This window comes from Budorcas taxicolor, chromosome 10 (assembly GCF_023091745.1).
Source record: "Budorcas taxicolor isolate Tak-1 chromosome 10, Takin1.1, whole genome shotgun sequence".
NCBI lineage: Eukaryota > Metazoa > Chordata > Mammalia > Artiodactyla > Bovidae > Budorcas > Budorcas taxicolor.
Genome location: NC_068919.1, coordinates 5,809,642 through 5,881,730, shown reverse-complemented (window position 1 = coordinate 5,881,730; position 72,089 = coordinate 5,809,642). Strand labels below are relative to the sequence as shown.

Genomic DNA, 72,089 nt, shown 5'->3' with positions numbered 1-72,089 from the left:
ATTTCTATCTCAAGCTCCCATTCCACAGAGGTGGTTGAAAGTTTATCTTAGTTGATTGAAAGTTCACCTACCTTCCCAGTTTCTTGGGGTTTAGTTTAAGTTCCAAAGCATATTAGAAGGGCCCATCACCTTTTGTTAGTTTAAAGAGGTTGCTATTTTCATATACACATACCTTTATATACATGTCAATCTTTATATATATTTATATATATATATATATACACATACCCCTCATTTCTATCTGCCAGGAATCTTTTGATCTATCAGTTCTGTTTCCATAACTCTGTTTCCATATGTGAGAGCATAAGAATATCTATGAAGCTAAGATTCCCTCTTCCTAGACTGATTAAAGTCTGCCACAGAAGCGAAAGCCTGGCTCCCTCTCCTTGGAGCACATTAATATCTGGACTTTCAACATTTTCCTTCTTCTCTTCTCTTCCTTGGATCTGCTGGAGTGATTCCCAGCCTGGGAAAGCAGTGAACTTTACAGTCCTTAAACCCCCTTATTCACAGTTTAGTAGACAGTGCAGTGAAATCTGGCTCATTCTTTAGCGGAAAATGAAGTTGAACCCCTACCTCACACTGTATACAGAAGGCGATTCTACAGTGGCTAAAGACTTAAATGTGAACCCTGAAGCGCCATAACGAACGGATTAAACCGTGGGATGCACCTTTACAGCCTAGCATCTGGGGAGGGCTGCTAAAGCCCGAACTCAAGAGCTCAAAATATAGGGCGAAAAGCAAACGGCTTTAATTACGTCAGATTTCAAGATTTCTGTTCAACAAAACACACCGTAGACCAAGTTAACAGAAGAGGGAAGGTCGGGAGAAGATATCCACAGTGTTTACAACAGACACGGAATACTGCAAAGAGACAAAGACAGGAAACCTGACTTTAAAAAAACAAACAAAAACCAGGCAATGAATATGATCAAGCAAGTGCCAAGCAAATGAGAAGCTCCTCAAAGTCACTGATAATCAAAGAGCTACAAAGCACAACAGTCACATAGGGCTTTATTCCCATCAGACTGGCCAAGATCAGAGAGAAGAATGATGCAAATTTTTTTGTGAGATGTGAGGAACAGGAGCCTTTTTTGTACACTGCTGGTGAGTGTTTAGATAGTGCTGCCCTTCTGGAGGTTTCTCTGGCAGTACATACCTAAATTAAGTGTGCTTCAATGTGCAGAAATCTCCTCCCTCTGTACAGGCCCAGAGTCTTTATTAAACAGGACCGTAACTGGGCATATGAGAAGGCATTTATCACAGAACTCTTGATGGCATTGAGAAGCAGAAGGCACCCTGGTGGCCATCACGGAGAGTGTATGGTGAAATACGGTGGCTCTGCTCCATGGAACTGTGTCCGCAGTTAGAAGGAACAAAGAGATAGGCACACACGGCGAGACCTGGAAATGATCAGACTAAGTGAAGTAAATCAGAAAGAGAAGACAAACGTCACATAATATCATTTATGCATGGATTCTAAAATATGACACGAATTATCCATGAAACAAAAATAAACTCCCTGATGTAAAGGCATAAAGAACAGATTTGTGGTTGCCAAGAGGGTGGGGAGGGTTGGATTGGGAGTTTGGGGTTAGCAGATGCAACCTATTATATGCAGAATGGATAAATGTCAAGGTCCTGCTGTAAGCACAGTGAGCTATATTCAATATCCTGTGAGAAACCATAATGGAAAAAATATGAATGTGTATTTATACATATATTCTAACATATATAAAGAATGTATATATATGTAAGAAGGTGTGGGTGTGTATAAATATGTATATGCAAGTTTGGCCACTTGATGTGAAGAACTGACTCATTCAGTCCTCGTTCAGGAAAAGACCCTGATGCTGGGAAAGACTGAGGGCAAGAGGGGAAGGAGACGACAGAGGATGAGATGGTTGGATGGCATCACCGACTCAATGGACATGAATTTGAGCGAACTTCAGGGGATAGTGAAGGACAGGGAAGGCTGGCGTGCTACAGCCATGGGGTTGCAAAGAGTCGTGCATGGCTTAGCAACTGAGCAACAACAACATGTATAACTGAATCACTTTGCTATGCAGCAGAAATTAACACCACCCTGTAAATCAATTATACTTCAATAAAATAATTTTTTAAAAAAGGATATGCACAGAACCTTGTGAACAGATTCAGAAAATTTAGTGGGGAGGGGAAAAGAGACCAAATAAGATCTACAGCAGAATAGCATTACTGTAATTTAAAACCCACATACCCACAACGATGCTACGTGTTCTACAAGGACACGGAGCCGTGGCTTAGAGCTGTCACCTGTGGAGGGGAGGAAAACAGACATGGAGAATGGGGATTCCATGACTAAATACAAGGGGACTATTTCTTTCCAACATGTCAGCTCCTCTCAACTGCTCTCCATCCCGCTAAAAACTCAGATGTTGAAGGCCGGAGCCTAGGAACATTCTGTCTGCCCTGTAGCTACCGTTGGCTGAGGAATTTGGCCCAGAACAGCTTGGTCATTTGAAGGGGAGGGAGGAGGCCAAAGGGAATTGGGGGAGGTGATCAAGTTAATCAGCTAACCAGCTAATCTATCAAACTATTATCCCATGGCAACTGTTTCAGGCTTCTTGGAGAGCATTTTCAAACCCATAAAACTATCACGTAAAAACTACTATATATAGCATGGATAAACAACAATAAGATCCTGCTGCGCAGCACAGAGAACTGTATTTAATATCCTGTGATAAACCACGGTGGAAAAAATATGAAAAAGAGTGTATATATATGTATAACTGAATCACTTTGCTGTATGGCTGAAATCAACACAACACTGTAATATGTATAACTGAATCACTTTGCTATACAGCTGAAATCAACACAACACTGTAAATCAACTATACTTGAATAAAATAATTTTTTTTAAAACCCAGAAAAGTAAAGTCTCATCCATCTCATCAGTTTCCTGTGACCTGAGTGAGTCTGTTTTAACTGAACTTCAGTGAGGTCTGCTACGTACAGCTGTACAATTTGTGCACTGCACAAAGATGCCCCTGGCCAAGTGAGTGAGTGAAGGGGAGCTAGAATCCATCAGGGGTTCTGCTTACAACTGGGCCAACCTGGAGCTACTTTAATCACAGGTAGAAGTGCCTTTGATAATTTGTCTGCCAGTCAGACTCATCTTCTGTGGCTTCTACGAAGGCATTGTATGTGCCAGCTGGAGCCCTGAGTCTCAGTCTGATCATCATTCTTATCAGAAATTCACATATGAACTCAAAGGTGTTTTCTCAGCCTCTGCTTTTAGGAAAGCGCTTGAGGCTATTTCACTGACCTTTCCTTCTGCCTGGAACACTCTTCCCTGTTCCAGGCCTGGCCCTACCCTCCTTGATTTGGGTCTCTGTTCCCAAGTCACCTCCGCAGAGAAGCCTTCTTTGAATATCTCCTCTAAGATCAGCCCCCTTCCCATCCTTACCTTACTCTACCCTCTTAGCCGGTTTTCTTCATTCCACTTTTAACTCCCTGAAGTCCTGCATGTACTGGGTTATTTCCTGTCCCCCCTTCCCCACCATCAGAGTGTAAGTTCCCACAAAGGAGGGAGTCTCACTCACTGGTACCCTTGTAGGGTAGGCATGGAATAGATGTTCAGTTGATGTACATTGGATGGATGAATGGATTGGACCAAAGCAGCAAACAGGGTATCACAGTTTTCTCAGATGTGTTACAGAAAGAGCAAAGAGAATCCTTACCCAGAGCAAAAAGAAATGTGAAGTTTATTTCTTCCTTATTTCTGCCCTAAATGTTAAGATTAATTTGACTAATGAACCAGTTTCTTAAAACCCAAATGGGGTGAGTCAGCTTTCCCGGAGCAATCAACATTGTGTTTAGCCTCCAGGACTGATTTAAGACATAATTGGCTTCCAAGTGATATTCAGCATTGCTGTATTTTTAAACAAAGAGCCAATTCATGATGTGTTTTTCAGATGCTTTGTGTGTGAGACACATTGAGCTTTCATACCTCCCCTCCCCAAACAAGAATGCTTCTAGGATTATTGTCTGCATATTTGAGGAACAAAAGCCGAAGGCCTGTCTGCCCTCTGCCCACAGTCCAGCCCCCATTTCGGGCAAATGGCAGATCAGCTCTGCAATTAACCCACAAAGATCCCTGCAGTCAACCCCCCACACCTCAAGAACAGGAGGGGCCCCTATGAATCAACTGAAGGAGGATCCTGTGGGTTCTGCAGTGTTTGGAGCACCCCTTGACTGCCGTGACCTCCATCCCTGGCTGCACACTGAAGCATTAAAAATCCAGATTCCAGGTCCTGCCTTTTAGGATCCTGATGTAATTTGCCTGGATTGTGGCCCAGAAAACTGGATAAAATTGGCAAGTTTTTAAAGCTTTCTGGGCGACTCCAAGTTCTAGCCAGGGCGAGTCACTATTTTCAAAGGTCCTTGGTGCCACCGAGGCAGATAACATGGAGTCCCACCGCTGCCTGCACTCTGCCTCCAGAGATGCCCCGGGCTGCCCATTTGTCCATTCTGCTTTGCTGGCCCTGTGGTTTCCCCTTCCTTGGCCCTGACTCTGGCCCCACCCTCTCCCTAACCTCTCCAAGGAATGAATCCATGGCGATAGTTCTTCTAGCCTTGACCTCACCCCTCCTGAGAAGTATTCCTACATGCCCTCTAGCCACGGACCCCGTCCTGTCTGGATACTTCTTCTCCACCTACCCCTACACCTTCCAGGCCAAGCCCACCACTCCATGCCCATCGTCACCCACCTGGACCACAGCTCCCCCACCCACACCCATTGTTGCTGGCCAACATCTTGGCTTTCTCTGTCCACTGAAGCCAAATAAAAATTATGGAGACAGAGTGTGGAAGGCACAGGTGGCTTGAATTCTCAGCCGGCAGAGATGGAATCACAGCAGGCTCACATCTCAAGAACTGTGCCCACCTCCCCCGCCATGAGGAGTCTACGGGCTTACGCAAGGTGAGGGCTCGCAGTCAGGAGTCGGTGATGAGGAGCAAAGGTGTTAGGATCTTGTCAAAGACAGTCATAGGCTGGCGTCAGTAACCCAGTAATTCAGTCTGGCAGGTCGGTGGCACTGCGCCCTCCTTTCTGATGTGTAACTACAAGGGGAAGGTGTTGTAAGGGTAAAAGCTAGACACAGGATTGCTTAGCATAGTGTGCGTGCTAAGTTGCTTCAGTCACGTCCGACTCTTTGCATGCCTATGAACAGTAACCTTCCAGGCTCCTCTGTCCATGAGAGTCTTATCCAGGCAAGAACACTGGAGTGCACTGCCATGCCCTCCTCCAAGGGATCCTCCTGACCCAAGCTCAGACCTGCATCTCTGTGTCTCCTGCATTTCCACTAGCACCAGCTGGGAAGCCATTTAGTGAAGAGTCAGGAAAATAGGTACGAAGGATAGCTCCTGCAAAGTTAGGGGGCAGAAAAGCAAACTTAGTTACAGACATTAAAAGCTACAGGCAGTTAAAGTAAAAAACAAAAAATCACCAGGAATGCTCAGGCCTGCTCACTGTTCTCTTCATCTTCTTTGTCCTTGAGAAAGCGAAAGGCACTCAGTCATGTCTGACTCTGTGACCCCATTAAAAAAACTCATTTCTCTTTTTCGCCTTTGCACTGCAACAAATTTAAAAAAAAACAAAAACTCATTCCCCTTTTTTTCCCTTTTCACTGCAACACCACCTGGTGGGGGCTCTATGTTCCCCCTGCAAAGAATGTCCTTTCCTGCCTGCCTCTTCACCTCGCTTTCTCTTACTTGTCCCTTGCATCTGTTGCTTCTACCCGGAACACTTCCCTGACACATGTGTCCTTCCTCTGGGCTGCGTGTCTGCTGCTGAAGCCACCTGGCCCTGTGTGGGCCCTGAGTGTCTTTCTGGCAGGCGGACCGTGTCTAACACCTCAGTGGCCGAGGTCCCCTCAATGGGGCTTCATCGGATGATATCAACAAACACAGCGAGAAAACTAACAAACAAACGGGACCTCAGAAACCTCGGACATTTGACTTGGTTTCCAGGAGAATCTCTGTCTGGGCTACAAGCGGTAACTTATCACTCCTATTTTTAACTTTCCAAAATGAGAAAGACCAGGATGCAGATTTTGCATGACAAAGGTGGGTGGATGTGCAAGAAGCAAACGAGTGTGTTCTTGTCTTACTTTGTATTTAAAACAATAACTTACTAACATTCAAAAATTAAGAAATTCTGCCTCTTTTGTGGATTTCTGGTGTCTTTTGAAACAAATCAGAAGGTGTGGCCCCTCAGGTTCCCATGGCAACCTCTCTGGTGGCTTTGTCCAGACCTCTTGGCCCAGTTCCACACTCTCTGCTGTTCTCACCGAGATGAGGACCCCCAGGCTCTTGGAGCTCCAGCTTCTGGTCTCCATTAACCTTGCACACGGTGATTAGCATGCGTTCCACCAAGTCTTGTGGTGTTAAGAGCATTTAACCTGGAATCAGGCAGACCTGGAGTCACAGAAGCTGTGAGGTATCATTAGGTACATCATTTCACTGCTGAGAACCTCCTTCTCTGCCTTTCAGAGCTCACAGACAAGAAGAAGGGACAGACCACAATCAGAGAAATGTGAAGAAGTAAGTGCTCTAACAAAACTAATACCAAAGTATACACCCAATGGAAGTACAAAAAAGTGCCTGGCAAACTGAAGGACAGCTTCCTGGAGGAGGTATCTTTCAACTGGACTTTGAGGGATGTGTATCATTTTGTCCAGGAATCAAGACTCTCTGGGAAAGGCATTCCAGACCAAAATCTGAACAAACAGGAAGAAAACAACCTGTTACAGAGTACTTCATGAGAAATGCTGGACAGGATGAAGCACAAGCTGGAATCAAGATTGCTGGGAGAAATATCAATAACCTCAGATATGCAGATGACACCACCGTTATGGCAGAAAGTGAAGAGAAACTAAAGAGCCTCTTGATAAAAGTGAAAGAGGAGAGTGAAAAAGCCAGCTTAAAACTCAAAACTAAGATCGTGGCATCCAGTCCCATCACTTCATGGCAAATAGCTGGGTAAATAATGGAAACAGAGACAGGCTTTATTTTCTTGGGCTCCAAAATCACTACAGATGGTGACGGCAGCCTTCAAATTAAAAGATGCTCGCTCCTTGGAAGGAAAGCTATGACCAACCTAGACAGCATATTAAACAGCAGAGACACTATTTTACCGACAAAGGTCCATATATTCAAAGCCATGTTTTTTCCAGAAGTCACGGATGGATGTGAGAGTTGGACCATAAAGAATGGTATAAAGCTGAGTGCCGAAGAATTGATGCTTTTGGTGTTGGAGAAGACTCTTGAGAGTCCCTCGGACTGCAAGGAGATCCAACCAGTCCATCCTAAAGGATATTAGTCCTGAATATTCATTGGAAGGACTGATGCTGAAGCTGAAGCTCCAATACTTTGGCCACCTGATTCGAAGAATTGACTCATTGGAAAAGACCCTGATGCTGGGAAAGATTGACGGTGGGAGGAGAGGGGGACAACAGAAAATGAGATGGTTAGATGGCATAACCAACTCGATGGACATAAGTTTGAGCAACCTCCAGGAGTTTGTGATGAACAGGGGCCTGGTGTACTGCAGTCCATGGGCTCGCAAAGAGTCAGACATGACTGAGAGACTGAACTGAATTGAACTTTCTGGAAACGGTGAGTTGATCAATATTCTTGTATCAAGGTAAAAGGTCAGAGATAAAGTTAATTGGAAGTTAAGGTCAGTATCAACAAGTCCTGAATGCCATATTAAAGAGTTTGGACTTTTATTTGGAGGCAAGAATCAGTTTTCAGGTGGGGAGTGATATGATTTCAGATCTTGGAAATTGCTCTAGAGGCAGAAATTAGGTGAAAACACATGCCCCAAACACTGCAAACTAAATGCAAAACAGAACAATCCCCCTGCTTTTTTATCCACAAAAAGATTATACTTGAATACTGCAGCTGCTTTGGTCATAATAACCAAAAGCTGGAAACACTGTAAACGTTCATCGTTTGGAAATGGACACAACATATGTGGTCTATTCGTATGGAGCAGAATTCTACACAGCTAGAGAAAACAGAGTATAACTACATCCAACCGCACAGACACATCTCAAAAACAGGCTAAGCGAAAGAATCCAGACACACGCTCAAAACGCACACATTGTATGATGTCATTTAGATAAAGTTCCCGAACAGATAAAACTAATTAGAAGTTAGCTCTAGACATCGAAGATAGTTGACCAAAGTCAAGATAGTGTTTGTGCGTGCTCCTGTAGCCGCTCAGTCGTGTCCGACTCTCTGCGACCCCATGTACTGTAAACTGCGAGGCCCCTCTGTCCGTGGGATCATCCTGGCAGCCATACTGTACTGGGTTGTCATTTCCTCTTCCAGGGGATCTTCCCGATCCAGGAATTGAACCCACATCACCTGTATTGCAGGCAGATTCTTTATCACTTAGCCGTCTGGGAAGTCCCAAGACGTTACCCCTGGAGAAATCAAGGAGTATGTTGACTGAGAAACAGCCTGAGGGGGCGTTCTGGGTGATTCGAGGCATCATCTTTGTTTGAGTGTGAGGCAGAGACCGTGCCTCTACAGAGAAGTCTTGATGTTGCACTGGCTCGTGACCTCAGCTCAGCCGATCAGATTGACATGCCCAGCACCATGGGGAATCGTTTCCGGCAGTGGCTGCATGAGCAATTCCGGGAGCAGGAGCGACTCTTGTGCAAGCTGTAGTGTCCGACATCCAGGAGTGGTGGCTTCAGGGCCCTCACCACGGTGCTGCTGTGCTGTGATTTGAGTTGGGGGGTAGCTGCAGCAGGCATCATTCGAGGACCTGAGAATACAGTGGCGGGTGGACAGAATCCCTCCCCTTGTGATGGAACGTTCTAGTGGAAGAGACAGAGAAGAAACCGGTCAACAGATAAGCAAACACAGGGGTTTTGGATAGCAACAGTGCAGTAACAGAAATGAAAGAGTGATGAACTCCAGGGGGAGTGATGAACTTCCAGGGTCAAGGAAGTCTTCTTTGAGGACGTGATATTTGACCTGAAAGCATTCCAGGCAGCTGGAACAGCAGATACAAAGGGCCTGAGGTGGGAATAAGTTGGCCTGTTCAGAAGTCAGGAAATTTGGTGATATTAATATGAAACTGCAGCAATGGGACAGGACAGAGCATGCAAGTCCACAGGTCATGATGGAATGTTCAAAGTTAGTTGTAAGTGTAGCTGGTAGCCATTGAGGATTTTAAGGCAGAGGATGAACTGACCTTACTCACATTTCAAAAGATCAGGGGATGGCTCATTAGAAGCAACAGTGAGGAGAGATATAAAGTCAGGGGAAGGATAATGTGATGGTTAGTTTTATGCATCAGCCAGGCTTGGCTAGAAACCCAGTTATTCAATTAAGCACTAATTTGGGTGCTGTTGTGAAGGTATTTTGTAGATATGGTTAACATCTGCACTCAGTTGAGTTTGCATAAAGAAGACTGTCCTCCATAACGCGGGGGGGCCTCACCTAAGCAGTTGATGGCCTTAAGAGCAAGGAATGATTTTCCCAGAGAAGTTCAGCTACTGAAGACTGAAGCATCAATGGGAGTTTTCAGCCTGCTGGTCTGTCCTCTAAATTTCAGGCTTGCAAGCCCCCACAATCATTGAGAAAATTCCTTACCAAAACTCTCTAGACAGATAGATGGATAGAGGATGGATGGATGGGTAGCTATCTAACTGTAGAGATAGAAACATATCCTATTGGCTCTATTCTCTCAGCGAACCCTGACTAACACAAGTAGCTAACCTCTCAGAGTTTCGCTAAGGACTAAAGGAGATGTTTGTGAAAGTGACTACTATAGGCCCAGCTCACAGTGGAGAGTTCATGACTGTTTACCCCTATGTCCCTCCCTCTGTGAGGCTCAGGATGAAGAGTTTGATTAGGTCAGAAAAGAAAAGACAATTCTGGAAGAAAGCACACTAAAACTCTCTCAGGGAGAGTGCTGGGGAACAGCAGGGAGTACGTACACGAACTTTTGCATACCTCTACAAACTCATGGTTACGTATTTCCTCTCATCATCACAAATAACTTTGCTAAGAGGGTCTGGAGCTTAAGGTTTTCACTTAAATATTAAGTCTCACTGAATTCCCTGTTCTACAATGAGGAAACCCTCATCTTGTGATACATTCTGCAGGATCTTTGCTCAGCTCATGGAACTTACACTATGCTCAGAAATGCCCCCCTATCTTTGCTGACTTAAGCGTTGTTTTGTTTTGCCATGCCCTTAACAGTTCAAAGTCCATATTAAAATGTCAGGGTTTTGTAATCTTCGCCAATGCAAGCCCAGCAAGAATCCCCAAGCCCTTGTCAACATCCTTGTCATCAAAGCTGAAAAATACTAGTTTAACTTCTCTGGATGCTGTTCCTGAAAAATGTTTATGTAAAACAATGGTAGGAACACATGTGGACACCTACTTTTTATTCTTTAAACCTTAGCTTATTTCTTCTTCTGTCATCTGCCTTCTTTTCTTTGATTTTTCAAATTTGGTTTCATTCGGCTCAAAGTCACCACTTCTGTGCACCTACCAGTCAGCAGAGACAGAACTGTAACTCAAAAGAACTTATGACTTAAAAAATAAAATAAATGTGCATGTGGGCTGATATATGGACTCCTATAACTAGAAGCCCAGGAAGAAGGTTGAGCTTCACTACTGAGTGAGCCCAGGGCCTGCAATGATGTCATCTGAACTGTCTCTTTTGCATCTTTCAGCTTAGTTTCCATTCTCCCAACGGGCGAAAAACAGCAGCCCTGGCAGCCCCTAATCCAGATTCTTCCAGTTTAGCAACCCCAGGAGGGCCAGAGGAGGGAGGCGACTGCTCTTTTCCCCAGTGTCTACATATGAATTCAGGGCAAGATTCTGGTTGACCAAGCTTTTGTTACATACCCATAACAATGGTAGGCAAGAGAAGATAAATTCCATGATTGATGATCTGACCGGGATCAAATGAAGCAAGTGTTGGGAGCTCCCAAAAGAAATTGGGATGCTGAGAAGGTAAAATACACGCAAGAAAGAATTTTTGAAACATAATGTCCCCCAATTTTCGCTTGTCTATCTCTCATAGCTATTTACAGACACTATGCATCTTCTCCCATTAAGGGATAAAGAATCTGGGCTGGTTGTGTGACTCACTTTGACCAATAGGACAAAGTAGAAGTGAAAGCAACCTTGAATTGCTGGAAATATGAGACTTGGAACAGAGCCCAGTCCGTCCTTTTTTACTAGTGAGAAAGCCCTGCCAACATGCACAGAGCCACCAATTGAGTAAGTTTTGCAGAGCCCAGCTTTGATTGGCAGAAGTGCCAGCCAACCTACAGATGCAGGAACAAAAATAAATGTTTATGAGTGTATACTCTGGAGGTTTTTGTGTTTCTGTTGCAACATCAAGGTGGCGAAAGATAACAGATAAACTTTGTATCCACCAGACCTCTCTCTTATCCCCATTCTGCAGGCAGAGGTAAGCATCCCTCCCATGCGCTCATAGCACCTACTTTCACAGCCCATATTATACTGTGACAGTGTTTATACTGAGTTATAATCATTTATTGTAACTACTTGTTTACATATTTATCTCCTTGACACTAAGTTATTTTAGGGAGGAATTTTTGAAAAATCTTTTTGAGCCCAACACTCGGCACAATATGTGGTATAGAAAAGAAACTGGTTAAAGGTTCCTAGGAATTATGCGTGACCAAATTGCTAGCCAGGTTGAATATCTTTCCTTGGATATCAGAGTCATTTGTTTTTCCTTCTCCATGAGTGGCATGTTTCGTAGTTTTCTGTATGTATTTCTATTAGATAGCTTCTCTTTCTTCCTCTTAATTTGTAAATCTTTTAAAAATATTGTTTCCATATGTATTCTTTGTCAGATCCATGTATTGAAAACACTTCCTGACAGCCTGTAAACAAACTCTTTCCCTTTTATTATGGACTACATGAATTGTTTAATGAGGTTTAACTTTTTAATCTTCCCTTTATATTCCATTCATGCCTGTACGCCCAGTCACTCAGTCGTGTCTGACCCTTTGAGACCCTATGAACTGCAGCCCGCCAGGCTTCTCCGTCCATGGGATTATCCAGGCAAGCATGCTGGGGTGGTTTGCCATTTCCTCCCCCAGGGGATCTTCCAGATCCAGGGATCGAACCTGCATCTCCCGCATTGCAGGTGGATTCTTTACCACTACACCACCTGGGAAGCCAATAGTCAAGTCTATTTTGTGTTTATTTAAGCATGCCCCCTTTATTTCCGGGGCATAAAGGTACCCTCCTATATCGTCTTCTAAAATTCTGGGAGTTTTGTTTTTCATATTTGGGTCTTTAAACTGTGTGGAGCTCACTTTCATAGATGGTTTAAGGCAGGGATTCAATTGCCTCAGCATCATTTAATGGCTATTTAACCTTTCCCTTCACCTGAAAGTGAAAATCACTCAGTGTGTCCGACTCTTTGCGACCCCGTGGACTACACAGTCCATGGAATTCTCCAGGCCAGAAGACTGGAGCGGGTAGCCTATCCCTTCTCCAGAGGATCTTCCCCACCCAGGAGCTGAACCTGGCTCTGCTGCGTTGCAGGCGGATTCTTTACCAACTGCACCACCTGGGAAGCCCGGACACTGGCTCGCCTCACCTGGGATGCAGCCAGCAGCAGGTTTCTCTATGTGCAGGGCTCACATGTCTGGTACCTCTATTTGGCTGCACTATTTGTTGATGCCTGCGCAAACACACAACCTTCTGTGTTCACAGGACAAGTCACTCCACCTTGCTCTTTTTCCTCTAACTTGCTTTGGCTATTTCTGGCTCTTTATTTTTCCATATTCATTTTTACAGTCACCTTGTCAAGTTATACGCCACACCCTTATACGCATTAGAGTTGTCACAATTTTGTTTGGAAGTGCATTCAATTTTTAGGCTGATTTAGGGGAGAATTTACGACTTTAAAAATGGAATCTTCCTATCCGCTAAATAATGTAAATTCACCATTTATTAGATTTCATCTGCCTCCAAAATATACCCAGAATCCAGTAATTCTCACCATAACCAACTTGGTCCAAGCCACGATCATCTCTCCCCTGATTAGCGAAAGTCGCGTGCCTACCGGCCTCTCTGCCTCCACGTCACCTCCTCCACAGCAGCGGGGTGAGTTTTGTGAAGACATAAATCGGGTCATGGCCTGGCACTACGGCAAATCGCTTTGTCGCCTCCGTGCCAGATGCCACACTTTGGGAAACAGTGGCTTAAATGAATGACTGAGACGATGCTGGTAACTGGGAAATGATCAAGTAAAGGGGGCGGAGTTGGTAGCCTTTCCTTTCTCCAGAGGATCTTCCCAACCCAGGGATTGAACCCAGTCTCCCGCATTGTGGGTGGATTCTTCACGGGCTGAGCCACAAGGGAAGCCCAAGAATACTGGAGTGGGTAGCGTATCCCTTCTCCAGAGGATCTTCCGGATCCAGGAATCCAGCCGGGGTCTCCTGCATTGCAGGCGGATTCTTTACCAACAGAATGAGAAGATGAGCAAGAAGATGCTGGTAACCGGGAAGTGATCAAGTAAAGGAGGCGGTCTCCTGGAAACCAAAATGGAAACGGAGGCACTGGCCTGAGCAGAGCCCCGCACCGCCGCGAGGACGGACTTGGGCGTTCCCGATGGACTCAGAAGCCAGCGCGCGGGCACCGCGGTTCCGCCCCTCGATCGGGCGGAGGCTGCGCCCAGAGCGCCGTGACAGCGAGAGCGCGTCCGGGCCGCCCGGCCTCGTGGCCGCGCACGGGGACGCGCTCCGAGGGCGCGCTCCGGGCGGCGGCGGCGCGCGGGGCCGCCGCGGCGGCAGAAGCTCTTCCGGTGGCGGCGGCGGCGGCGCCGAGCGGGTTCTGAGGGCCGCGCGGGCTGCAGCCCGTGGGCAGCGGTGAGCCGGGGGCCTGGGTGCAGTGGGTGGGACACGCGCCGGGAGCCGGGCGGGCGGGCGCGGGCTGGAGCTGGGGCGCGCGCCCGCGGGCGGCTGCCGGGCGACGCCCGCGCACCGCGGCTGGGAGATGGAAAACCTGCGCGGACTCCCCGGGCCGGGGCGTCCCTGCCCCCGGGAAAGCCCGCCTGCCGTCCCGCCGCCGCAGCGCCCCGCCTGCGGCAGCCTGACCTCCCGCGAGCCGCGCCCGGAGCCCTGCGGCGGAGCGGGCCCCCGGCGCGGAAGGGGGCGCCTGCGCCCTCGCCCGCACGCGCCCCGCCGCGCCGCCCTCGGGGCCGCCCGCCGCACCCGCCGCGGGGACGGCACCAAGATGGCTGCCGCGGGGCCGGGTGCGGGCGAGCGCGGGTGGCGGCTGGCGCGGCCCCCGCGCCCCCGGCCCTGGCGCAGAGCGGGCCCCGGCCCTGGCGCAGAGCGGGCCCCGGCCCTGGCGCAGAGCGGGCCCCGGCCCTGGCGCAGAGCGGGCCCCGGCCCTGGAAGGAGGCTTCCAGGAGGGAAGCGCCAGGCGGGTGATGGACGCAGTGACGGCCCTGCGCAGAGCTTGCACCTCGGTGCTGACCTCCTGAGCTTTCGCGCTTGTCACGGGTCTCTAGCCTTCTGAGGACGACAGTGGCCACGATGTCTGCCAAGTGTGTGCAGGGGATCCCGGTCCATGCATTTTTGCATCACATTCCTGCAGCCCCATGGGGTACGTGGCCTTGCCCTCCTAATCCAGGTGAGGAAGGAAACTGGATCTCAGAGAGGTTGTGTATCCTGCCTAAGGTCACACAGTGGGTCCTCTGTCGTCTCGGCTTAAATGTCACTTCCTTAAAGACGCTTTCCAAACTTGGCTGCCGTGTTTGACATTGTCTCCTCCTGCACTTGTCTTCTGTCACATTACCGCTTTGGTTTTTCCAGAGGAGAATTTGTCACCAGTTGAAACGAACTGTTGACTTCTTGTTTGATTCTCTGCTTGTGGTCAGGGCCTCTGTTTGTCTTGCTCATCTATCTGTTCCCGGCACCAGGTAGACCCTCACTGAATATTTGTTGAGTGCCTGAATGAAAAAGCTTAGCATCGGTGACTTCAGAGCTTGGACACTGAATCACTCCATGAGCCACTGCCTTCTGAACCCCCAGGGCATTTTGTTTGTACTTATCTCAAAGTTGTAATCTCTCTTCTGTCTCATCGTCTAGATTTTTCCTTGCATGCCTCTAGCTTTTCTCTTCCTGTGCCCATCCCCAGTTTGTTGAGCTGCTTCTATGTTTCAGGCCTTGTGATCGGTGGGCGATGGATATGCAAGTGAGTAAGGACGCTTTGCCACTCTTGTGGTGCTGAACTTGGACTTGCCATGTAAGACTGACTTGCCATATAAGAGCCAGATAAGATGAGAGGGAATCTGGGACAATGAGGCTCCACCAGGAGGTTCTGGGACCTCAAGCAGCTCCTTTCTCCCCAGAAGACTGTGGGTGTCTGGTTTGTAGAAAATGATGGTGTTTGGAGAGGTGGGTGTATCAGTTTCTCTCCAGCTCTAATATAGAGTTGTTCTAAGTCTGTATTCAAGGGTTCAACTGAGTGTGCAAGCATTTAGAGTCCCATGAACTTTCAGAAAAGTGTTGATACCCGAGTTGCGGTTGTCAGAGAAACAGCTGTAGCTATAATTCAGAATCAGGAAAATATTTAGAACGCTTTTAACAGTCTGTAGAAGTTTTATGAAATCCCATGTGGATGGATATAGAAGGAAGCCAAGAGGGCAGCTGGAGCAGCCGTGACCCTTGGAACGGATCCATCATATAGCTCCTCTGTTCTCTGATGCCTTGGAATGAAGAATAGCCTCTAACCTACTAAGCAAGCAGTGCTTAGATGTGTTCGATTGGAGTATGATAGGGAATGGAACGAACCTTTTGTTTGAGGTTAAAGGTGAGGAATCCGTAGGCAGTCGTTTTTTAAAGGCTGACGATGGCTTCAACATGAGAACTTATTGTCAGAATAGAAATCAAACCTACACTCAGTTAACTTAATCATAACAAAGTTCAAAATTATTAAGTTTTTGGTTAACTATTACTTTGTGAAATAGACAGTATATATAATCTGTGACTTGATTCTTTAAAGTAGGTGGTAAAATATGCAACTTGGTATGTCGAAAGTACTAGGGTTTGGGAGTATTTTATTATTTTCACAGGCTGATACCACTATCTCAAGTATAAACCAGTAGAATTTTTTTTTTTAATGGATAAGAACTTCACTCATAAGAAATTGATTAAGAAACTCAAAGGTGATCTTGAGGACCATCGAGTATGAACAGAGATTATATTGTCACATATGTGTTTTAAAGTTCAGCTAAGAATGGGATCTTCCCTGTGAACTGGGAGGTAGGGGGGCGGGAATGCTGGCAGGGAGACAGAGAGACGGCAGTCATTCCCCCGTGGCTTCTTGATTCTACGCGGGCCCTATGTCTTCATGCAGACGTGTCTCTGAAACAGAGGAAGGTGTGCAACAGAAGGTCATTGCTGAGATTTGAAAGAATCTGCTTCTCAGCACAGGATTCAACTTTCTGTTCTATAAACTGATCTCTGGGGTGGCCACACCCATAAGAAAGGAATGCTGTGTGCTAAAAACCATCTCAAAGCCAAATTAGGAAATGTGCTTCTTGAATAAATGTTATTGCTGTCGCCAGACACATCACTTTTGGCCTCACAAGGGTCCGGAGTGAAAGAAAGTGTTAGTCGCTCAGTCGTGTCCGACTGTTTGCAGCCCCCTGGACTGCAGCCGGCCAGGCTCCTCTGTCCATGGAACTCTCCAGGCAGGAACACTGGAGCGGGCTGCCATGTCTTCTTCCTCCAGGGGATCTTCCCAGCCCAAGGATCCAGCCCGGGTCTCCTGCATTGCTGGCAGATTCTTTACCATCTAAGCCACCAGGGAAACCAAGCAGGGTATAAAATCAGGTAGAAATGCCATCTTGGGCAGGACACTTGGTTTCGCTGAGTAGCTTTACAAAATAGGGGGAAATTTCTTAGAGAGCTGAAGTGAGAATTTAGCCGTCTCGTAACACGTGGAAAGCCCGGTGTCTGGCACACAGTGGGCTCTCAGCCACGTCCCCCTCCGGGGACTGGGATAGGGTATATCGCGCTCTCTGGTCCTAACTAAGTAAACCAAGGGCAACCAGATTCCTTCCCAACTTTTTCATATGCAGTTGTCTTAACTAACAATAAGCTTCCAGTTTAATAATTATCATTGTTAATCTTTAGACAGGGTTAAAGTTCTTTTCCCAAGTCCCTGGGAGAGCACATTCCCTGATAATTTGTTTTCTGTGAAGAAAATTCTTCTTTTTTTTTTTTCCGCACTAGTTGAGCATTTTCTTGGCATGTAACTTGAATTTTGAAATGAAGCTAATCTTAGGAGAAAAGTGTTTTCCTCAGGTGTTTCTGGTCATCCTCAGGAAGTTCAGGCAGCCAAGCACTCTTGTTCCCCTCTGGTCCCACCACACCGGCGGCCACTGTGTTTACGGACAAGACTTCAGCATGTGAGGACAGGAGGGTCCGTGCATGGAGAACCGCGTGTTAGTGGCGATCCGACATTTGTCTGTCCCTTCACATTTACTAAAGCTCTATAAAGCCCTCCTGTACACCTCAGTTTTATAATCCTTTCAACTCTAGTTAGCCAACCCTCATCTCCATCTTCAGGATGGGAAAATTGAGGCTCAGAGAGGCAAAGGGAGTCACCCAGAGACATGCTTAGAAAGGAAGTGACAGAATTGAGCCTCTAATCCAGACTGCAGTGGTTCAGGTCGGGTTCTCATTCTGCGGGTTGGTTGCCAGGATAGACACTCAGGGAACCAGAACGCTGAGCAAGGGTTCTTCCTCACAGGACCCAGCCAGCAACTAGTGTGGATGGTCATGGAGTCATCTAAATATACTTCCCCAGAAAGAGGGTAAAAAAATCTTCCCTTGATTGGAAGAGCATTTGGTTATTAATGTTTACTCATAAGTTTTATATTCTTTACCACATAGTGTCTCCCAGACTTAGCTACTCATAGGATGATGGTGGTTTAGTCACTAGGTTATGTCTGACTCTTTGCAACCCCATGGACTGTGGCCCACCAGACTCCTCTGTCCATGAGATTTCCCAGGAAAGAATACTGGAATGGGTTGCCATTTCCCTCGCCAGGGGATCTTCCCAACCCAGGGATCGAACCTGCATCTCCTATGAGCCATTCATATCGAAGTCATCAGTAAGGTTGATAAGTTAGTTGAAGACTCCAGCGGAGATGGGTGATGTCCACCCGTAATAAGCTCTAAATGGGAAGGTGTCTACACGTACGTTTGGGGAAATTTAGGCTATAGTCATTAGAATGTGCTTGCTTTTCAGTCTATTCACTGTGTATCAGGTCTTCCCAAACACAAGGCCAAGCCAGCGCTGGGTGCAGGAGAGGACTCCAGCCGATGCTGACAGACGGTGACAGTGACAGTTAAGTCGCTCAGTCGTGTCCGACTCTGCGGCCCCATGGACTAACCTATCAGGCTCCTCTGACCGTGAGGTTTTCCGGGCAAGAATGCTGGAGGGGGTTGCCGTTTCCTTCTCCAGGGAGTCCATTCTGAATGTACAAATTAATTTTGTTCTGGGCTTCCCTCATAGCTTAGTCAGTAAAGAATCTGCCTGCAGTGCAGGAGACTCTGGTTCGATCCCTGAGTTGGGAAGATCTGGAGGAGAGCATGGCAACCCACTCCAGCGTTCTTGCCTGGAGAATCCCAGGGACGGAGGGGCCTGGTGGACTGCAGCCCGTGGGTGGCGCGGAGTCCGCCATGACTGAAGTGACTCGGCGTGCACACACAGCTTCCCCCTCATCCTCGTGGCGCCTAGTGCCGTCACAGGGCCGTGCAGCGAAATGCCTCCTGACCCCTCTGAGTGAACCCCTGCCCGAGAAGCACTCGCTCTGCTGTTGGCACCACCCATTGTCATGAAATACCCTGTCATGAACCACATCGGCAGCTGCGCTCAAGATCGCTCTGGAAAAGCGTCTGCTCTTGGACCAAAGTCAGCCTCGAGGGGGAGAGAGGGAGGAAAGTTCAGGGACTGCAAGCAGGGTTATGGCTGCGCTTTTCATGCATAAACCAGACTTTGTGCTTAAAGTGCACCATCAACCATAAACCTTCCCCTACCACTGGGGGCTTCGCTTCCTTTCCACGACAGTGCCCTGGGCGGGCAGCCCCATGGCCCAGCCCACAAGCTGGCACCAAGTGTGCGGGCCAGATGACCCCTAAGCACAGACCCCAGCAGTCAGTGGGTGCCTGTGATGCTGCAGGACCAGGTGTCCAGGCCTGCCAAGCTTCAGCAAGGAGGCAGGTGGAAAGGTGCTGTGCCCAGGGACCCCCGCATAGCAGTCAAGGCCAGGGGGTGCTTTGCCCCCCAAGGCAGTTCCTGGGGCAGGAGCCCCCGCCTTGGCCCCCTGCACTTCGGGCAAAGGCTCAGAGCTTCTCCTGGGTCTACAGCTGGGGAGACAGGTGACCCAGGGCAGCGGCACCTTGTCCACTGTCCCACAATTTTAGTGTAAAATAGGAAATAAGTTTCATTTTTGTTTTCAAACTGGACTCTTATTTATAGAAACTGGTTATTTTATTTAGAGTGGGGAAAAAGTATAAACTGTTCCTGCACTTGAAGGTTGGTGCAAGAAAATGCTTATCCAGTTAGATCATGGGAATCCTAGTTAATAATTAAAATTTTATCTGGTTTGAGATCAGCTTTCTTTGTAAGAATGTTCATATGGCATTTCTGAGTAGCCTTTATGGTTTTGAAATTGGTGGGGGCAGGGACAGGCTCTCAAGTTTAGTTGGTATGTCTTACGCCAGTACAGAGTTGTATTAAAATCCTTTTCAAATAGTTTTATTTATTTGCTGTTCCTGAAGTTTAGTTGATGTACAATGTTGTGTTAGTTTCAGGTATACAGCAAAACTATTCAAGTATATGTATACACACACATATGCATATACACACACACACATATATACACAGATATGCATATACATATATACACACATGCATATACATATACACACATGCATATACATATATACACATGCATATACACACATGCATATACATATATACACACATGCATATATATACACACATGCATATACATATATACACACATGCATATATATACACACACGCATATACCTATATATACACACACAGTATGCATATACATACATATATACACAATAGGTCCTTGTCGTGTGGCTGTTTTATATGTGTGTGTGTGTGTGCTCAGATGCTTCAGTCATGTCCACCTCTTTGTGACACTGTGGACTGCAGCCCGCCAGGCTCCTCTGCCCATGGGATTCTCCAGGCAAGAATACTGGAGCGGGTTGGCATGCCCTCCTCCAGGAGATCTTTCCAACCCAGGGATCGAACCCAAGTGTCCTGCATCTGCTGCACTGCAGGCAGAGTCTTTACTGCTGAGCCACTGGGATGCATTTTATATAATGTGTAGATATTACTCACAAATTCCTAATTTATCCCTCCCCCCACCCCCACCTTTCCCCTTTAGTGACCGTAAGTTATTTTCTAAATAAACTTATTTACAAAATCACATCCTTTTAAGTAGTAAAAAGAGTGCTGTATTAGTAGCCTAATGCTTCTTAGCATATTGCTGCAAATGTAGTAAGTAAGTGAGTGAAGTGAAGTCTCTCAATCGTGTCTGACTCTTTGCGATCCCGTGGACTGTAGCCTACCAGGCATCTCCGTCCATGGGATTCTCCAGGCAAGAATACTGGAGTGGGTTACCATTAACACAACTAAATCTTACCCTAAAACAACCATGTATGAGCTCATCTTTCTGGAGGTCAGAAGCCCAGACTGGTTCTGTGTTGTCTCTGGAGGCTCCAAGGGAGACTCTCTGTCCCTGCTCTTGGCAGCGTCCAGAGGCCATGCTGCTCGCTGGGCTCCTGACCCTACCTCACACCAAGCTCTGCTCGTCCCTTGTCACATCCGCTTCTCTGACTCTCCTCTCCTACCTCCCTCTTTCTCTCACAAGGACCCTTGTTGTGATCAAGCCCACCTGAATCATCCAAGGGAGTTTCCCAGTCTCAAGAGCCTTCACTGGATTATACCAGCAAAGTCCCTTCGCCACAGAAAGTAATACAGTCAGAGTCTGGAGGTTGGGGGGTGGGCATCTCTGGGGGGGCGTGGTGCTGCCTGCCACAGTCTGTACAGAGTGGGTGGTATGAGCTTTCAGTGTTGGGCTTTTGGCAGGCTAGGCCTGGCGTCTGATGATAAGCCTGCTGCCTCCCTTGCTGGATAGCTATGAGTGACTTCTGAGAATCTTACTTTCCTCCTCTGCGAGTTGTGCATAATATGCCTAAAGCACAGTGTTGTGGAAACTGACTTAGAATATTCTTCCACTGACACACAGTAGGGGCTTGAACTCTTAGGCAAGCACACAGCCCTGTCCCTTGCTTGTAATAGAAACTCCAAAACTGTTCGAGTTCCTTTCCCTATCAGTCTGTTTTTCCTTTGCTGTAAAGAAGGGACTTTGTATACACTACTATATATAAAATAAACAACAAGATCTTACTATACAGTGCAGGGAACTGTATTCAGTATCTTATAAGAATCTATATGGGAAAGAATCTGAGAAAGAATATACATACAGATACATACGTATGTTGATACATATCTGAGTCACTTTGCCGTACACCAGGAGCTAATGCAACATTGTAAATCAACTATACTTCAACTTTAAAAAAAAGAGACTTTGTGAGGCCTGCACAGCAGTCTTCTTCTCATGTGTACTGTGGAGGCACCATAGGGTTAGCATAGCTCGGAGCTTCATGGTAGGAGTAGACCTGTTTTTATTTAAGGGGGAAAAGAAGAGCCTTACAGACCCCAGTTCTGTGCAAACATTAAGTGCTGTGATTTGAGGGGCGGGGGGATAGCTGAAAGAGTAACAGAGAAGAAAGAATGGATGGCTGACCAGCACCTGAGAGTCCAGTCCAGCTTTGGGTCTTTGCCCACTTCCTTCTGCCGCCAGCACCAGGGCCACACCCTGGGCAGTCATTTCCCCCTCTGTGCCTGTGTTTCCTGTATGATGGGCACATGGAGGGCATCATTTTTAAGATCCTCTCTAGCTCTTACCCAATTAGAACATCTTTTATGAAGGACCATGTTATAAAACCAGATCATGTTTTCAATAACGTGACCTTAAGTTTGCCCCATGTTTAACAAATTAGAGGTTGGTTGGTCATTAAGAACAAGAATTCTCTGAAAGCTATATTAAGTTTTTGTTGTTGTTGCTGTTACATGTATTAAGTGTAGAGGGGAAACAGTGACAGTGAGAATTAGACTTTACAGGGAAGAAGGATGACTTGGCACCCAGTTTTATGAGAAGACATCAGTGTCAGATACCCATGGGGGAGCACGGCAGCCCGCTCAGGGCTGTGAGAAGACATGGCGGAGCAGAGAAGGACGTGGGGCACACAGCTCCCAGCCTCACGCAGAGTCGCAGCCTGGGGCCTGGAGAGCCGGAGGCCCAGGGCTCAGAGCGCCTGCAGAAGCACGTGCCGGGCCTCGTGCTAGACCTCCTGGATCCGAGGCTCTAGAAGGCCGATAGTGTTTTTCAGAAGCTCTTCAGGTGAGGTCAGTGTGTTCTGTTGGTTAGGAACCACCAGTCTGTACTGGTGGCTTTGCAGGAATAATAGTGCCCCGCGGAGGGGGCCTTTAATGTGCTGAGTTTTCACTCCCTGCTTGCCACCACCATTGCTTATCATTTTCAGAATTTGTCAAGATAACCGTCTTGCAGTGTTCTCACTCCCCTGATGACCCTTTGGGACTTGTCTCCACCTCCTCACTGGCCCAAGGTGGAAGCAACCAGGGGGATCTTCCTTTTGGCCACTTCCCCTGTCCTCCAGGACAGCACACTGCCGAGTTCCTACCCGCTGTCACTCTGTAGCAGCCTCTTTTGCTGAAACTTAGTCTTTCCCGACCTCTTAACATCTGAGGCAATGGCACCCCACTCCAGTACTCTCGCCTGGAAAATCCCATGGATGGAGGAGCCTGGTAGCTGCAGTCCATGAGGTCTGCGAAGAGTCGGACACGACTGAGCGACTTCACTTTGACTTTTCACTTTCATGCATTGGAGAAGGAAATGGCACCCCACTCCAGTGTTCTTGCCTGGAGAATCCCAGGGGTGGGGGAGCCTGGTGGGCTGCCCTCTATGGGGTCACACAGAGTCGGACACGACTGAAGTGACTTAGCAGCAGCATCTGAGGCCTTGGATTCCTTCTCTTTTTACATTCACATCACTGTTGATCTCCTTCCATTGCATGAGTTTCCATAGTCTCTGTGCTTATAGCTCCCAGATGAATATCTGTAGACAAAACCTCTCCTCTGAACTCCACACTCTCATTTTCAGCTGCCTCCTGGACATCTCCACTTAGAAGGCCCCTGGGCATTACAAACTTCATTCACCCAAAGCTGAACTTGCTGTTTTCTCCCTAACATCTGCTCCTCTTCCATCTAGATTGCCTTAGGAGTCATGCCTTTTTATTCTGCCCCACCCCCTGTCCAAGTTATCAGGAAATCCCGTCGGCTCCATCAACAGCATATCCAGAACATCAGCGCTTCCTGACAGCTCCCTGCTGCCACCTGCTCCACCATCGGCCCTCTTCTGGATGCCTGCAGGAGCCTCACAGTGACGCTTCCTACATCTGCTCTTATCACCCCACTGCATTCTCCACACAGCAGCTAGAGAGGTCCTTCTAAATTATAAGTCAGATCATTTTAGTACTCTGGAGCCCACCAGGGACTCCCATTTCCCTCAGGGTAAAATGCAGAGCCCTCAACAGTGGCCACAAGGCAAAAAACAGTCCTATTCCAACCTAACCCCCTCCCCATGCCTCTCAGACCCCTCATCTCCTGTCTCCCTCTTCCTCTGTCCAGCCCAGCTGCACACCTTCTTGCTGTTCTTTGAAGACATCTGCCTCAGGGCCTTTGGCGTGTCTGTTCCTTCTCCCCGGAATGCCGTTCCCCCATTGCCCGCATGCTTCAGTTCATCTCTTCTCTCCCATCTTGCTCCCTTGTTATTTTCTCAATGAGCCTGCCCTGACTGCCCCGGTTAAAAACACACTCCTCGTGATGGTTCCTATTCTGACTTTTCCCCAAACCACCTATTACCTTCTTGGATATTTGATACTTGGTTTACCTTTTGTGTTTTTATTGTCTGGCTCCCCTTCTAATCCCACCATCCAACACCAGCTCCACCAAGGCAGGAATTTTTGTCTTTGTTCACTGATTTAGCCCAAGAATCTGTCACGTGGTGGATGCCCAGTCAGTGAACACTAAAGGCAGCAGCAGTTTCTAGACTTTAAAGAAAGAAGAAACCTGTAAGTCTTGTCTTAGCAAGAATTTCTTCTGTATTTAATCTGTGACCTACTGCAGTGTAGAGTATAGGAACTATACCTTATAATGGTCCATTCAGAAATAGGAGTGAGTTTGACCAGGTTATCTGGTTTAATTATTACAGCATAGAAAGAATAAGTATACAAACAAACTGTGACCTGTATGCATAAGTAGAAATTCGAATTCTGATCCTGAGACAAGGCCAGTGTGAACTGTATGTTATAGATCCATACTGGAAAAAGTAAAAGAAATTGGAAGTACTGAGAAACTTTCATAAAAACATGTTACAGTTCTATTATATTAATATCTGCTGATCAGTAATAAAAAATTGGGACTTTTTTGTGTCCAACCTTTTTCAAAATTTATTTTTAATCTAGTTTACGAAAGTATTGGTTCATGACAGGGATTGGAAATGAGACCAAACGAAGCAGGTCTTTCATCACCCATAGTTTAAGAAGCACTAATCAGATGGACTCCAGGGCTACCTTAGGAACTTGGAGTAAAAAACAGCTTGAGACCTTCTGTACCTTTATTAGTTATCTCATAGATTTTCATTTTATTGTCTCCTGTAGTGATTTTCAACTTTTTTCTTTTTTGCTTTTCTTCCCCCCAAGCAGTAGAACCCTCTCTTTAAAAGATCATCACCATAAAACACAGCTGCAGAAGGCAGATGAGAGCACACCTGCTGTGGTTGAGCATGGATCCCCTCCACTCCTCTCTGTTCAGCTCAGTCGCTCAGCGTGTCCCACTCTTTGCGACCCCATGGACCGCAGCACGCCAGGCCTCCCTGTCTATCACCAACTCCCGGAGCTTACTCAAACCCATGTCCATTGAGTCGGTGATGCCATCCAACCATCTCATTCTCTGTCTTCCCCTTCTCCTCCTGCCCTCAGTCTTTCCCAGCAACAGGGTCTTTTCCAATGAGTCAGTTCTTTGCATCAGGTGACCAAAGTATTGGAGTTTCAGCTTCAGCATCAGTCCTTCCAATGAATATTCAGGACTGATTTCCTTTAGGATGGACTGGTTGGATCCTCTTGCAGCCCAAGGGACTTTCAAGAGTCTTCTCCAACACCACAGTTTAAAAGCATCAATTCTTCGGCGCTCAGCCTTCTTCACAGTCCAACTCTCACATCCATACATGACTACTGGAAAAACCATAGCTTTGACTAGACAGACCTTTGTTGGCAACGTAATGTCCCTGCTTTTTAATCTGCTCTCTCAGTTGATAATAGCTTTTCTTCCAAGGATCAAGTGTCTTTTAATTTCATGGCTGCAATCACCATCTGCAGTGATTTGGGAGCCCAAGAAAATAAAGCCTGTCAATGTTTCCATTGTTTCCCCAACTATTTGCCATGAAATGATGGGACCGGATGCTGTGATCTTAGTTTTCTGAATGTTGAGTTTTAACCCAACTTTTTCACTCTCCTCTTTCACTTTCATCAAGAAGCTCTTTAGTTCTTCTTCACTTTCTGCCATAAGGATGGTATCATATGCATATCTGAGGTTATTGATATTTCTCCCAGCAATCTTGATTCCAGCTTGTGCTTCATCCAGCCCAGCATTTTGCATGATGTATTCTGCATGTAAGTTAAATAATCAGGGTGACAATATACAGCCTTGACATACTCCTTTCCCTATTTGGAACGATTCTGTTCCATGTCCAGTTCTAACTGTTGCTTCTTGACGTGCATACAGATTTTCCAGGAGCCAGGTAAGATGGTCTAGTATTTCCGTCTCTTGAAGAATTTTCCAGTTTGTTGTTATCCACACAGTCAAAGGCTTTGGCATAGTCAATAAAGCAGAAATAGATGTTTTTCTGGAACTCTCTTGCTTTTTTGATGATCTAACGGATGTTGGCAGTATGGTCTCTGGTTCCTTTGCCTTTTTAAAATCCAGCTTGAACATCTAGAAGTTCACGGTTCACATACTGCTGAAGCCTGGCTTGGAGAATTTTGAACATTACTTTGCTAGCATGTGAGATGAGTGCAATTGTGCAGTAGTTTGAAAATTCTTTGGTTGCCTTTCTTTTGGATTGGAATGAAAACTGACCTTTTCCCATCCTGTGACCACTGCTGAGTTTTCCAAATTTGCTGGCATATTGAGTGCAGCACTCCACTCCCCTAGAGGTCACTGAAGTCCCTCAGCAGAGCCCTAAGTCACTGCATACAAGTCTGGTACCTATTTTCCTGGGCATGAATTGGAGTTTCTATTTTACTGTTATATGTTTTATAGATAATATATCTTATATAGTCTCATTTGAAATTTAGACATTTCTTCATACAATGACCCAGCTCATTGAAGTGTTTCCTCGTATCTCTGGACTTGACATGCATGACTTAAAGGTGCCCTAATTTGAAATTTAGACACTTCTTTTATCGTAGCAGTTCAGTTCAGTCACTCAGTCGTGTCTGACTCTTTGCGACCCCATGAATCGCAGCACGCCAGGCCTCCCTGTCCATCACCAACTCCCGGAGTTCACTCAGACTCAAGTCCATCGAGTCGGTGATGCCATCCAGCCATCTCATCCTCTGTCGTCCCCTTCTCCTCCTGCCCCCAATCCCTCCCAGCATCAGAGTCTTTTCCAATGAGTCAACTCTTCGCATGAGGTGGCCCAAGTACTGAAATTTCAGCTTTAGCATCATTCCTTCCAAAGAAATCCCAGGGCTAATCTCCTTTAGAATGGACTGGTTGGATCTCCTTGCAGTCCAAGGGACTCTCAAGAGTCTTCTCCAACACCACAGTTCAAAAGCATCAATTCTTCGGCGCTCAGCCTTCTTCACAGTCCAACTCTCACATCCATACATGACCACAGGAAAAACCATAGCCTTGGCTAGACGGACCTTAGTCAGCAAAGTAATGTCTCTGCTTTTGAATATACTATCTAGGTTGGTCATAACTTTTCTTCCAAGGAGTAAGCGACTTTTAATTTCATGGCTGCAGTCACCATCTGCAGTGATTTTGGAGCCCCAAAAAAATAAAGTCTTGACACTGTTTCCACTGTTTCTCCATCTATTTTCCATGAAGTGATGGAACTGGATGCCATGATCTTCGTTTTCTGAATGTTGAGCTTTAGGCCAACTTTTTCACTCTCTACTTTCATTTTCATCAAGAGACTTTTTAGTTCCTCCTCACTTTCTGCCATAAGGGTAGTGTCATCTGCATATCTGAGGTTATTGATATTTCTCCTGGCAATCTCAATTCCAGCTTGTGTCTTCCAGCCCAGCGTTTCTCATGATGTACTCTGCATAGAAGTTAAATAAGCAGGGTGACAATATACAGCCTTGACGTACTCCTTTTCCTATTTGGAACCAGTCTGTTGTTCCATGTCTAGTTCTAACTGTTGCTTCCTGACCTGCATACAGATTTCTCAAGAGGCAGGTCAGGTGGTATGGTATTCCATCTCTCTCAGAGTTTTCCACAGTTTATTGTGATCCACACAGTCAGAGGCTTTGGCATAGTCAATAAAGCAGAAATAGATGTTTTTCTGGAACTCTCTTGCTTTTTCCATGATCCAGCGGATGTTGGCAATTTGATCTCTGGTTCCTCTGCCTTTTCTAAATCCAGCTTGAACATCAGGAAATTCACGGTTCATGTATTGCTGAAGCCTGGCTTGGAGAATTTTGAGCATTACTTTACTAGTGTGTGAGATGAGTGCAGTTGTGCGGTAGTTTGAGCATTCTTTGGCATTGCCTTTCTTTGGAATTGGAATGAAAACTGACCTTTTCCAGTCCTGTGGCCACTGCTGAGTTTTCCAAATATGCTGGCATATTGAGTGCAGCACTTTCACAGCATCATCTTTCAGGATTTGAAACAACTCAACTGGAATTCCATCACCTCCACTAGCTTTGTTTGTAGCGATGCTTACCAGGGCCCACTTGACTTCACATTCCAGGATGTCTGGCTCTAGATGAGTGATCACACCATCATGATTATCTGGGTCATGAAGATCTTTTTTGTACAGTTCTTCCGTGTATTCTTGCCACCTCTTCAGAACTGGCTAAAAACTAGCAGGGACAAACCTTAGTTAAATAGAATCACTTGTATTTCAGTGAGAGAAATAACAGTGGGGGAACTGGGGCTGTCTCAACAACAAAGGAAGAGAGAGGTCTTTCAGAGCATCTTGGAAAATGGTGGAATTTAGGGAAGCTTAATGAAGCAATATTATGACTGACTCAGAGCAGGGCTTGGAGAAGGCGATGGCACCCAACTCCAGTACTCTTGCCTGGAGAATCCCATGGACAGAGGAGCCTGGTAGGCTGCAGTCCATGGGGTCGCTGAGTTGGACATGACTGAGCGACTTCACTTTCACTTTTCACTTTCATGCCTTGGAGAAGGAAATGGCAACCCACTCCAGTGTTCTTGCCTGGAGAATCTCAGGGATGGGGAAGACTGGTAGGCTGCCGTCTATGGGGTCGCACAGATTCGGACACGACTGAAGTGACTTAGCAGCAGCAGCAGATCAGGGCTGGCTGTGAAGCTCTGGACAATGAAGTAGCCCCATGACCTTGTTTCTGTGGAAACAGTAAAGTTAAGAAAGACTTGGAATATTGTTTTTTCAAACAACAAAGTTTCTGACAGTCTGTGATTATGGAGAACAAGGTTTCTTATCCACAAGTGAGATAAGAAAGCAGGGTCACCCCAAAAATGGGGTTGTTATGACACCTTTTAGCTGCATTATGAGTTTCAGAGAAATATGAAAGGAAGTGTTAGTTGCTCAGTCATGTCTGACTCTTTGTGACCCCATGGACTGTAGCCCGCCAGGCTCCTCTGTTGCTGAAATTCCAGGCAAGAGTACTGGAGTGGGTTGACATTCCCTTCTCCAGGGGACCTTCCCCACCCAGGGGTCAAACCTGAGTCTCCCACATTGCAGGCAGATACTTTACTGTCTGAGCCACCAGGGAAGCCCCTGGGAGAAATATAGTTTCCCGTTAACTTCACAGCTGACTTTATCTGTTTGTCATCTCAGCCTGCTTTAAGAATAATAGGGCTAATTTTTTACTTTCTCACTCTCCCTGACCAGCTATTTCACATACACTACATTCCTTGTATCTGCGGGCCTAATATGCTTGATTTGGATCCAGTGGGCCATGATACATGTTAATTTGAGATTCTAATAAAGTTTAAATGACAGGCACTGACATCTTAAAACACCTACAATCTAGTGAAGCACTGAAAAATAACTTAATGAAAAATGACCTGGAAAAGAAAGCTACTAGAAGAACCAATATTAGAAATGTAAGAAGAGGAAACCAGTATGAGAAAGCAGTGGTTTAAGTCATAATAGTGATCAAATCCTTTGACCTTCTAATATCATATAGAGAGATATAGTTTAAGGAAGTCACTAACTACGAGGGAAAACATTAGTAGACAGTGATACAGCATTACTTTTCATAGTGAAAAACTGAAAATAACATAAACTTTGAAGGTGTTGCTAAATACCCCAAATGAATATTTAGTGCCATCAGTTCAGCTCAATTCAGTCGCTCAGTCATGTCCAACTCTTTGCGACCCCATGAATCGCAGCACGCCAGGCCTCCCTGTCCATCACCAACTCCCAGAGCTCACTCAGACTCACGCCCATAGAGTCAGTGATGCCATCCAGCCATCTCATCCTCTGTCGTCCCCTTCTCCTCCTGCCCCCAATCCCTCCCAGCATCAGAGTCTTTTCCAATGAGTCAACTCTTCGCATGAGGTGGCCAAAGTACTGGAGTTTCAGCTTTAGCATCATTCCTTCCAAAGAACACCCAGGGCTGATCTCCTTCAGAATGGACTGGTTGGATCTCCTTGCAGTCCAAGGGACTCTCAAGAGTCTTCTCCAACACCACAGCTCAAAAGCATCAATTCTTCAGCGCTCAGCTTTCTTCACAGTCCAACTCTCACATCCATACATGACCACAGGAAAAACCATAGCCTTGACTAGATGGACCTTTGTTGGCAAAGTAATATCTCTGCTTTTGAATATGCTATCTAGGTTGGTCATAACTTTTGAGTGCTTATGAAATAAGTGCAAGAAATAGTAAGGATATTAAAATACCAAGTATGAGATCAACTTTGTTATTTGTTTTAATTAGATGATAACATGTATAGAAAATATCTGCAAAGAAATATACAAAAAGAGCAACAATAGTTATTTCAGAATAGCTAAATTATAGATTTTCTTTATTCTTCATTTTCTACCATAAGCTTATATTATTCAAAATAGTACAATAAGCATGTATTACAACAATACAGAGCAGTTCTAACAATAAACATATATTACTCAGAGAAAGAAATTAGTTACTTTAGAAAAAAGTAAGGGTTCTTAGCCAGAAAATAAGTACTTTATGAGAAAAATTACATGCTCCCATGTTATGACTATTCATGGGATTGGCAAAATGTGTTTTGCCCATTATGACCCTGTTAGAAGAGCATAATTTTTCATTTTTGATTGGTGGTTTTTATGCTGAATAAGGCTGAATGAATCTGAATCTTTTTTTAATTGTAGAATTTTTAGCATGTGACCCTTTTTTTGCATTAGTCACTTCTACTTGTAGGAGTAACAGATTTAGTAAACTAGAATGCAGCAGTAGTTTGACATTGGTTCTTTCACCCAGAAAAAGAATTTCAAGCTTCAGTGCCTATTACTGTTGATGTTATTTCTGACTTTTCATATTTTAATTTTTTTCTAAAGGATAGGTTTTCAAAAGTAAGGGATGATGAAATAGTATGTCCTTTTAAAAACAACTGTGTGGGAAATTACTGAAATTTGTTTAGGATCAACTAAGATTTGCCTTGAAGTTAAAAGACGCTTATTCCTTGGAAGGAAAGTTATGACCAACCTAGATAGCATATTCAAAAGCAGAGACATTACTTTGCCAACTAAGGTCCATCTAGTCAAGGCTATGGTTTTTCCAGTAGGCATGTATGGATGTGAGAGTTGGACTGTGAAGAAGGCTGAGTGCCGAAGAATTGATGCCTTTGAACTGTGGTGTTGGAGAAGACTCTTGAGAGTCTCTTGGACTGCAAGGAGATCCAACCAGTCCATTCTGAAGGAGATCAACCCTGGGATTTCTTTGGAAGGAATGATGCTAAAGCTGAAACTCCAGTACTTTGGCCACCTCATGCGAAGAGTTGACTCATTGGAAAAGACTCTGATGCTGGGAGGGATTGGGGGCAGGAGGAGAAGGGGACGACAGAGGATGAGATGGCTGGATGGTGTCACTGACTCAATGGATGTGAGTCTGAGTGAACTCCGGAATTTGGTGATGGGCAGGGAGGCCTGGCGTGCTGCAATTCGTGGGGTCGCAAAGAGTCGGACACAACTGAGCAACTGAACTGAACTGAACTGAATTTTTGCAAACAAATTTAGGTTTGGACTTAAATTGTCTCTCTGCCATTTATTACAAAGTCATTTTCGTAAACTGAAGTGTCCCTAACTCTTTAGTGTAATTACAAAGTTTCCAAATGTATGGTAACATTATAAATCTTAAATCAGCTTGTCTTTCTGATCCTCTCCAGTCCAGGAAGATGTCTGGAGAACTTCCACCAAACATTAACATCAAGGAACCTCGATGGGATCAAAGCACTTTCGTTGGACGCGCCAAACATTTCTTCACTGTAACTGATCCCAGGAACATTCTGTTGACCAACGAGCAACTGGAGGCGGCGAGGAAGGTAGTCCATGATTACAGGTAACACTGGTGCTTTTTTTTTTATTATTTTTACTTTATTTTACTTTACAATACTGTATTGGTTTTGCCATACATTGACATGAATCCACCATGGGTGTACCTGCATTCCCAAACATGAACCCCCCTCCCACCTCCCTCCCCATAACACTAGTGCTTTTTGATGTAATGTGTTAATAGACCGTCCTGGTGGCCTCTTGTCTTAACCCTTCCCTTAGTGAGTTTTCAACATGTTTTTGCAATTGAGTCCTTTTTATCAAAAGAAAAAAAAAAGTGAGAAATAAGAAGACAGGTTTTGTACCCCATTGCTGACCCTTAACAGAAATATCCAAGGTTCATAATAACCTGAATATGAGACAACCATCATCCAGCTCATCAGTGCCCATCTGTGAGGTGCCCTGCCTCCCACTCTCTGATACGCTACCCCCTGCACCCACATCCTTCTGTCTCCAGGTGGAAGCCGCCTCTTACAAAACCAAGTTGTCAGGAATTAGGGTACGTTGGTCACTTCGTCTTAGATAAAGCCTCAATGAATAAACCCCACATGTAGTAGCTCAGATGGGAAGGATGCTGGTGGCATGGTTTGTAGGTTTGGGATGGATTTCGTCAGTTCAGAGAGCCAGGCGTGAGGTAGAGAAGAGGCATGAGCTCTAGGGCAATAGTCACAACTTTCATTCATTTAAAAAAATTCTAATGCAATTTTCAAAGGCTATACTCAATTTACAGTTATTAACAAAATAACTGTATGCTATGTTTTGAAATACGTCCTTGAGCCTGTCTTACACCCAGTGGTTTATACCTCCCAGTCTTCCACCCATATATTGCCCCCCTCCAACTTATAACCACTAGTTGGTTCTCTGTATCCGTGTGCCCGATTCTTTTTTGTTATATTCACTGGTTTGTTGTATTTTTTAAATTCCACATATAAGCGATAATTACAGTATTCATTTTTCTCTGTCTGCCATATTTCACTTAGTTAGCATAATGCCCTCCAGTTCCATCCATGTTGCTGCAAATGGCAAAATTTCATTCTTTTTTATGAGAAGTAGCATTCCACACATATATATATATATATAAATTCAGCTCAGTTCAGTCGCTCAGTTGTATCCCAGTCTTTGCCACCCCATGAATCACAGCACGCCAGGCCTCCCTGTCCATCACCAACTTCCAGAGTTTACTCAAACTCATGTCCATCGAGTCGTTGATGCCATCCAACCATCTCATCCTCTGTTGTCCCCTTCTCCTCCTGCCCACAATCCCTCCCAGCATCAGAGTCTTTTCCAATGAGTCAACAATATCTATATCTGTATCTATATATATCTATATATACACACACGCACACACATATATATCACATCATCTTTATCCAGTCATCTGTTGATGGACGTGCAGCTTTCTTGATAGATAAATGACCATTAAGAAATATTAATATTGGAAGCTTTGTGGACCACAAAGGGTTTCCATTTTATTCTGCATGTTCTGTCTGTTCTTGCTGATTTCTTGGCTGTTTGCTTTTTGGTTGGTTGGTTGTTTTACAATCCTTTAAAAAACAATAGAAAAAACACTCTTAGCTAGCTAGCCATATAGGCCACAGACAGTACTTTTCTGACTCCTGCTCTCAGGGAAAGTCAGAAGCTGAGAATTGGACTAGTGTGAATGAGAAGCCTCAGCGTGCCATAGATAATGCATGCAGGGTGCATACCTGGCTGTCACGTGGGTAGTCAGGGAAGCCAAGGGCAGTCTGCAAACTGTTGCCGAGCACTGAACTGGCCAGGTCCTGGCATGCGCAGCCATGCAGAAGGAGGGCTTCCTAGGCAGAGAACGTCTTGGAGCCCTGTGAGCAAGTCCTGGGAAAAGAGGCAGCGGAAGAGAGCAGAAATGTTATTTCGGGAATTCCAACAAGTGAAATGTTCTGTGATTCTGGAACCAAAGCCAAGAAAAGAGGAGAGGTACAGAGGTAAAGACAGCTAGAGGAGTTGAAACGAAGCCATGAAGGAGATCGCAAGGCCCCTAAACCGGTAATAGCAAAATTAAAACCTTCACTGGAGCCAGTGGTGGAGAACTCAGGACCGCAGTGGTACCAAGAAAAAGCAGACACAGAGATGCCGGGGGTAAACCGGAGTCACTCGCCAAGGGTGAGAATCCAAGGGCGCATACTTCCTATGCGAAGGGCCAGATGTAAATATGTTCGCTTTGCGAGCCCTACAGTCATTCTTTTGTGTTGTTTTGTGTGTTTGCCACCCTTTAAAAATGGAAAAACCATTGTTAGCTTCCCAGCCATTTAAAAATAGGACATGACTTGTCAACTTCTGACCCAGGTGAAAAAGTGAGAGTGTGAAAAAGATTGTATTTCAACAGAATAGAGGATGGCACATGAAGACATAATTCATTGATGCTTCTCAAGGAGAAATTAGAAAAATGCGAACAAAGTAATATTAAGTAAATAAAGAATTTTCCTGTAGTGAAATATCTGGAAATTAAACTCACCCTGTTGTAGGCAGAGATCCCCGCAAAATGGAAATTTTTTTCCTTTTCTTTTTCTACAAAGAAACTTTTTAAAATGTTATAAGCAGCCAAAACAGGAAAAAAGTTATTTAAAAAAAGAACAAATGACACGGAAGTCAACCTTTTCATCTATGCACTGAGCACGTGAGGACAGCAAAAAATGTGCTGCGTTTCCTGGAGAAAGCACGCAACTGAGGAATTTTACACCAGAGCATCTGTTTAGAGAGGCAACAGAAAAATATACATCAAAAATAAACTCCTGGGGACTTCCCTGGCCCTTTAGTGATAAAGGCTTCATCTTCCAATGCAAGAGGGGCCTGTTCGATCCCTGGTCTGGGAACTCACAGCCAAAAAGCCAGAAGATAAAACCAAATCAATATTGTAACAAATTTGATAAACACTTTAAAAAATGGTTCACATAAAAAAAAAAGTCTTAAAAAATGTAAAAAATAGATTCTTCATCAATCCTTTTTATGAGGTCAAGAAATAAAGCAAAATTGAGTTAAAAAATAAGAAATCTATAATATGTAGTGATTCTGCAAACAATTCTAAATGGAATTACCATATATCCAGCCATTCTGCTTCTGGGCACATATCCAAAAGAAGAGGCAGCAGGGTCTTAAACAGATATTTGCATACTGGTGTTTATAATAGCATTACCCACAGCAGCCAAAGGTAGAAGCAATGCAAGTGTCCATGGAAGGATGAATGAAAAAATAAAACATAGTCTATTCACACAGTAGAGTACTACTTGGCCTTCAGAACAAAGGGAATCCTGACACTTGCTCAGTTCAGTTAAGTCGCTCAGTTGTGTCCCAGTCTTTGTGACCCCATGAACCGCAGCACGCCAGGCCTCCCTGTCCATCACCAGCTCCCAGAGTTTACCCAAACTCATGTCCATTGAGTTGGTGATGCCATCCAACCACCTCATCTTCTGTCGTCCCCTTCTCCTCCTGCCTTCAATCTTCCCCAGCATCAGGGTCTTTTCATTAAGTCAGCTTTTCTCATCAGGAGGCCAAAGTGTTGGAGCTTCAGCTTCAGTATCAGTCCTTCCAATGAATATTTAGGACTAATTTCCTTTAGAATGGACTGGTTGGACCTCCTTGCAGTCCAAGGGACTCTCAAGAGTCTTCTCCAACACCACAGTTCAAAAGCATCAGTTCTTTGGCTCTCAGCTTTCTTTATAGTCCAACTCTCACATCCATACATGACTACTGGAAAAACCATTGCTTTGACTAGACAGACCTTTGTTGGCAACGTAATGTCTCTGCTTTTTAATATGCTCTCTAGGTTAGTCATAACATTTCTTCCAAGGAGCAAGCGTCTTTTAATTTCATGGCTGCAGTCACCATCTGCAGTCACCATCTGATTTATTTATTTATTTTTGGAGCCCAAAAAATAAAGTCTGACACTGTTTCCACTGTTTCCCCGTCTATTTCCCATGAAGTGATGGGACCAGATGCCATGATCTTCATTTTCTGAGTGTTGAGTTTTAAGCCAACTTTTTCACTTTCCCCTTTCACTTTCATCAAGTTCTTTAGTTCTTCTTTGCTTTCTGCCATAAGAGTGGTGCCATCTGCATATCTGAGGTTATTGATATTTCTCCCGGCAATCTTGATTCCAGCTTGTGCTTTATCCAGCCTAGTGTTTCGCATGATGTACTCTGCATAGAAGTTAAACAAGCAGGGTGACAATATACAGCCTTGACATACTCCTTTCCCTATTTGGAACCACTCTGTTGTTCCATGTCCAGTTCTAACTGTTGCTTCCTGAGCTGCATATAGGTTTCTCAAGAGCCAGGTCAGGTGGTCTGGTATTCCCATCTCTTTCAGAATTTTCCAGTTTGTTGTGTTCCACACAGTCAAAGGCTTTGGCATGGTCAATAAAGCAGAAATAGATGTTTTCCTGGAACTTTCTTGCTTTTTTGATGATCTAATGATTGTTGGCAATTATCTCTGATTCCTCTGCCTTTTCTAAATCCAGCTTGAACATTTGGAAGTTCATGGTTCATGTACTATTGAAGCCTGGCTTGGAGAATTTTGAGCATTAATTTGCTAGCGTGTGAGATGAGTGCAATTGTGTGGTAGTTTGAGCATTCTTTGGCATTGCCTTTCTTTGGGATTGGAATGAAAGCTGACCTTTTCCAGTCCTGTGGCCACTGCTGAGTTTTCCAAATGTAACACATACTTCAACACAGATAAACCTTGAAGGCACTGCTCAATGAGATAAAAGGACAAATTATTGCATAGTTCCACTTACACGAGTTGCCTAAAGTAGCAAATACATAGAAACAGAAAAGAGAATGGTGATGGCCAGGGTCTAGGGATGGGGAGGATCAGGAGTTACTGTTTGAAGAATACAGTCTCAGTTGGGGACAATGAAAAAGTTCTGAACATTGATGGTGGCAAGAGTTGGACGATAACATGAATATGCTTAGTACGCTAAAACTATACCCTTAAACATGGTTAAGGTGGTAAATTTTATGTTATGTATATTTTATTACATTTTAAAAAATAAGGAAGCTGTAATATAGACTAGTGATGAATGCTGAAATAGTTAGAATAGAAATGGTTGTTGTGTTTCTAGTTATAAGGGCTTCCCTTGTGGCTCAGCTGGTAAAGAATCCACCTGCAATGCAGGAGACCTGGGTTTGATCCCTGGGTTGGGAAGATCCCCTGGAGAAGGGAAAGGCTACCCACTCCAGTATTCTGGCCTGGAGAATTCCATGGACTATATAGTCCATTGGGTCACAAAGAGTTGGACACGACTGAGCGACTTTCACTTTCTAGTTATAAAGCATTGTAAAGGCAAAGAGAAATTTTAAATGTTTTGTAAAAAAAAAAAAAGTAGTATCTATCTGAATCTAAAGCCCTAGATTGTAGTATCAACAAAAAAAAAAAGAAGAAGAGGAGGAATTAAAAGTATACCAACTATTTATTGTAAATAGTTATGTGCTTAGTTGCTCAGCCATGTCCGACTCTTTGCAATCCCGTGGAATTAAACTCAGATCTCCTGCATTGGCAGGCAGATTCTTTACCACCAAGCCTCCTGGGAAGCCCATTTTAACTAGGAGGTGGTCTCAGCCTGTGGTTTGGCTCTTCACCGTGTTAGAGAAATGCCCTGTATTGTAGAATGGTTTTGAGAATCTTAACGGTGACCGTGGTCAAGTTAAATCTTAGTATGCCTTGGGCTTCCCTGGTGGTCAGACAGTAAAGCATCCACCTGCAGTACGGGAGACCTGGGTTCAATCCCTGGGTTCAAAAGACCCCCTGGAGGTGGGCCTGGCAACCCACTCCAGTATTCTTTCCTGGAGAATCCCCACGGACAGAAGAGCCTGGCGGGCTACAGTCCATGGGGTTGCAGAGAGTCAGGCAGCACTGAGCAACTAAGCACAGCACAGCAGCTCTTCTAAAATCCCGAAGCCATAAAAACAGACTGTGTGATACGTGCAACAAAGATAAAACCAAAAACCTGACATAAAAGTTTTCAAAATAACATCAAATAAGATAAAAGAGACCAGATAGCCCAGTGATAACAATACATGTAAAAAAGGATCAAAATCCTCTACTAAAATCAAAGACTTTCAGATAGAGTACAAACTACTTAAAAAGCTCAACAGTGATGTGGCATCCCAGTAGGAATGCATGAGGGTTTCTAGCTGCATGACTCATCTCTGTATGAGGTTGTTGCCAAGGGAGAAATATGGTGCCTTCCTCCAAAACGCCTTCTGCCAAGAATCACTCAACACTTCATTTTCTCTTTTCATATAAGCCCTTAAATTATGTGTGTCATAAATTGCCTGGGCCTGCTCCACTGGGGATTAGGGGTAATGCTGCTTTAATCACATCTGCTTTTATATGTATTATATGTAATATTATGTGTAAGATATATGTATTCATTTGTAAAACCAATTGTTGAATTAATGGCTAAGACATACCCCAGAGTTCTCCTTCTTCCACCAAGAGACAAATTATCTGTGACCTTTCTGGGGAGGATATGTCAAAGGGTTGCTGCTGCTGCTGCTGCTAAGTCGCTTCAGTCGTGTCCAACTCTGTGTGACCCCATAGACGGCAGCCCACCAGGGGTTGGGCTGGGACCCCCGTCCCTGGGATTCTCCAGGCAAGAACACTGGAGTGGGTTGCCATTTCCTTCCCCAATGCATGAAAGTGAAAAGTGAAAGTGAAGTTGCCCAGTCGTGTCCGACTCTTAGCGACACCATGGACTGCAGCCCACCAGGCTCCTCCGTCCGTGGGATTTACCAGGCAAGAGTACTGGAGTGGGGTGCCAGTTTAGTTGGTGTCAAAGAAGAATCATGTATAGTATAGCTTCAAGAAGTGTGAATAACAATAATCTGTAGTTTTCGTGAGATTCCAACAATGCCACTTTAATGTAAACCCAACAGAAGGTAATAAAAATGGCTAACATTACAAAGCAGGACAGAGGTAACTGCAAATAAAAAGGAAGTTGTATGAAAACCAGACAAAATTCAATTCAGGGCAAATAGATCAGAAAAAAATTGATATTGAGAAAGTGAACATGGTCAGTATTCATGAAACAGTTAATGTTGCATCAAATACACAAAGAAAAGACCGTTAGAAATACAGACAGAACTTGATTAAACACAGTCATCTAATCACATCAGAATTGTTCAATACTTTCCTTTAACTGTATGAAAAGAAAAACCAGGAGTAAAATCACAAAGTAAAAATAATGAGAAAATTAATATCAAAACTTAGGGGATTGTGCCAGAATTGTACTGTGAAGGGAAGTTTATAGTTTGACGTGTCCCTCTGATTAAACATTAAAGGCTGATAGCAAATGAACTGAGACTTCAGCTTAAGAAATTAAAGAGCAATGCAAGCTAACAAAAAGAAAATAGCAATACCACATAGCACGTGCCGTGGGCTGAGACTGCCTGAAGCACTTTACATGTTTTCATGTAAGCATCACAGCAAAAGTAAATGCTATTCATGTGCCCATTTTTCAGATGAAAGAACTAAGGCAGGAAAGGTTAGCTGGCTCCGAGTCCTGCCACTGTTAGGTGACAGAGCCAGCACAGGAACCCAGACAGGCTGGCTCCAGAGTACAGTTTGTTAATTGCTCCACAGACTGCTTTTCAAGGAAAACAGAAGGAAGTTCGTATTTGTTTAAAGTCAGAAATTAATAGAAAAATAAATGTAAAAACTAGTTCTTTGATAAACCTAGAGAAAGATAAGCCTCTAGCACATCTAATCAATACGAAATAAATGCATAAAATTCAAACTGTATGGCAAGAGGATAAGGAAGTTTCCTATGGGAAACAGAAATACAAAAATAAAGCCTACTATTTAGCTCTTTGCTAAAAAATTTCAGAAATCTTGGTAAAATATCTAACCCTCTATGAACATACAAATTACCAAAACTGACTCAATGCAAAAGAAGGCAAGAGAAAAAAGGAATGAGGAAGAAATGAGATGAATAAAAAATAAAGAGAAAGATGGAATAAATAAATAAATATAAAACTTTCCCACTAAAATCTCTCAGACCAGTTAGCATCACATGTGAAAGAAACCATTTCTTCATAGGAAGAAACAATACCAGTTCCGTCACAAACTCTCCCAGAAAACAGAAGAGGGGGAAAGTCTTCCTCACCCATTTTATGACACTGTTGACAGCAAAGCCAAAGGGATTGCAAGAAAAAAATTACAGCCCAATGTCCCTCATTACCATAGACACAGAAATCCTCAACAAAATTAACAGCTTAAATCTAGCTATATATAAAAAGGATAATACCCAACATGAGCAGAACCCAAATGTGGTTTATTACAACAATGCAATTTCATTTTAACATTTGGAAATTACTGTATTAGTAGACTATGACAGAAAAACATATAGTCATCTCAATAGATGCAGAAAAAGCAGACAGAAGAATCCAACATCAATTCATGATAAAACTCTCAGCAAACTAGGAATAGAAGGAATAAAGCACGTCTAAGAAAACCCTACCACAGACACCAAATTTAATGATGAAAGAATGAAGACTTTTCCCATGAGATCAAGAACAAAGCCAAGAGTTCACCAGTCACTACTTTCATTAGCATTCTGCTGAGTAGCTAGGAGTCCAGTAAGAAAACATAGCAACATAAAAGATGTATAGACAGGAAAGGAACTAAAACTGTCTCCATTCACAGAAAGCATGATCATCTGTGTAGGAAAAGTCTACCAAAACTGCAAATACAGCGTGTTTCGCTCAATCACGAGATATAAGATCAATATACAGAAATCAGCTGAGTTTCTATTTGCTGCTGCTGCTGCTCCTAAGTCACTTCAGTCGTGTCCGACTCTGTGCGACCCCACAGAAGGCAGCCCACCAGGTTCCGCCATCCAGGCAAGAACACTGGAGTGAGTTGCCGTTTCCTTCTCCAATGGATGAAAGTGAAAAGTGAAAGTGAAGTCGCTCAGTCATGTCTGACTCTGTGTGACCCCATGGACTGCAGCCCACCAGGCTTCTCCATCCATGGGATTTCCCAGGCAAGAGTACTGGAGTGGGGTGCCATTGCCTTCTCCGAGAGTTTCTATTTAGTAACAACTAATAACTGGAAATTGAAATTTTACATATAGTATTTTCAGTAGCAACAAAAATATTAAATGCCTGATTTCAAGATTTACTATCAAGCTCAAGTAATCAAAACAGTATAGCATAAAGATAGGTATACAGGTCAGTGGAACAGAATAGGGGATCCCAAAATAGAATTCTCAAGATAATTCAATAGAGAAAGAATATTCTGTTTGATGAGTGAGTTTGGAAAAATGGATTTTCATATTAAAGTTTAATCCTTAAAACCATAAACATAACTTGAAATGAATGATAACCCTAAATATACAAGCTAAAACTATAAAGCTTCTAGAAGAAAGCAAGATAAAATCTGTATGACTTTGGGACAGGCAAAGATTCCTTAGGCTGTAAGCATGAAGAAAAAGGGAAAAGTTACGTCTCTACACAGCAGAAGACACTGTTTAGAGAACGACAATGCAGTTCACAAACTGGAAGAAAATATTTGCAAAACTTACAGCTCGTAAGAGACTTACATCAAGAAGAGAAAAGAATTCTTTTAAACCCAATGTTTTTAAATGGTCCAAAGATTTGAGTAGACGGCTGGCACTCAACCAAAGAAAATATAGAAATATCAAGCAAGCATATAGAAAGATGCAGAGCATCACAGGGGAGATGCGAATTAAAACAACAATGAAGTATCATTTTACACCTGTCAGAATCAAAAAGACAACAGACAACAACTTTCCGTGAGGATATAGAGGAAAGGGAACCCTCATGTCCTGTTGGTGGGAATGTATAGAATGGAGATTCCTTTAAAAATTAAAACTATTAGGTGGTGCATAATTGCAGTTTCTGATCATGAATTTTAAATCATTATAACTAGGCTCAAACACATGTTTATTAATCAAAATAGGAACCATTACAGTCAACACATTTTTGCCAACGAGAAATAATTTTGTTTATTCCCATAGCATAAAATCCATGCGTGGGGATTCGATGAACTCTGGGAAAGCGTTTTCCAAGCCTCCTGCTGGTTGTGGAAGCATTTTCCCTGCAAAAAGGGGTCAAGATGCTTGAAGAAGTGGTAGTCGGTTGGTGAGAGGTCAGGTGAATGTGGTGGATGAGGCAAAACTTTGTAGCCCAACTCGTTCAACTTTTGATGTGTTTGGTGTGCAAAGTGTGGTCAGGCATGGTCACAGAGAAGTTCGGGGGCCATCCTGCTGACCAGTGCGGGCTGCAGGTGTCACAGTTTTCAGTGCATCTCATCAATTTGCTGAGCACACTTCTCAGATGTCGTGGTTTCACCGGGATTCAGAAAGCTGTGGTGGATCAGGCCAGCAGCAGACCACCAAACAGAGACCATGGCCTTTTTATTGGGTGCAAGTTGGGCTTTGAGAAGTGCTTCGGAGCCTCTTCTCAGTCCAGCCACTGAGCGGGTCATTGCTGGTTGTCATATAAAATCCTCTTGTCACACATCACAATCTGGTTGAGAAACGGTGCATTGTTGTGTAGAATAAGAGAAGACGATGTTTCAAAACAACAGTTTTTTGATCTGCGGTCAGCGTGTGAGGCACCCACTTACCGAGCTTTTTCACCTTTCCAGTTTGTTTCAAATGCCAAACGACCGTAGAAGGGACAATATGGAGTTCTTTAGCAGCTTCTCATGTAGTTGTAAGAGGATCAGTTTCGATGGTTGCCCTCAATGCTCCTTGTCAACTTCCGATGGCCAGCCTCTGGGCTCCTCATCTTCAAGGATCTTGTCTCCTTCGCAAAATGTCTTGAAGCACCGCTGCACTGTATGTTTATTAGCAATTCCTGGGCCAAATGAGTTCTTGATGTTGCGAATTGCCTCTGCTGCTTTACAACCCATTTTGAACTTGAAAATCACTCAAATTTGCCTTTTGTTTAATGTCATTTCCACAGTCTAAAAAAATATGAAATATATAGCAAGTAATAAGGCATTTCACAACAAACTGTGGAAAATTCTTAAAGAGATGGAAATACCAGACCACCTGACCTGCCTCCTGAGAAATCTGTATGCAGGTCGGGAAGCAACAGTTAGAACTGGACATGGAACAACAGACTAGTTCCAGATCTGGAAAGGAGGACGTCAAAGCTGTATATTGTCACTCTGCTTATTTAACGTATATGCAGAGTACATCATGTGAAATGCCAGGCTGGATGAAGCACAAGCTGGAATCAGGATTGCTGGGAAAAATATCAATAACCTCAGATATGCAGATGACACCACCCTTATGGCAGAAAGCAAAGAAGAACTAAAGAGCTTCTTGATGAAAGTGAAAGAGGAGAATGAAAAAGTTGGCTTAAAACTTAACATACAGAAAACTAAGATCATGGCATCTGGTCCCATCACCTCATGGCAAATGGATGGGGAAACAATGGAAATTGTGAGAGACTTTATTTTCTTGGGCTCCGAAATCACTGCAGATGGTGACTGCAGCCATGAAATTAAAAGACACTCGCTCCTTGGAAGAAAAGTTACGACCAACCTAGACAGCATATTAAAAAGCAGACATTACTTTGCCAACAAGGTCTGCCTAGTCAAAGCTATGATTTTTCTAATAGTCATGTGTGGATGTGAGAGTTGGACCATAAAGAAAGCTGAGCAGTGAAGAATTGATACTTTTGAACTGTGGTGTTGGAGAAGACTCTTGAGAGTCACTTGGACTACAAGGAGATCCAACTAGTCAATCCTAAAGGAAATCAGTCCTGAAAACCCAGGACTCCTGGGTATCAGAACTGACTTATTTGAAAAGACGCTGATGCTGGGAAAGATTGAAGGCGGGAGGATGAGTTGGTTGTATGGCATCACTGACTTGATGGACATGAGTGTGAGTAAGCTCCAGGAGTTGGTGATGGACAGGAAAGCCTGGCGTGCTGCAGTCCGTGGGATCACAAAGAGTCGGACACGACTGAGCTACCGAACTGAACTAAATAAGTCATAGCAAAAAATGATAAAGCAAGGAATGCACATTAAAGTGATGTATGACGTAACCACATTTATTTAAAAATGTATTCCAGTATCAAATGGCAAAATTCAGCAATGCAAAACCATAATTACTTTCGCACCAACCCAATACATACAGTCCATCAGTTCCACTCCTGGGTATGCGAAAAAAGATATATGTACACCTATGTTTATTGCAGCATTGCTTACAATAGCCAAGATATGGAAGCAATCTAAGTACCAATCAATAGATGAATGGATAAGAAGTTGTGATAAATATAGATATGTAAAAAATACATTACTCAGCCATTAAAAAAAAGAATGAAATCAATCTTGTCATTTCTGAGAACACAGCTGGACTTAGGTGTGTTATGCTAAATGAAACAAGTCAGACAGAGAAGGACAAATATTATGTGATTTTACTTGTGTAGAATAAGAGAAGACGACGCTTCAAAACAACAATTTTTTGGAATCTAAAAAATGAAACAAATGAACAAACAGAACAAAACGAAGGCCGACTCACAGACAGAGGGCAGACAGGTGGTTGTCAGAGGAGAGGAGGTTGTAGAGAGGAGAGAGAGGTGAAGGGGATTAACTCCCAGCTGGTGCAAACTCCGTTACTGAATTGTCATCCTTGTTCACTCGCTTAGTCGCGTCCAACTCTTTGTGACCCCAAGGACTGCAGCACGCTGGTCTTCCCTGTCCTTCACTATCTCCCAGAGCTTGCTCAAACTCATGTCCATCGAGCTGGGGAGGCCATCCAACCGTCTCATCCTCTCTTGCCTCCTCTTCCTCCTGCCCTCAATCTTTCACAGCATCAGGGTCTTTTCTGATTTCAAAAGAAATGAGTCACAGGTATTAAATGTACATTGTGGGGATATGTCAAGAATTATAATTTGAATATCTTTGTAAGGTGGCAAATGGCAGCTAGACTTATAATTTTGAAATGCATAGAAGTACTGAGTTACTATGCTGTGTACCAGGAGCTCACGTGGTGTTGTAGGTCAGCTATCCTGCAAAAACAAACTCATGGAAAAAGAGCTCAGATTTGTGGTTACCAGAGGCAGGGGGTAAAGGAGAGGAAGTGGATAAAAGCAGTCAAAAGATACAAACTTCCAGTTACAAGATAAGTACTTGAGATATGATATACAATGTGATAAATAAAATTAACACTTCTATACATTATATATGAAAATTGTTGAGAGAGTACATTCTGAGTTCTCATCACAAGGAACAAGATCTTTTTTTATTTCTTTAATTTTGTATCTGTATGATATGAATGTTCACTAAACTATCATGCTGATCATTTCATGATGTATGAAAGTCAAGTCATTATTTTGAACATCTTAAACTTATATAGTGCTGTGTGTTAACTATATCTCAACAAAACTGGAAGAAAAGAAGGGGGTATATACTGGAAAGTCTAAAGTAAAAAACAAAAACGACAAATACCACTTTATGCCCACAAGAATGGCTAAAAAGAGGGTTGATGAATGTGAGGCAAGTGCAAGGCCACTGGGCCTCGTCATTAAAAGAAGTCCTTTGAATAACCGGAGAAATCTGTGGTAGGCCTGGATATGTTGCAGAGGTTTCAGTTCTCTCCAGATTAGTACAGTTTTGGTCAAAATACAATTGTGATCACCTATAAAATTAACACAATAATAGCTAAGGCACTTTTGAAAACGCAGACGAGGAATGGAGTGAAGGACCAGTGCTCTATGAGATATTAAGTCATACAGTGGCAACTAACACATCATAAATGAACTATATTCCAATAAAAAATTAATTTAAAAAAAAACCATCAATTACAATAGTGGCTTTGACACCACAAGATGAGGGGATTACTGTGGAATGTCCAGAAAGCAAGCCTAACGTTCATAAAAGCTCAACTGATGATAAAGATAACATTGAAATCTTCATATTGGAACGGAAGACCAGCCAACTGGTAACAGAAGTTAAGCAGTTTCTCATATTTGTATCTTAAAGTAAATTCCAAATCGATTAAAAACTTTAAGTGACAAAACAAACAAAAAGACTATTAGGAAAATGCCAGAAGTGTCTGTGAACATGCCTAGAACCCTAAAATGGGTCACACCTTTCTGGGCAGAGCCTTCTTTTGTTCCCGTGCTGTGCTGTGCTTGGTCGTGTCCAACTCTTTGCAACCCCATGACCTGAATGCATAATAATAAAATTTTGCATGACAGCAGATAACCTAACTGAACCAAATCATCCACATTGTATAAAGAGTACAACAGGCTACCTAGATGATGATGATGGTGCCGCTGCTGAGGATAAGTAAAGGGACGTACTCAAGTCGAGAAAAAGGATAAAATATTTAGTTTTAATATTTTACATAGTTTTTATCTCAGAGAATATACTCATTTCTTTCTAAGTAATCTTGGATGTGGGAAAAGTTTTACTTTTAAGGGTATTTACTTCCTCATCCTTTACCAGTGGAAAAGGTTAAGTGCAGTTACAATGTCCTGCAGTGGGGGTTAGTATGATTTCTATGGCTGCCTTAACACATTACCACAAGCTGAGTGGCTTAAAATAAAGGAAATGTATGGTCTGAAATCAAGGTGTTTGCAGGGCTACCTCTGACAGCCCTAGGGCAGATCCTTCTTTATCTCTTCCAGCCTGGAAGCCCTAGGCTTGTAGCCATGCCTCTCAAATCTCTGTCTCCCTCATCACATACTCTTCTTTATGTGGCTGCGCTTGGTCTTACAAAGGCATCAGGCATTGAACTTGACCCCCCTTTCCCACAATCCAGCATGACCTCACCTTAAGTACATAATTAACGGCCCTGTTTACAAATAAGGTCATATTCTGAAGTTCCATGTGAATGTGAATTTTTTGGGTGGAAAGTATTCAACCCAGTATAGATGATATAGAATATATGAAGATATAGAGAAAGGTTTACAAAATAGTATTGATAAAAAAGGTGATAAATGATCATGTCTATCGATCTAGAAAAACCTGAAAGGGTACTCAGTAAGCATTACCAGTGGCTGTGAATCAGGGAAAGCTCGAATGGCTTTAGTTATGCTAATGAATTTGTGTCTTTTCTAAATTTCTTGCAAGGAATATGTGTTTCTTTGATAAGGAAATATAATGAACCTTTCTAGTCCAGGTTTTCAAAATACAGGTTTAAGAATGGTTTCATGTTCTTGATTGCCACAGCTTTTGTCTAATGAGGGAAAAATATCTTAGAGTTTACAGAGTTCAAAGTACATTTTAAAATGTCATTTAAAACAAAGAATATTTCAAAGTTGAATAGTTCCCTATTTTACAACACGTTTTTGTTTTTCCACGTTATAGATAACTTGAGATTTGTGGGTTTAAAATGCTCATTTTAAGTGTATATTGTCCTTTGTGTTATTGGAATTTCCCTGGCTCTACGCAATAGTTCGATGTTCCACCCTATCCAGACACAGATGTTCTAGGTAGCACTGGTGAGGTACTTGGAATAAACAATTGCTGTGTTGTTTGTTGCTGTTTTCCTAGGCAAGGAATTGTTCCTTCAGGTCTCACAGAAAATGAATTATGGAGAGCAAAGTACATCTATGATTCAGCGTTTCATCCTGACACTGGAGAAAAGATGATTTTAATAGGAAGAATGTCAGCTCAAGTTCCAATGAACATGACCATCACAGGTTGTATGATGACATTTTACAGGTAAGTTCTGGCAATGTAACAACAGTTTGTTTTATATTCCAGGAGCTTAAAGCACATTTTTGTACTTGAATGGTTGTATTGAAATAAATGTCATTTCATGTAGAGTTTCATTTTGTATAGAAGTTACAATCCTCGGAGGTTGTTTTACCTTTTCCTTGGGTTGAATAGAACTCTCCTTGTTGCCCAAAAGGAGGTTGAATTTCTCCTTAAATCTTAGACCCAAAAGAAAATGAGAAAGAACGTTTAGAAAGCCTCTAAGCAGAGTCTGTAATCAATTCATATAATATAGGTATAAGTATGTATGTAGGTGTAAACACCTAGGCTTATACGTGGAATGAGGGGGGATGAGAAATACTTAGCCTACAGATAGCTTCTTTCTGGAAGAGAAGGGACCTGATGTTGATCACAGCAATTGAGTGCCTGCTCTTTGCTGGGCTCCCTTACAAGTTTAAGACAAGATTTAACTCCATCCTCACCTTAACCCAGCGATCCCATCCTCCAGGATCTAATGCCTGATGATCTGAGGTGGAACTAATGTAGTAATAATAGAAATGAAGTGTGCAATAAATGTAGTGAGCCTGAATCATCCCGAAACCATCCCCCACTCCAGTCCGCAGAAAACTTGTCTTCCGTGAAACCGTCCCTGGTGCTATAAAGGTTCAGGACCGCTGCCCTAGCCCACTTCAGTCCGTTGCTATCCTCAGCTCATGAGTGAGGAGACTGAGACTCAGAGAGGATGAAAACCTGCCCAGCCCCACTGGTCCTCAGCCTCTGACGCAGAGCATCCAGCCCTGGGCCCAGCGCGCTCCCGGCCCCAGTCTGGCTGCTGCCCGGGTCCCTGTGTCCGCGGCGTCTGCTCTGCGTGCCGGCTCGACCCCCAGCGGCGGTGGGTGTGTGACAGGCCTCTCTGTTTCAGGACCACACCAGCCGTGCTCTTCTGGCAGTGGATCAACCAGTCCTTCAATGCCGTGGTCAATTACACCAACAGAAGTGGAGATGCCCCCCTCACTGTCAAGTAAGACTGGAGGTTTAACCAGCCTCTGCATTCCTCTGGTGTTCATTTGATCCGGTGGTGATGCCCTCCTGGTGAAAAAGTGTATTTGTACAAATCGTTTATGTGGTTCGGAATCTTAGGGAGCCTGTATCTCCGTAGTGCGTCTTTTCCTCGCTTTCTGCCTAGATAACAGACAGCCTGCCTTCTCAGACATCATCCACGCTGTTAGTGGCGCTGGTAGGAAGGCAGGGCTCCTGCACCCAAGGGCACATCCCCTTCACCCACACAGAACACACAGCAGACAGCTCGGGGCAGGCCCTGTGGGTTACCCAGATAGCAGCATCAGCAGTTGGGGGGTCTCTGCAGAAATCCAGGGGATCTTATATCTGATTTGTCTTTAAAATAGGACGTCTCTGGAGCCTGAAAGAAAGTGAATGGATTTAAAATTTTGCCTCCTGTGAGAAAATGTTCAGGCAAGCTAAAGTGATTAGTTAACCAAAACTTTGAGCCTAACTTATATAACACTTCAAAGAATTTTTGGTTTTGCTTTAACTCTTAAATTGAGTTTGATCATCTGTATTCTTCTATTATCATCCAAGGGAACAAAGAATATTGAAATCTGCAACCCAGCAGTGCTGATCACACCTTCATTTCATCCGATTCTTGAATTAAAATTTATTTAAAAATAATAGAGAACTGCTTGGGCTTACTTGTATTTTGAGGATAAGACTTTTAGTATTTTTATACAGTAAGAAGTCATTTTAAGAATGGCTGCACTGCATTTTTACTTTCAGTATGTATAGCAATATTTTCAGAGGTACTTTTTATTTAAGTAAGTCCATAGGCTACAAACATTTAAGCTAATATGCATTTCCCCATATTTGTAGCTTCCTGCCCAGTGTTCTTGCCTAGAGAATCCGAGGGACGGGGAGCCTGGGGGGCTGCCGTCTATGGGGTTGCACAGAGTTGGACACGACTGAAGCGACTTAGCAGCAGCAGCAGCCCAGTCACAGCTTCCTTTCTTCCCCTCCCCCAGACACACATATTCTTCACGTCTACTTGTTCAGCGTGGTAGTTGGGTTTTGTGAAGAATGCCATTTTTATATGGGTCTGCTTCCTTTTTGTATGAATAGCTCTACTGGCAGAGCTGAATATATCATTGATGAATCTTTTTTAAAATTTATTTTACTGAAGTATGGTTGATTTACAATGCTGTTAGTTTCTACTGTGCAGCAAAGGGATTCGGTTAAAATGTACATTCTTTTTCATATTCGCTTCCATTGTAGTCTGCCGCAGGATGTCGCCTGTAGTTTGCTGTGCTGGGCAGGAGAACACTGCTGTTCATCCGTTCTATATACAGTGGTTTGCATCCACTAAACCCAAACCCGCAGTCCGTCGCTCCCTCCTCTCTTCTGGCTTGGCAGCCACGAGGCTCTTCTCGTGAGCGTGTTCCTGTCCCTCCAATAAGCTCATTTGTGTCATGCTTTATGGAATCTCTATTCTTAATCTTCTTCATTTCTTCCCAAAATGTTGGACTTGAGTTTTCTGATATACACTCATTTGTTTATGTACCATTTTCCTTCTTTTCAGTGAACTGGGAACAGCTTACGTTTCTGCAACGACAGGTGCTGTAGCAACAGCTCTGGGACTCAACGCGTTAACCAAGGTATTCAGATTTTTGTCTCCGTAGTGAAGCGTCTTGATTTGTTCTCACCTACCTGGCTCGAAGTCTCTCTGTTATTTCTCAAAATAGTTCAAGTCTGATGACTTTCTTATTATAGTCATCATCTTCAACTGTTTTTTGCTTTTTTAAAAAAAATTATATCCTCACTAATAACATTTGCCAAGACACTTGTTTGTGCCTGACACTGTGTCTTAAGCGCTAAATGCTTAAGGGCCCACCCACAGAGCCCACCACGGCTGGGTGCTGGGCAGGGTGCCTCGGGGCACACCTCTGAAGGGTGGAGGAGTCAGCATCTAAACCCCAGACTTTGGGACTTCAAAACCCCTGCTCCGTCATCCACATGCAGCCATCAAAACATCATGGATGTCCACCTGGTCCCAGGATGCCCAGGCTGGCAATAGGAAAATAACCTCTAGGAAAGAAGTGTTGAGCACACTTTTGGCCTGCGTTGCTATACAAGTAGGACTCTGCCTTGGTAGTGGTGTTTTGAGAAGAAATAAGTATTTGCATTCAGTACTGTAGAAAACTAAGATCTTGCTTTCGGAATTGTGTTTTCTGCAGCGTGTCTCTCCGCTCATAGGACGGTTTGTTCCCTTCGCTGCTGTAGCTGCGGCTAATTGCATCAATATTCCATTAATGAGGCAGAGGTAAGGTTGATGTGCCCTCCTAGAGAGGACTTTTGCTTGACAGTAGGATCTCTTCTAATAAATTGCTTTGTTAAACTTTAAAACCATTTGTTTTATTTTAGTATTTGCAGATGAAAGTATATGAGATTTGCCTCCATGTCATCTGGTAATGGGGTGAGGATGGGCCCATTGATGAAACAGGGTCAGCTCTGAGTTGCTGATTATTAAAGTGGACTGATGAGCATATGGGATTTGGACTAGTCTTTCTATTTCTGTATGATACAAGGTTTTAAAAAAATAGACCTCAGGCTTATGTCTGTGCCCAGAAAGCTTATTCTATAAAATAGGTTCTTCCCCCACCCAGATTTTCTTTTAGGGTTTACGATAAGATTAATCTATGTCTTTGGAAGTATTTTTTAGTACTGGCAAAAATTAAAGGAGAAGGAAGAATGAAAAAAAAGCATTTTGGAATGGATAACAAAAACCAGGGTAACAGAGAAGCAATAATTATAGCTTTAGTGACCACAGTTAAATGTCCAGTAGTGCCTGTACTTGTGGCTGCTCTATCAGTATAGTTAGCTCACTTAATGATGCTGTGAATTGTATCTCTCTCCTTTTCTTTTCTTTAGAAATTCAGGCAAGGCTTCACTGTTAGGGAATATTCTGGAGAAAAGATACAAAGAGACCGAAACAGCCAGCTCCCACTTTTGAAGAGCCTGGAGCAAAAGCAGGGGGCTGGGGTAGGCCCCTGCACATGACAACCTAAGGACTGGGCAAAATGCCTAAGCCACCGTCCTGCTGGACCCCTGGACACACCCCTACTCTCACCGCATATAAGGAACAAGCTGGCCCCCAACCAAGGGAGCTGGCAAGCCCCCAGGGAGCCAGCAAGCTAGAAAAGGAAGCTGTTGCTTGTTTTCGCTCCCCACTGCTGCAGCAGGAGCCCCAGTTAAGCCTTGCCTGAAATTCTTTAAGTTACCTAGTCATCCTTTGAGTTCTATTGTTATTCAAAATGCTACCTTTTTTTTTCTTTTTACAAAATTTGCTAGTGTTGTTTCCTTTTTGTGTCTGTCCCACAAGGATTAAGCCTGTTCGTGGCATTTAAAAATCAGGCTTATTAGGGCCAAAAATGACCCTGGAGTGCATTTTTGGATTAAGTAGGGACTTGATCTTTCACAGCCTAAGTACTGTTTCCAGCTGTTCCATGAACCGCCTGTGTATGAACTTTGCACGTGTCTTGCTCTCCAGGGAACTCAAAGTTGGCATTCCTGTCACAGATGAGAACGGGAACCGCCTGGGCGAGTCAGCAAACGCTGCCAAACAAGCCATCACGCAAGTAGTTGTCTCCAGGATCCTGATGGCAGCCCCTGGCATGGGTGAGGAGAACCTTGGCATCTGTTCGCGTACTTGGCACATCTCGCTTGAACAAGCGTTGGTGTGCCAGTGAGCACCAACTGTGAAGGATCCCTCCCTGAGATGGCGTCTGGTCAGGGAGGCAGAGAATTGACCAAATAAGTCAGATATGTAATCTATGAGATGGTTACAAGGGCTCAGGGGATACAGAGGGTGGGGGTCTTGGAGTGGAAGTTTTATCAAACCCAAGTCCGTGTGTCCAGTGAGGCCGAACACTACCAGACGACAGAGTTTGGAGAAGAGGAAGGTCTGTTGCAGGGCTGTGCAAGGGCAGTGTGGCTCGTGCCCCCCAAAAAACCCCAAAGCATTTACAGACACAGCATTTTTAAAGGCCACACAATGGGGAGGGGCTGCCGCAGGGTATGTGACTGGCTTGTGCATAGTTCTCTGATTGGTTGATGGTAAGGTAACAAAGAGGGTTAACAGCATCAGTCCTTGGGCGCCGGACAGTCTGGGGGCTGCGTGCTCATGATCGTCCTGAGATGCTGTTATCTGGGTGCTTCAGAGAGGAGCTGCAGCAGAGGATGTGGGGGACGGGGTCTGTCCCAGGAAGACCCCAGAGGTCCTGCTTGGTGGCAGGAGTAGATTGGGCAGACAAGGGGGAGGGTGGTTCCAGGGATGCATCGTCTGGGGCACGTGGAACAGCAAGAGATGGCTGAGGCATGCCTGGTGGCTGGAAGCATCACAGGGCCATGTGGGGGGAGAGAAGGGGGCAGGGACAGTAGACAGGGCAGCCGGGCTGGCGTGGGCAGAGCGCGGATGGCTCTGCAGGCGTTTGGAGTCCTGGCTTTAGTCCCAGGGGTGGAAGGCCATGCAGGGTTTTGAGCAGGGGAGTAGCAATAATAACTCAACTCGGGCTTTAACTGCACGACCCTGGGCGCCATGCTGAGAGTCAGCTGAAGAGGAACCAAGACTGGTGACTGGAGACTGGTCAGGATGGCGGTTGGACCAGGGCAGTTGGCAGTACGGGTGATGAGAATTTGGAGAGAAAGAATTGGGTCTTAGTCAATCTTGACAAGAAACTTCTAACAGTTCTTGAATAAGAATAATTTATACTGAGGATTTATTTGTATCAGTTGGAAACCATTGGAACACAAACCAAGTTGGGTTAATTCCAACAGCTCTGAATAAAATGGCTGCCAGGATGGACTTAGTTTTGTCCATTAGACTTGGACTCAGCATGATGAAATGCAGAAAATCTCTGCTGTGACTTAGTTCCTCTGAGAATCTCTGATCTAGTCCTAAAGCTTCTTCAGCTACACTCAGACCAGGACTCTCAAGAAGGTTCTCAGAAACCAGAGGGCCCAAGAGAACGTTACTCTTTAAAGAAAAAAGAAAACAGAAATGAGTGTCTTCAATTTCCTTGTCTAAATTGAGGGCACACAGCCCTTGGCTATTTACTAAGCTCTCAAAGGAGGCATGCTTACTTGAGCGCTGTTAGATTTTCCCAGGGATGTGTTTTTGGTTGTTGTCTTTGAATTCCTTTTGTCATTGAGAATGCTCATCAGCATTCCTCACAAGTAGGAGTGAGCAAACAAAAGTTAAAGAAAGAAAACTTTCTTCCTTTCCGACTACTGGCACTCCAGCTAATTGGTTATCTGATTAAAAAGCAGAGACATTACTTTGCCAGCAAAGGTCCATCTAGTCAAAGCTATGGTTTTTCCAGTAGTCATTTATCAATGTGAGATTTGGACCATAAAGAAAGCTGAGCACCAAAGAATTGATGCTTTTGATCTGTGGTGTGAAGAAGACTCTTGAGAGTCCCTTGAACTGCAAGGAGATCCAACCAGTCCATCCTAAAGGAAATCAGTCCCGAATATTCATTGGAAGAACTGATGCTGAAGCTGAAACTCCAATACTTTGGTCATCTGATGTGAAGAGCTGACTCATTGGAAAAGACCCTGATGCTGGGAAAGATCGAGGGCAGGAGGAGAAGGGGATGACAGAGGATGAGATGGTTGGATGGCATCACCGACTGGATGGACATGAGTTTGAGCAAGCTCCGGGATAGAGTGAAGTACAGGGAAGCCTGGCGTGCTGCAGTCCATGGGGTCCTAGAGTCGGACACAACTGAAAGACTGAACTGAACTGAACTGATTAACCACCGTTAAGTGATTTAACAAAGACATCATCGTGTGACAGCGGTGTGCACGGTAGGGTGGGTGAACTGAGGAAACCACAGTCATGAAATGTAGGCCAAGAGTCCCCGGAGTCAGGGACCAGCATGTTGTCACTGACCTGCGAGGAGCTGGGGAGGCTGCCCTGGTATACCTGCTGAGCCCAGGTCTCCAGATTTTATGAGACCAAGCTGGCCACTCCAGCTGCTACCCTGGGTAGGCTTTTGGTTTTGCTCTTTCCCAGTTTGAAATACAAGGCTCCTCTTTGGAGTTCAGTCATCCCAACAGATTTGTTTCCAGTGGCTTGGTTATCTGAAACATTATTTAGTCCCAGGAGAAGAGACAGTCTTCCTATCCCAGCAACATCTCTAAAGGTAATTGCTGTGACAGTTTAGTCTAATGGATAGTCGAGTCTGCTAAGTCGCTCCAGTCGTGTCCGACTCTGTGTGACCCCAGAGACGGCAGCCCACCAGGCTCCCACATCCCTGGGATTCTCCAGGCAAGAACACTGGAGTGGGTTGCCATTTCCTTCTCCAATGCATGAAAGTGAAAAGTGAAAGTGAAGTCGCTCAGTCGTTTCCGACTCTTCACGACCCCATGAACTGCAGCCCACCAGGCTCCTCCATCCATGGGATTTGCCAGGCAGGAGTACTGGAGTGGGGTGCCACTGAATCACGAGTAAATGAACTAAGCTATCTGATGTTTTACATGGATCATTGCAGCTTATCGTCCTGGCTAGTTTGATACAGTTATCCCCTTATATAGATGAGGAAAACAGAAAACCAAAGCTCAGAGCAGTGAGGTGACTTTTTCTGAATCACCCCAGCTAACAAGTGGTCTGTGTGACTCAAGGCAGGAATTTTTATACTGTACTCCATAGGGATGGACACCTGGGAAAGGCTGCATTTGTATCATTGGTACAGAAGGGGAAAGTTTCTGATGTTTGCATTGTTGCATATTTAATGTTAAAGATAAAGTTCTCATCAAGATCATAAAATTTTCTAGCTGGCATAGAGCATTGTGTTATTTTTCAAAACTTTAACAAATGGAAACAGTGGGGGTTTTTGTAATGCTAAGATATTTTAAAGAATATTGCAATTGCTTTTACTCTGCCAGTGTGAAACTAGTCTGCAAGTAATATAAGCCTTTCGTGAAATTGTTGAGGAAAAAAAAATGTGAGCTGAAAATAGACATTATCCAAGATTTAAGCGGGTCTATCTTTACTTCCAGCCATCCCTCCATTTATCATGAATACTCTGGAAAAGAAAGCCTTTCTCAAGGTAAGCCCCAGTTCTGTTTATCCTTGTCTCAATCCATACAATTTGTCTTCAGACTTCAGACTATACAGACTATTTCCCACGTGGATAGGGAGTAAAGAATTTAAAGGCCAGTGGCAGTTGGACACTTGATGAAATATTTTATTTCTAATAAGAAATATTTGAAAAAGTTCCATAAATCTTTCATTTGTTGAATGCTGCCCTCTCCTCTTGGGCGGCCATAACCCAAGTACACGCTTATCTTAGTTATCAGTCAGATCCCTAGCTAAGTAATAATGAAGAGAGGGTATGAATTTGGAATGATTCGTTTGTAAGTCCCTATACATCGGATCTGAAAGGAAAGAATAGTTGGGAGTAGCAGCTTCACAGAATACTGAATTAGTGCCTAGATGTATTTTTCTTTGGCAATCATCTCTAATAATCCATTAATCTATCAGCCGCCTCCCCTCAGGGTCTGAAAACATTCCAGGATGAAACTGTAACTGAGAAACCTCTGTGGACTGTCTGCATTCTTATGGTTTCCAGGATTCAGATGCAGTTGTATTTACGCCTCACCTTAGCTTTCCAGTTTCCTGTAACAGGTAGGGAGGAGGCGGAGGTTGCAGCTTCTCTGGCTCCTGCTGTGCGTGGAATCTGACCCCGTTGCTCCTGCGGGAGGAAGGGCTCCTGCTCCTGGCTGGGGGAGCAGGCGTGTGGTAAACACTGCAGCTTTCTCAGGGCAAACCATCACAATGAGGGAACACTACCAGACTTTGAAAGAAGGACATGGTTCATGGACCTGACGCTTTCTGAATGATTTCTGTGTATTCACTCTATGGGCTCCAGAGGGGAAAATTAAGACCGACACCAAATATTTTTCAATGCAATTACATTCTCAGACGATAAGCCAAGAAAAGTATGCTTTGAAAAAACGATAGTATTGAGTGCCTCATTTGACTGGCATGTCGGATGTACCAACCCCGTGTGAGAGCAAGAAAGAGGGCCCTCTCCTCAGCAGCCCGCTCATTCTCTCCTGGGAGCTTCGGGTACATGAGCAAATTATATTCTCGGAGCTTCTTCCTCTAGCAGTCTCACACGTCGAGGTGAGTGCTGTGATGGGGCGTTGCAGTGTCTCTGTAGCGATCGAGCTGTTCTCCTCCGAGCATCCCAGGTGATCCACAGGCCCCTGGACCACCCCCAGGAAGCAGCATTCTTACATGCCTGCTGAGTCTCCATCCATCTCCTGGTGGATTTCTACAGTCTTAAGTGTAAGCTTAAACAAAAATATACATTTTCACTGATGTAACCAGTAAAGCTGTTAGTGAAGACCAAAACGTAAAGGTGACCTCATTTGACATCTTACCTACTTTGATAAGCTCTTACTTGAGGATTCATGAAAAGGCTTTGCTGAAGTCTCTTTCCGCTGCAGAATTTAGAAATGATGAATTCTTTAAAGCTGCTCAGGGATTAGTGTGTGTGCTGGAACAGAGACTAGATCTTGAAGCTACCATATTATGTAAACAGATGAACTCTTTAAAGCTGCCAAGGAATTAGGAGATGTACTAGAACGGTGACTAGGTCTGGAAACTACTAAGTTATGTGAACATCTAAAACTCACCAACTTTGATGTCTCATTGATTTTCAGATAATGTAAAAAAAAAAAAAGGTGATGCTCCTTTCTCTATCTATCCCTGCTTTCCTTATGGGAAGTGGTTTAGGCTTTGAAGGGGAAAACCTGTCAAATGAACTTAGAGAGGAGCCATCAGCCTTATCCTCCAGGATGCTGGTAGGAAGTGGAACATCCGGTGGCTTGTTAACTTAACAGATACAGAATTGATACACTGTTCTTCACTGCTAGCTCTTGATCTGATAAGACATTAGGATTACAGTCCTTCTGCAAAGGCATATGTTGACCCAGGCAACCTTTGGATTTTCCTGATTGTTAATTTCTTAAGGTATTGGCTTGCCAACTTCAGGGGCAACAGAGAATCAAAAAAAAAAAAAATCCAGTAAATCCAACCTCCCCCTCCTGCAGACTTTAAGCAAAATCAGACTTTTAAAGCAAGATCAGATTTCCACATGGATACAAGGCTTGGAGACAGTCACCTCATCCTGTTGTCTGGCATAAAAGTAAACTTTTGCAGGAGAGGAATACCAAGTGTGAGTCATTCCACCAGTAATACATCACTGTTGCGAATCAGCACCTGTGAACGCAGCAGGGAGACCACCTTCAGTGGCGGTACCCCCACCATCAAAGCCTTCCCAGTCCTCTCTCTCGGCCTCCCCAACACCACCCAGCACCCTGTTAGCAGAGGGATGTCAGCAGCCCGACTCCGCAGCGAGGCTCCGAATCTGGCCGTTTGCCGCTGCTGCTGGGACATTACTCCCTGGGCGTCTCACTCCTGGCTGTGGGTATTGAGCGCACATGGGTGCTAATGTGGGCTTGGGGTTCCAGAAATTCTCTGAGAGAGTCTGCATGCAGATCTATGCTCATGCTGAAGTTCGGTCACCAGAGAAAACAGTGATGTGAACTTGGCCCTTTCTTCTCCCAACCGTCACGGCCTTGAACTCCCGGGGTCTCGGTGTCGTTGGGAAAGCTGCTGCCGTTACTCTAATATCTCGGCAGCAGACACTGGCCAGGAGACAGGGCTGGGTATATTGCATCATTTTCCTCCTGGGACAGACAGAAACTGCCACAGATACAGCCTGGCGTTCTCTTCCAGAAAGCACAATGACACAAGCAGCTAGCCACTATTCCCACAGGGCCCTAGGGTTTTCCACACGAAAAGTGAATCACTGTTGTGTTTCCCTCCCTTGTCCTTCCTCCCTGGTTTGCTTCCCCTCTGCCTGCCCCACTTCCCCCCTGAAGGGCCTCACACAGGGCCGGAGGAGGCTGCTGGCATCAGAAGCCATGTGGCCGGGCGGGGAGGCGGTCAGAGAAGCTCATGGATCCGTCCAAGGGCCTCACTAGCTGTCAAGGGTCTGGCTGCTGCTAAACTGATTCAGACCTCCTTGGAGGATGGTGTTTTGAAAGAGCTTTGGCTAAATGTTGAGCTCCTCAGACATACATCTCCCTCCTACGTTCAGGGTGGTTGTTACATCAGAATATTGCATTTTTGCCCGCGTAGCAAGGACTGTAGGACTTCATTGATGTACGGCTGTTGTGAAAGCAGGGGTGGAGGCAGCTTATATTTGTATCCATACATTTCCATCTGCAAAGCACTCTCACACACTATTTTGAAAGGGAGGCTCTTCTGAGCGCCTTTTACAAAGGCTCAGAGATCATTTCTTTAGCTGTGCACCATGTCCGTGTGGGCAGCCACGTCTGCCTGGGTCGGTCAGCCCTCTGTTCCCACAGCTCCAGCAGCCAGAAGTGCCTCCCTGCAAGGATGTGCTTCTCGGGGCTTTCACCTTGGATGTGACCAACCCTGCAAACATGAAAGGAATTGAATGTTCTTGGCTTTTTTAACCGGTGAGCTTGGGGAGCGTTCGGCATGACTCATCCTTCCCCCCACGCCCTGTCTTTTTCCAAACGGAGTGCTAGCAAAAAGCATCAGCTGTGGGCAGGTGACTCACTGAAATCTTTGCAGTAAACCAGAAGTTCATTGCTTAAAAGCTGGTGCTTCACCCAACAGTTTTCTTGAAGAATAGCTCCTGTGGTCTCTTTACCTTGCTGGCACTTTTCATTGAGAACAAAGTTGATATGAATTGGGTCAGATAAGAGCTCCTCATTCCTGAAGTTCTTGTTCGTTTATATTTTCTTTAATAAAGGTGGACAGCTCTGTCTACTCAGTAGATTTTCAGGGTTGTCTCCTAATGGAGTGTGACTGTAGCATTTATTTGTTCATTCGTTTGATGAAGCAGCCCTTTGGTCAATGCCTGTTGCACGCCCAGCAATGTGCTGGGTGCCATTATCATAGAAATAGGGCTTCAGAACCATATGGTGTGGTGGCGGGGAGGGCACAGGGCACATGGTTCCAACGCGTGGTGAATAAGAGTGTGGGGCATGGCAGGAGCTGCCGCAGGTGAGCGGAGACCCCTGAAGATGGCTGGCCAGGGGCACAGGTGGTGCAGAAGCACAGAAAGGGCACAGAGGTGGGAGGCCTGTGTATGGTCAGGTTGCCTGGGATGTGGGCCAGGTGTAGGGAATTGATGGCATACACACATATACTTACCAACTCCCATGTGGTCTAAGTGTAAAGGTCTACAAATGTCATACTTCTAGGAGAAAATAGAACATCTTTGAGATCTGGAGTTAAGCAAAGATTTCTTAGACTTAACACCAAAAGCGCAGTCCGTAAAAGAAAAAATGGACAAATTGGGCTTCATCAAAATGTTAAAATTCTGTTTTTTGAACACTATAAAGAGAATGAAAGGACAGGGAACAGACTGGAGAAAATTTATGCAAAGTATGTGTCTGATAAAAAACTTGTATCCAAAAGATACACTTATTTAGGAAAACAACTCTGTTTTTTTTTAAGGGCAAAAGGTTTGAACAGATATTTCACCAAATATACATAGATATCAAATAATATCACATGTAAAGATGCTCAGTATCTTTAGTCATTGGGGAAATTCAGGTTAAAAACCACATTAGCTACCTCTAAGCACCTGTTGGAATGGCTAAAATTAAAAAGACTGATCATAATAAGTGTTGGCAAGGATGTAGCTAAAGGACCTGAAACTCTTATTCCCTACCGGTGGGAATGTAAAAGGATGCAACCACTTTGCTGTTCTTATTGTTCATTCTCTACGTCATGTCCAACCCTTTGCAACCCCAGGGATTGCAGCACACCAAGCTTCCCTGTCCTTCACTACCTCCTGGAGCTTGCTCAAACTCGTGTCCATTGAGTCAGTGATGCCATCCAACCATCTCATCTTCTGCCACCCTCTTCTCCTCCTGCCCTCAATCTTCCCCAGCATCAGGTCTTTTCCAGTGAGTCGGCTCTTCTCATCAGGAGGCCAAATTACTGGAACTTCAGCTTCAGCATCAGCCCAATGAATATTCAAGGTTGATTTCTGATAAGATTGACTGGTTTGATCTCCTTGCAATCCAAGGGACTCGGAAGAGTCTTTGGAGAATAGTTTGGCAGTTTCTTAAGTTAAACATATGCTTACCCTGCAATCTAGCCATTTCACTCCTAAGTATTTACCTAGAAGAAATGAAAATGTATGTCCATAAAAGGCAAGTATTTAAAGCAGCTTTATTTGCAATAGCCCCAAACCAGAAACAGTCCGAATGTTCATAAACAGGAAAATGGATTATCAAATTCCATTCACACAATGGAATACCTAACCCCCTGAACCATGCATATATACAACAGCATGAGTAAATCTCAAAATAATTGTACAAAAGAGTAGGTACTGTATATAAAATCCTAGAAATCATAAACTAGTATATAATGACAGAAAGTAGATCGGAGGTGGCCAGGGAATGGGTATAGCAGGGTTTTGGAAAGATGGCGGAATGGCCAATGGCACAAGAAACAAAACAAGGATGACAGCTACAGATATTTAATTACCTTGATTGTGGCGATGGCCTCACAGCTGAATACATATGTCAAAACTTCAGCACGGTCAGTATGTGCAGTTTCCTGTCTTTCATTTACAGTATGAAGTAAAGGGTAGAGATCATTGGAAAGAGAAAGAATGTACTCATACTAACTTTTTGAGCTTTTACTTCATTGAATATGTATCTTTTTAAACTTGTGATTACTGTCTTTAATTCATTTAAAATATCCTGTTTCCACAATTCTGTGCTCTGTCCCTCCCTCAGGTTCTGGGATTATTTAGGGGAAAACCCAAACCTCCTCAGCTCACTTTTAAAATCTCAGACCACGTTCTGTTGGAAGTAGGGGTGAATGAGGCGGGAGGGGGTGCTGGAAAGGAGTTGGGAGCAGGGATGACATCCAGGTTGAGCTTCATGGGAGAGATCGGAATTGTCCGGAATCCTTGCGGTTACTGAGAACCGTTCCAACAAAACCCTCTGCACGAGCCTCCGTCACTGTTTGGTTTGTGCACAGCCGCTGCTGAGATCACACACGGCTGTTCAAGAGTCACTTGAGAAGAAGAGGCTGCTCTCGTGGGTTCTCATGGGTCTATCTTCAAGCAAGATCTTATTCAGTTCTTAGCTTGCCTTCCCGTCGCCACGTCTGTGCTCCCAGTCTGATGGTACACGACTGGGAAAGAAGGAATGCTAGGAAGACGATTCCCCATCTCCTTATGAAAGGCGTGTGGCATCAGTTGGACCCGGCTGCCCCAAATGCAGTTTTTCCTTCTGCCATCCCTTGAGGGGCGGGGCCCGTCTGTGCGAGCTCTGTGGGCCTGTCTCTGCTTGCTGACATCTCTCCCTTTCTCTCCCTTAACCCGCGGGATGTACCTTTTCGCCAGAGGAGCCTTCTCGGAGAGCAGGGTACGCCTCTCACACAAGCCCCCTTGGGATCCTGATCTTTTAATTAACTACTTGTGTTGACTCTGGCTGATTTCATTACAACTAGTTGGCAACTTGGTGGCAGCTCTTTCAGTGGCCTTACTTATATAATCTATATATCTCATTGCTCATTATATTGCATATTATGCTTTTATAAAAATTCCCTTTTGAAAGCTAAAAATCTAATAACACATACTCTCCAAAAGACCAACCAACTCATTCATTTCTATTAATGAAAAAGTGGCAGCCAAGAATTTGTTATACTAGCAATTATTTTAACCATACTGACAGCTACTAAAACCAGGAGAGGAGAGGTGCAGGGTTGGGGGCGGGAGCAGGGCAGCAATGGCTTTGGGTTTCTGAACATTGCAGGCACAGTTCTAGGTGCTTGATAAATGTTATCTGGAGTATCTTCGTGCACATGCTTTTAGGAAGCTGTTGGGATCTTCATTTTGCAGAGAAGGAACCAGAGCTTGGGCTGGGTGGACTCTGCCTCCCTTTCCCCACAGTGGGGGTGAACTGGAAGGACAGAGATTTGAATACAGGTTTGTTAAGTCTTCCGGCTTTGGAACCACACTCCTCCCCAGCCAGGAGACAAATTATAGCCAAGCAATAACATTTTCTCCAGCTCCCATTTACAAGCAGACATCTCTCTGATTCTAAGCGCAAGGGAGGAATAGGAGAAGCCACCTGACCCTCGCATGCGCATCGTGGCTGGATGGCGAGGGATGCAGGAAGTCGGGACTAACGTGCCGTTGCAGTGGTGCCCCCACACCGCGCTAATCGCATCCCAGCTGGATCTTGTAATGTGGCCACGCTCCTTCCAATTAACCAGCAGAGAAAACTGTCTCTGAGAGCCTGTATAAAAAGTACTCAAGATAGTTTATTTCTTTCCCAGAGGTTCCCATGGATGAGCGCACCTGTTCAAGTTGGAATAGTTGGCTTTTGGTGAGTAGAATTACTTCAATGTCATTCTTTCTTTTTTTAAGATTAATATACAGCATATGAAAGTGAGGGCTAATATGGGACATGCATTTTGAAAAATGAGACCATCTCAGAACATCTGGTCCCAGTCATTAGCTAGAAAGAAACTGTCTTTAGAGAAACCTGCAACATTTGGGGCTATTTGTGTGATTAGGTTTTTTTAAACTCCTTTTATCTCTGTTTTAAATTTTTTCCCTTTTTTAAATTATTTTGGCAGCCCTTAGTAGTAAAATTACACAAACAGTACTTATTTTTGTGTTGGCAGTATAATACTCAAAAGAAAGAAAGGGGATTGTTATCAAAGTAGAATAGAAAAAATCTGAAAAGTAGACCATTTCAAAAGTGCTCTGATGTGTCTTTTTCATTGTTCTTAAAGCTTGGTATTTGCTACACCTCTGTGCTGTGCTCTGTTTCCACAGAAAAGGTATGTATTTGTTACTCTTCAGAACGATCCTGCGTTTTAACCCTAAAAACTAGTTGAAGACACAGGTTCATTTAACTAGGAGGAAAGTTGAGTCTCAAAAAGATAATGAAGCTGAGTCTCTAAAAGGAAGAGAGAGGGGCAGAAATTAAATGCACATCTATTTAATATCAAAACTCTCTTTGCCCAGCTCTTTGCTACCTGCTATGATTACATTTGAAAATGCTTTATTCTTGTGTAAGACCCAGGTTAACTCTGGTGCAAATTTGCTCTTATAAAAATTTAAATATGATTCACTGGTGTCCAGTCCATTGGCAAAGGCATCTATAAGGCAGAAATATTAGAATTTAAGTTCCACCCCTAGGGAGAGCAGCTGTATGCAGTTAACTTTGGCGGTTGGTATATTGGCTTTCCTTCTTCCTACTTGAGTTTTTTTTTTTCCCTTTTTGCCTTAAAAGCTTTATTGTGCATATATCTTTCATCACAAGTTGCCCTTGAATCCTGCCTTTGATGTAAGAACAGGATTAACTGGCATTAAATCAGCATCGCATAAATCTGAGGCTTCAGCCCTTTTCTCGTCTAACGTCCGGGTGCAGAGGGGCAGCACTCTGCCGTGTTGCTGTGATTTCTGCCTCCAGTCCGGCCTTTGTCATGTCCTTCATGGACAGCAGGCCCCGCACAGATGGCCTTTAACGCTCGAGGCTTTCCAGTGGCTTTGGGACGCGATAGTCTCTTCTGGAACGGACTTCATCATGCCCCCCATCTGATGGAGACATCCGTCTTTTATCTGGTCCTACACTTGTCTTTGACCCCCACTGTTGTTAGCTGGGGACTTAAATTTCAAGGAGAGGGAACCTTTATCACCTTGATGCCCATAGTTAAGCCCCCCTTGGAGAGGGCAGGAGCTTTAGAACCTGTTGTGAAGCCTGATACAGATGAATTTCCTGAAGAAGAGCACTGTTTAATTGGGCGAACCCCAGAATCTCAGGGCTTCAGGTAAGAAAGGTTTGTTTCCTTAGTCTGCGGTACTGGAATATCAGTGGTTCAGCACTTGACCTTGCGCTCAGTGACTTAGGAGCGTGGCATTTGGGTCGAGAAGGATCTGACTTCCAATCTCAGCTGTACCTCTAGTTTCCTTATCTGTAAAATTAAGATAATACTTGACTTTCCAAGGTTTTATAAGGGTTAAAAATGCATAATGTCTGACCCAAAAATTGAGCACTAAGTCATAGCCATTATCACTGCCATTAGCAACATTATTTTAAAATTACCCAAGGTCTCCGTATAGAGAAGAAAAAAACAGCCACTGTGTTTTTTTCTATATTCATAATTTTTCTTTTTTTGCATTATGTCTATAAATCTATATCCTGTCTTTTTAGCTCTTAGTTAACCACATCTCAACTATGGTGGTGGTGGTTTAGTCACTAGGCCCTGTTTGAATCTTGCGACCCCATGGACTGTAGTCTGCCAGGCTCCTCTGTCCATGGGATTCTCCAGGCAAGAACACTGGAGTGGGTTGCCGTTTCCTTCTCCAGGGGATCTTCCTGACCCAGGGATCTCCACTGCAGATGGATTCTTTACTGACTGAGCCACCAGGGAAGCCCGCTCAAGTAAAGAACAATTCTTAAGCAACTAATTACTAGTGTTACCAAGCTCAGGTTCAGCTGCTTGCAGCTCAGAAGCCAGTAATTCAAGACACAGGTGTCAGTAGAAAGGAAAGATGCTTTAGTCAGGGAGAAGGTGAACACGTGTCCAGAGACCAACTCCAAAGATTTTGCTCAGTTGTGACAGTTTTTTTTTTCATGTAATACCTTTTATTAAAAAAAAAAAAAAAACTTTTAATTTTTGTATTGGAGTGTAGCCTGTTAATGGCACCCCACTCCAGTACTCTTGCCTGGAAAGTCCCATGGACAGAGGAGCCTGGTAGGCTGCAGTCCATGGGGTCAAGAAGAGTCGGACACGACTGAGCGACTTCATTTTCACTTTTCACTTTCATGCATTGGAGAAGGAAATGGCAACCCACTCCAGTGTTCTTGCCTGGAGAATCCCAGGGACGGGAGAGCCTGGTGGGCTGCCGTCTCTGGAGTCGCACAGAGTCGGACACGACTGAAGCGACTTAGCAGCAGCAGCAGCAGCAGCCAGTTAACAAAGTTGTGACAGTTTCCTTTGAAGAACAAAGGGACTCAGCCACACACACACACGTATCCATTCTCTCCCAAACTCCCCTCCCATCCAGGCTGCCACATAACGTTGATCAGGGTTCCCTATGCTATACAGTAAGACCTTGTTGGTTATCCATTTTAAATATAGCAGAGTGTCCTTAGTATAGGGACACTATAGATGTACGTGTCCATCCCAAACTCCCTAACTATCCCTTCTCCTCATCCTTCCCCCCGCCCAGCAACTGTAGGTTTGTTCTCTAAGTCTGTGAGTCTGCTCCTGTTTTTTAAGCAAATTCATTTGTATCATTTCTTGTTAGATTCCACATATAAAGGATGTCATATGATATTTCTTCTTCTCTGTCAATCACGACAGTTTTTAAAGGAAAAAAAGAGGAGGGGAAGGAATCTCAGTGAACCACCTACTCTGTCTTCAGATGTTGTCTTGCCCGAATGATCTGCCTGCAGATTGCTTGGCAGGGGGCAGAGTAAGGGGTGGGTGCTGGGGATAGAGAGCGCATCTTTTTTTTTTTTAACTGCTTAATTCTTCATTCTTCTTTCTATCTGGGAAAAGAACAGGTTATTCAGGACAGCATAAGTCAGGAGTTAGGTTAAATTGCCTGGTGATCCCATTCCTGTAACTAGTTTCTTTTAAGATTAGAGGGGAACAGAAATAGGCAAATAGGAAAGGGGCAAATGAACTTTCCATAACAGAAAGTCAACAGTTTTGCTGGCCAGTTTTTCTTCATCCTCTTACATATTAAGTATGCATTCATAATGAAAAAATAAGCTTTAATACATACGCACATATAAACCATTCAGGTGCATTTTTTACATGCACAAAGCAAAGACTTACAGTGGTCCTTTTCGGTAGTGTGACTAGAAGAGATGTTTTTCTCATATATTTTCATATTTTCTAAAAGTTTCAGAATATATATCACTATAAAGTGGACACAAGCACATTAATGCAAGTGAATTTTTACTGCTAAAAATTCCACTGAATGCATGTGTCTTTTTCTCATGAATTGTGAACATTTATTTTATTTTTCTTAGAAAGTGTCCGGACCAAGATTACTTTCCGATAAATCAGGGTCTGAGAGTGTGATCACCATACCTCCTTGCCAGCCATAAGTGGTTTTTCAGGCTTTTAGTAAGATGAGAAACAAAAAGGGGTCTGATGGTGCCTTTCTTTCTTATTTAGTGATAGTTTCCTGGGACGCGAAGCGTTTTTCAAACAGGGCTCTCGCACCAGTCGTGGGGGTGAACGGGGGTCCTCACTTTCCTCTCCTCGGGTTCGAATTTCCACCGTCCATGGCATGACCCTGTCTTTTTCTCCCTCCTCCCAGTTCCATGTCTGTGACAAGCTTGGAAGCTGAGCTGCAAGCCAGGATCCGAGAGACCTACCCTGAGTTACGGCGTGTGTACTTTAACAAGGGGTTATAAAGCAGGTTAAGGAGCATCTTCAGAGGAGCCTGCCTGCCGTGAGCCTGGTGTAGCCAAGTTGGAGAGGAATAACCTGGGCGGCCGGGTTCTCGTGGTGACAGAAACCTTTTAAAGACCCATAGAAGCCTTTAGAGTCCAGCTGCTACTTATGGCACAGCTCCTGGGGGTGGTCTAGGGGCCTCACCTGCCAGCCCCCGCCCCTTACATTTGAATCATGATATGATTTACAGACACCCTTCCTGTAGCTTTTATAGTCACTGTTTTTTCAAAGACAATGTCCTGACTCACACCCAGAGTTTCCCAGAGCACCGCTAGGCATAGAGTTAGATGTTCAGTCTACTGATTGTCAGTCAGTGAAAAGGAAATCTGTTTAAAATACTGAAATTTTATCCCATTCTTGTTTCAAATCAAGGAGAGCTGAGTAGTGAGTTGAGAAAACACGAAAGCCCTGAGGCTAAACTGTAAAAAAAAAAAAAAAGACTCGTAAATATTAAGGACAGTTTGCTTTTCTGCCCAGGTTGGGCAGGAGGCAACCTGAAGTAGAAGATGAATGTTTTGCATTTGTAGGATGAAAGCTCCTTCATATACCTCCTGAAAGTCAAATAGACAAGTGTGATACATAGAGGCTGCTGTCAACATCTGTAAGCGTTCCTATTGCTGGTCGCTTTCTTTGATTGAATTTTAAATTTATTCCGTTTTATATTATGAAGATATTAATCTTACGTTGCACTTGTTGACTTTATATTCAGTCATTTAAATCAACTAATTAAGTAACTGAAATGCACAAATGTCAAATTTTGGGAGTCTATTCAAAACCAGCACTACATGACTGGGTTGAATCTGGCTTTTTTTTTTTTTTTTAAGAATCAAGAGGCCTCATCTACCTGCATCTCTTTTCTTGTTGTCCTATGAGATCTCTTTGGCTTTCAGAAAGCTACAGAAATGATGTGTATGTGAATCAGTGACTCAATGGATTTTACTTGAATGTTGTATATTACATTCCACCGTGTTTGAAAATAACCAGCCCATGGACCACTGTTTACATCACCTGTCCTAGTTTCACAAGTAATGTATTCAATGTAACAGAGATTATGCTGTAATTCTATAGAGGTTCAAAGGCATATGTGAGGTGGTTATTTCAGTAAGTGTAGACCACTCAATACGATGTGTAATTCAGAGACCTGTAAGTGGAAACAAATGTAGAAACCAGTTTGGGCGGATTTTTGCTGACGATGTGAGCAGACTGAATTTCCTCATGAAGGCAGGATGGCGTGCCTCGTGTCTGTGCCTCTCTTTTCTCTGAAACAGTGAGTGGGCCCGAAGCTGGGCTACTCTGGGCCCTCCTTTTGCTGCCAGAGCTTTCTCATGCAGGCTTTCTGTCTTAAGCCATTTGAAGCAAAAGAGCTTCCCCGTGACATTCTGACCTTGGACGTCTTTTGTTGCCATCTTTGCTTCTCTTTAAAAATTGGTAAAAGCTAGAAATTTGAGGCAGAGCTCCACGAGGTGCTTAAAGGGCACTTTTAACAAGAAACTAAGGCAACTTGAAGGGTTTCCCCAGCGGCTCAGATGGCAAAGAGTCTGCAGTGCGGGAGACCTGGGATCGATCCCTGGGTCAGGAAGATCCCCTGGAGAAGGCAATGGCAACCCGCTCCAGTACTCTTGCCTGGAGAATCCCATGGACAGAGAAGCCTGGCGGGCTGCAGTGCATGGGGTCCCAAAGAGCCGGACACGACTGAGTCACTAACGATTTCACACTCAAGGCCTTGAAGCCTCCACCCCCCCCCACCCCTGCCTCCAGCTAACCTCAGAATTCTTAGCCCCGGATCATTGGCATTTCCATGTTAGTCTTAACCTTCATTGAAAAATGAATGGCTGGTTGAAAGGTTGACAAACTGACCAAACGTTTAATACGTACCAGGATGAGAGAACCAGAGCCTCGTGACAAAAGGGAACGAGGCTGGAGATGTGTCTTTTTAAACGTTATCTGCTGAAGCTTCTGATTTTTGATGCTTCTATAGAGAAATATAAACTGTAAAGTTGAATCATGGTTTATCAAAAGGAACAAAATGAACCAAGGTTGGCAGTCTTTGCTGATCTCTTAGGAATACCTTTTCTGGAGAAAAGTTGACATGAAGTGCAATAAGCTTATAAAGGTAAATAGTTATTAATATTTTGGGTAACATAATGAATTATAAGTATGAATGACTGGCAGCTTTTATTTCAGTATTAGCACAGTGTCTAGCCAGTGTTGGAGTCCATGTATTATTTCATTTCAACTGGATGAAATGTTAAATAAACTCAGAATGAAAATAAATCCTCTCTTTTATTTGTATGTAAAGGACAAAGCAGTTTTTATGTTAAAGTCAATGGTACCTTTCATTCGAACTTAATATCTAGGTACCGTCTTAATATCTAGGTAACTCCTATATTAATCAGGTAATACATTTCTAGTTTTGGCTACCAATTTTCCATGTTTTTGAACAGCATAGAGGCACCCGGCACCCACCACGAGCCCCACAGTGTAAATTCCAGGAGCATTCATTCTGACACAGGGGGAATGAGATTCTGCCTTTGGCCTTGGTGACTAACACCCTTGCACGTGATGCTGAGGTCAATTTGCTTTTATATTGTTCGTCAGAATCTAACATGGAACTCGCGATTTCCGTAGTTCACAGAGAAAACATGCATCTAACCCAGGATCTGGGGAGGGCCTTTTGACAGACGCGACAGAGAGCTGAGCATTCTGCTCTCCTTGGTCACGTCTCTGCACCTGTTTGACTGCTGGAGCTCTGTTCCTCACTTAAACCATGGAGATATACTCGAGATATATTCTAGGGGTCAGACATAGCCAGTACAATCTTGATTGTACCTACTGGTAAAATACACGTATTCAGGCTGCTGACATTCTTTGTGACCTTCAGTTTTATTGGTTTGGATCGATTGGACGGACTAATTGGATCTGCCTCATAGAGCTGTTGTAAACAAGATAACTCCAGTACAGCGCTTCACATATCGCCAGGCACACTCAATGGATGATTGTTCATCGTAGATTTGTTTAAAGACACTGGATGTGCATTCAAAATGCCAGTGTATCAATATACTGGTAAGATTTCAGAATCCCAGCAACTTCCCCAGAGACAACCCACAACGTCACTAAAAATAGCAGATTACAATGGTCACAGGGAGACACTTGAATCCATGCTTTTAAAGTCCCTAACAAGGGTTTGCCTAAATGAGACAGAGGTAGGGAGAGTTTCTGCACATAGATGAGAAAGCTGGGGCTTCGATAGTACGAGCTCAAGACTGTTCCCGGTCGCTTGAAAACTACAGTGGCAGCCAAGGTCTGACACCTGAAGCTACAGCTGGAATGCTCTAATGAAATTAGTTTTTCAGAATTTGTGTATTCTCATGCATTCAGAATTTCACTGAAAGCCAAAGAAAAGGTTATATTTGGTAGCAGTGATACAAGGATCGCTTAAACTCTAAGAGATTCAAAGTGTGGTCCATATAGCCCAGCAACATCCAAGTTTGTTAGAAACGCAAGTGCTTGGGCCTCAGCGTCTGCAGAAACAGGAGCCCCAAGATTCCTACACACATCACAGCTGGAGAAGGTCTGCTGTGCCACGTGCCTGCTGCTCCCAGAGACCCAAGTTTCCCTCGGTCAGTTTCAGGTCAACTTCAGATACTCTGAATGTGTGCACCCACCCCTCACCAGACGCCAAGGAAGCTTGCAGCCTCAGTGCTGACAGTCTTAGGGACACGATCAACACGCTTGTGATTTCTGCTTTGTCCACGGCCACAGCTCCATCACCTGAAACCCGTGGCCCCAGGCAACTCGTGATTATCCGGTTCATCCTGGAATTCGGGTTCTTTCCAGGAATCTGAAGAAGGATCCTCACGTGTCATCCCCAGGATGTGGAAAAAACAAGGACTCTGAAGGTTTCTAGGAACAGAGCTGGAAGTGAACGTTACCCCTGGGAATCAAGAGGCAAGATGGCTGGGACCATCCAGGTTGTAGCCATTGTTCCTGAGCCAACCCAGCTTCACTGAGGACCCCACTGCCCCTGGAGGTTCTGGCGCCGAAGGAGCACTCAAGACAATCCACAGAGGGCTCTTTGAACCCTTGGGGAGCCCGTGATATGCCCAGTCTTCAAGAGAAGGAATGAGGCTCAGAGAAGAGGGCTGATTCGTCTAACATCAGGGGGCCAAACTGCCCCCTCAGTCCAGGCCTGTCAAACCCGAGTGTCTGCCACTGTGCTTCCCAGCTTTTCCATCAACAGGCATAATGAGAACTAGCTTTGGTACAGTAAATCACAATCTTCAGCATGTTTTTTTTTTTTTTTCCTGCATACATTACTCCTTGTAATACCCCCCAAGAGATTGCTGTAAGCGCCATCTCCATTAAAAGGTAGGGAGACTGTCTTGAAGAGGTGAAATCACCACAAACCAAACGTGGTGAATTTAAAGGACTGTAAAAGATGTACTCGCGTTCCCACATACACCCCCACAAGGTTTGTAGAGCATGCAAATTCAAATAAGCTCCGAGCCAAAGTGAAAGGCAGGTCCACAGGTCATTTCCAGATGGAATTCCTAATTAGAGTAAGGCGACCAGTGATTCTCAAGGGATGGTGCCTGGGCCAGCAGCCTCAGCGTCGCCATACCTGCGTGTTCTCGGGCCCTTTCTATTGTGCTGAGTCAGACACTAAGGGGACTGCCACTGAGCCCTCTGAGTGTTATGACAGCCCATTCAAACTTGAGCACCGTCAGGAGGATGTTGGGATGAACGCTAGAGACTCAGCTCTGCTCTAGGAACCGAGGAAGCCTAAGCGCTCTGACCCTGTTTCCTCATCTG

At 44.3% G+C, this 72,089-nt stretch overlaps 1 protein-coding gene across 1 annotated transcript; it reads left to right on the top strand.

Moving 5' to 3' along the window:
* The first annotated feature begins 13,890 nt into the window (after positions 1–13,890).
* Positions 13,891–69,529, top strand: SFXN1 (sideroflexin 1). The gene is made up of 11 exons (XM_052646296.1): positions 13,891–13,931; positions 31,858–32,030; positions 47,540–47,710; positions 48,627–48,725; positions 50,295–50,370; positions 50,950–51,035; positions 52,263–52,390; positions 55,775–55,824; positions 63,129–63,178; positions 63,591–63,638; positions 67,141–69,529. Exons 2-11 carry the CDS (start codon positions 31,867–31,869, stop codon positions 67,235–67,237), a joined length of 969 nt encoding a protein of 322 aa, XP_052502256.1. The 5' UTR covers positions 13,891–13,931; positions 31,858–31,866; the 3' UTR covers positions 67,238–69,529.
* The last annotated feature ends 2,560 nt before the right edge of the window (positions 69,530–72,089 follow it).

What these genes read in the sequence shown, in the direction of transcription:
- SFXN1 (XM_052646296.1), top strand. Translation starts at nt 31,867, where the DNA reads ATGTCTGGAGAACTTCCACCAAACATTAACATCAAGGAACCTCGATGG. An exon ending in GATGCCCCCCTCACTGTCAA is followed by an intron (nt 48,726 to 50,294) that starts GTAAGACTGGAG and finishes CCTTCTTTTCAG; the next exon opens with TGAACTGGGAACAGCTTACG. An exon ending in GTTGGAATAGTTGGCTTTTG is followed by an intron (nt 63,179 to 63,590) that starts GTGAGTAGAATT and finishes TTGTTCTTAAAG; the next exon opens with CTTGGTATTTGCTACACCTC.